Raw genomic sequence first — 72089 nt, forward strand, 5'->3', positions numbered from 1 at the left:
TACACGGATTTAAACAAGGCTTGTCTGGTTGATCCTTTTGCTCTTCCTCATATTGATCAGATTAGATGCGACGGCGGGTTGTGAGCGTCTGAGCTTTCTGGATGCTTATTCTGGTTATCATCAGATCAAGATGGCAGTTAAGGACCAGGAGAAGACAACTTTTATAACTCCCTTTGGAGCCTTCTGCTATGTGTCTATGCCTTTTGGGCTGAAAAGTGCCTAGGCGACTTATCAGCGCTGTGTGTACAGAATTGTCTTCATAATCAGATTGGGTGCAATGTTCATGCTTATGTGGATGATATTGTGGTGAAGTCCAGGAAGGGGGAGACGTTAATAGATGATTTGAAGGAAACTTTTGATAATCTCCGGGTTTATAAGATGATGCTTAATCCGGCCAAGTGTGTCTTTGGTGTACCGGCAGGCAAGCTCTTGAGTTTTCTGGTGTCTAATAGGGGCATTGAAGCTAATCCGGAAAAGATCAAAGCTATTACGTCTCTGGCTAAACCAGCGAGTATCAACAATGTTCAACGTCCGGCGGGTCGTATTGCAGCGCTGAGCCGGTTTATCAGCCGGTTGGGAGAGAAAGCTATCCCTTTATATCAGATGATGAAAAAGACAGATAATTTTGTCTAGAGTGATGCTGCTAATGCGGCGTTTGAGGACTTGAAGAAGCAGTTACCTGAGCCACTTGTCCTTGCTGCTCCGGTCGATAAAGAGTCGCTGTTGTTATATGTGGCTGCCAATGCCCGGGCTGTCAGTGTGGCCATTGTGGTGGAACGTAAGGAGGCTGGCAAGGAATATCCGGTTCAACGGTCGTTTTATTATATCAGCGAGGTGCTTATTGAGTCCAAGCAGAGGTACCCACATTGGCAGAAGTTGGTGTATGGAGTTTTCATCGCAAGCCGGAAGCTTAAGCAGTATTTTCAGGGTCATCCCATCACTGTGGTCAGTTCTGCCCCTTTGGGAGATATAATCCAAAACAGGGAAGCAACTGGCCGGGTTGCCAAGTGGGCCATTGAGCTTGGACCTCATGGGTTAAAGTATATGCCTCGTACGGCCATCAAGTCCCAAGCGCTTGTGGATTTCATCAATGACTGGACAGAGTTGCAGGCGCCGGAAGAAAATCCGGATAACACTTATTGGACTATTCATTTTGATGGGTCCAGGCAATTGGAGGGCTCGGGGGCTGGAGTCGTGTTAACTTCCCCACGAGGTGATAAGTTTTGTTATGTTCTTCGTTTAATGTTCCCTTGCACTAACAATGCAGCTGAATATGAGGCCTTACTCCATGGTCTTCGAATGGCTAAGGAGATGAATTTAAGCCGGGTTAAGTGCTTTGGTGACACGGACCTGGTAGCTCAACAAGTGTCTGGAACTTGGGATTCCAAGGATCCGCTCATGGCAGCGTATCGACGAGAGGTCGATATTGTTGCTGGTCACTTCAAGGGTTATCAGGTTGACCATGTGGACCGGCGAAAGAATGAAGCGGCGGATGCTTTAAGCCGTTTGGGTTCCCAATGTAAACCGGTACCGCCCAATGTTTTTCTGGATGTCTTGCATAACCCGTCGGTCAAGCTACCTACAGAGGAGGATTTGGCTATTCCTGACCCGGAGGCTCAGTTGGTGGCAGCTCTCCATGTTATCCCAGATTGGACAGTCCCATATTTGGCGTATATGAACCGGGGCGAGTTACCTGAGGATGAAATTTTGGCCAGGCAGATAGTCCGGCGATCTAAGTCAATGACCATTGTCAACGGAGAATTGCATCATTGCAGTGTAACAGGGGCGTTTCAGCGTTGCGTATCTCCTGAAGAAGGCTGTGAGATTCTGCGTGAGATCCACGAAGGAGATTGTGGTCACCATGTCGGTTCAAAGTCCCTGGTAGCCAAGGCTTTTCGTCACGGCTTCTATTGGCTGACGGCTCATGCTGATGCTGAAGACTTGGTCAAAAAGTGTGATGGTTGTCAGAAGTTTTCACGTCGAGCTCATGTTCCGGCTCAGGAATTGAGGATGATTCCAATCACTTGGCCGTTTGCAACTTGGGGGCTGGACATGGTTGGACCCTTTAAGAGGTCCAAGGATAAGAAGACCCACCTTTTGGTGGCGGTTGATAAGTTCACTAAGTGGGTGGAGGCAGAGCCAGTCAGTAAGTGTGATGCGGCCACGGCGGTTCAATTCATCAAGAAGGTGATTTTCCAGTTTGGTTTTCCATACAGCATCATAACTGATAATGGTACTAATCTGTCCAAGGGTGCTATGAAAGAATTTTGTCAACGTGAGCACATCCGGCTTGACGTATCATCAGTAGCTCACCCCCAATCTAACGGTCAAGCGGAGAGAGCCAATCAAGAGATCCTGAGCGGCATCAAGCCCCGGCTTATGGTTCCTTTACAGAGGACACTGGGTTGTTGGGTGGAGGAGTTACCTTCTGTGTTATGGAGTATCAATACCACACCTAACAGGTCTACGGGTTACACACCTTTTTTCATGGTTTACGGAGCAAAGGCGGTTCTCCCTAGTGACATCCGTCATGACTCGCCCCGTGTGGCGGCTTATGTTGAAGCTGACAATGAGAAAGCACGTCAGGAAGCACTTGACCTGTTAGATGAGGAGCGTGATATTGTAGCAGCTCGTTCAGCGATTTACCAGCAAGATCTGCGACGTTATCACAGCTGCCGAGTTAAAACCAGAACTTTTCAAGAAGGCGATCTGGTGCTCCGGCTCATCCAGGATCAGACTGATATGCACAAGTTATCCCCGCCTTGGGAAGGACCCTTTGTGGTCAGCAAGAATCTGAACAACAGGTTGTACTACCTTATCGATGTTCGAGAGCACAAAGACTCACGTAAATCGGAGGAGGAGACCCACCGGCCGTAGAATATCGCTCATCTTCGGCCTTACTACACCTGAGCCATAGGCTCCTCTTATGTACATATATTTTGACAATGTATACATTATGATCAATATAATAAACCGGCATCCCTGCTAAAGCGGGGCCTCTGCCATTCTCCCTTAAAAGTTTTAGTTACATGGGGGCTTCTGTTTATAAAGCGGACTTCTGATTACCCATTGATCCGGCTTATAGGCCACGTAAAAAAACTTGGGGGCTTGATACCCAAAGTCAACATGGGCCAAAGAGAGTCTGTTGCAAAGCACAACTCAAACATAGGCGCCCATTGAGCACAGCTCAAAATATTGCTTAGGGGCTCTTTGTTCTAAAAGAACATAGAGTCTATAACCTTGTAATAGGCTATAAAAGCCAGGCTTGGAAGCCAGGTGTATTCACCTAAAACCCCGGGTTATCCTGCCTTCTTAAGTAAGTCACTCCGTCCAAGTAATCCTGGTAAGACCCGTCGAACCTTTGACAATTCAATCTTATACAGACCCTGAACTTGTCTTAGTTAAAATGACGATTGGTTAATGTGAGGTCCATCTTATAAGGTTTGTACAAAATGGTTTAACTCGGTGGCCTGGCAGCCCATGAAAAGCCTCGTTTTGGGCCTGGCAGCCCATGAAAAGCCTCGCTTCTTGCATGTTTTCTTTTGAAATCTTTCTTTTTAAAGTTTATTTTGATGAAGATTCTACAATCTGGTGTTTATTGACCCGGCTTGGCTTTCGACTATAAGTCGTCAGTATACGATCAGCTATAATCCAGTGCTTATTGACCCAGTCTGGCTTTCGACTACAAGTCGCAGTATGGTATAAGGATAATCCGGTGTTTATTAAACCCGGTCCGGCTTCGCTATAAACCGGAAAATATAGGAGGGATTCTCAATACTCATGATTTGGGTTATCACCCTTACTACAATCAGTTGGTAAACCAACAACGTGATTCAATATCACAGGTATGATATATTTCATATTTGATTATTCTTAAGTACAACCTTGGTTATAAACCCTGGCTATGTGTTGGGCATGATGACCCGTCCAGCGGTAAACCGCCAGGACACTTTAAACTTGTTGTATGCAGGGACAGGTTGAATAAGCTGCTAAAGATCATAAGCAGACGTAGCATATCTTAATCATGGCGGATTAACAATGTCATGCAAAGTGAATATGCACGATGGCATAGCAGACCAAGTGTTTAAACTAGCCTATTACAAGGCGCTTTGATGCCCAAAAGGATAATTGTTTTCCACAATGTTGCAGTATGCAGAAGTTAAACCGGCCTCCGGTTCATGAATCCTCGCCGGGCTGACTTGAAGGTTGTGGATCATCCTGCGCCGGTTCATCCTCCTCCTCTCCACCCAGTGGCTGGAAGTCAATGGTTACCCAATCGATCCCAGTTAGGGCTTGGAATACAGCTTCATCACTTATAAGTGTGGACGGTTCAACATCAGGGGCATAGGTGTGCATATGGATTGGCGGGATAAGATTTTGCGCCTCATACGTTGGCGCATTAACCCGTTTGTTGTTGGCATCATAAATCGACTGATAGTGTGAAAGATCAGTTTCTTCAGCCAATTTGCTAGCCAGTGGACGCATTTCCCTTGTTATGGCTCGGAGGTCGTCATTATCGAAATCTGAACCGTCCTCCTTTATGCTTGGATAGTCGTTTCCAATATCGGTCGGATCAAGATCAGGTATCCATGCTTTGGCCCGGGTTAATGCAGTAAGAGCACCTGCCCTGGCAGCCGATTTCTTCAATTCTTAAAACCGGGCAGGCAACATTGACAGCCTTTCCAATGTCTCCTTGATTAAAGTTGGGGGCAGCTTGTTATGAGAGGCAGTACAGATGATCCTTTGCACGCCGGTATATAATTGCTCTATAAGAGTATAGGCAGCCTTCAATTTCTTCTGCATATCAGAGCCCAGATGGGTAATGCGAGATCCTGCATCATTACGAACGTCAATAAACCGGCAGTTTATGGGATAATACATATTAAAAGCTTATAATAAGGATACTTACCAAACACAGCAGTGGTCATGGCATTTATTTGCCGCTTCAAACCAGTCAGCTCTTCTACCACCGGATTAAGGGCTGCTTCTGCATCCTCAGCCCTCTTTTGCAGTGTGGTTTTCTCTATGTCCCAGTCTGCCCGTTCCTTCTTGAAGCTCTCTTTCAGTTTCTCCATGGCTGCTAAGGCACTGGTCAGCTCCTCTTTGGCTTTGGAGGTTTCTACTTGTTGGGACTTGATATTTTCTTGAAGGTCAGCGGTTTTGGATTCCTTTTTGCTCAGCTCGGCCTGTAAGAGACATACATGTTATGAGCTGGCAGCATATATTTGAAGTACCAAGCACATAACAAGTTATACACTTGGCACTTGGGGGCTAATACCTATTTGCTTGTTATCAAAAAAAATTACAAGTCCCAAGCTCAATACAAGTATTATTCTTGGCACTTGGGGGCTGATGTATATTTTCTCAAGTTAACATTATGGGTGTTCTTCCATCAATCAGCTTAGTGGACGATTTTAGTACAAAGATATTCAACAAGAAGTTTGGCAGGATAAAAGTCCCGGTTCATCTTGAAAAGATAAACCGGCCCTTGGGGGCTATGCAGGCAAAGTTGAAGTATTACAAAGTCCCGGCTTATATGAATAATATAAACCGCCCTTGGGGGCTACTGGAGTTGATATTATAAATTGGAAGAATAGTTATGCAGAATTAAAACAGTATTTACCTCATATCGCTCCTTCATCATGTTCACTAAACCGGCTTCATAGTCGCGGCTTGTGTACAGGCAGTTTAAAAACCCAGAATGAATGCCTTGGGCGTTGAGGTGGGCATAGCTTGACAAATCTGTATTCCACTTGCCCTTGTCCATAGCGGAAAATTCTACCTTGGCACTATGCTTTGATAAAGCGACAAGATTGCCAGGGGTGGTGTGGCTGACGCCAGTAATCATAATATCATCCGTGTTGTCATCAGCGGCTTTGAGTGGGCTTGGCAGTTTATCAGCAGCTCCGACTAGGCTTGCCGGTTTATTAACATGACCTTCTTCTGGATCAACTTCCATTTGTTCAGCTGTTAAGTCATGATCTTGCGGTGGCGGATCATCGAGAATAGTGTCAGCATTTGTGCCCTCTGGTTCTGAAGTTTTCTCCTGTTCAGTGGTCGTATTATCATCAGCCGGTTTATTCAATTTGGCCTTTTTTGCTCGCTCTGGCCTTGGCTCTGAAAGGAATGAATATAAAGGTTAGTATGATAAGCAAGCACAAGGTATAAAGGGTTAGTTTAATATACTTACCCAGGAACAGTTTTTAGAGGTGGAAGCTGTGTCCCTGTTGACTCGCCAGAAGATGAATGAGATGTTCCCTGATAGTTTGAATCAGACGGATTAAGAGGTTGTCGGAAATAATCTGCCTTGGGATAAGATGTGTCAAGAATAGGTGAAACCACTGGGCGGCGGTTACGAACCGGCGTGTTCGGTAAACCGGATGAAGTAATCACCTGGCCACTATGCCGGGTTGTGCGGCGAGCTTCGTGTTGCTGCTTCTTCAAAAGAAAGTTTGGATCCAAGTAAGCTAGGGGTGAGAAAATCTTACTTTCCGGTTTGCTTGGCGGCTTTTCTGTGTTGGCAGAGGATCTGAACCGGAGGAAAGAATAATTACCTCTACATCATCAGCCTGGCTAGCTTCAGCGTCGTCCTGATAATAGTCATTGTCAATGAGGTGTATGAAAAATGAGCCAAGAGAATCAAGTTCTACCTCTGATTCCGGGTTATCAAGATCATCATCAATGTTCAAATCAGTGGACTCAACGGTTTTCTTCTTGGCAGATTTTTTGGTAACCTTAGTCTTGGGGCGAGGTGTCTTGGCCGGTTTATCCTGCGGCTTCTTCTTCCAGAACGGATCATAACCCTGTCAAATCGGCAAAAGTTATAAGGGAATATTAAAAGGGGTCGGATTAAAATAAGAGTTATGCAATGCTTACAGCTGGCGGTTTATTGGAAATGCAGAAAGGACTAAGCCATGTTTTGCTGCAAGCAGCCACCGGTTCATCCAAGATCTTCTTGACAGCTTCAGTAATTTCAGAGTCAGTTAACTGAATGTTGATGTGCTGCTGAGAATCTTTCAAGTCCCATGTGTACTCACACATTAAACCGGGGCGACGGCTTAAAGGCAGAATGCTCCAGGATATCCAACAACGAACAAAGTCAATGCATGTTAAACCGTTCGCAACAAAGGCTCCGAGCTTTGAAAGGTGTGGTGCATAGTTGGCACATTCCTTTGCAGTCAGCCTTTGGGGAAAGGGATGTGTATTAGTAAGCCGGTGAGCACGATAACCCGGCAGAGGATTCTCGTCAGCTGGAGACGTGTCTCGGCAGTAGAACCAAGTCTGATTCCAGTCTTTGGGATGACTATGATGTTTGGCGTGAGGGAAGCTGACATCTTTCCGTTTCTGAATTGAAACCCCACCAAGTTCAGTATTGGGACCATCGGTAAATTCAGTCTGCCGATTTAAATAAAAGAAATCTCTGAACAGGTCAACGGTGGGTTCTTCTTGCACATAAGCCTCGCAAAACACTTGAAAGTTACAAATATTGGACACAGAGTTAGGTCAATATCTTGAGGGCGGAGTTGGAAGCTAGCAAACACATCACGCATTTTTTTTGATCCGGGAGGGCTAAACCCTCGACCCAGATGATCAACGAACACAATTACTTCTCCATCCTTGGGCTCAGGAGGATTTTCTGGACCAAGGGATATCCAGTGGATAACTTCCTTTTTTGCTAAAGCGCCAGTTACCACACACCCATTCAGTTGCTCTTCGGTAACCCGGGAAGGAACCCAGTTGCAAGCATAAAAAGACTTGGCCATTTGAACAACAACCTGAAGGAAGGTTTGTGCCGGGTTAAGATTCATAATTGACAAGGATAAAGTGTTACAGGTTAAGAGACAGAAGTTGTTCAAACATGCAAGATTGTTAAACCGGAGGTTGATGTTATCAGAATTATAATGGCGAGTGATTGGCGGTTTAAGAGGGGACTAATGGTACCTGGCGGGTTATCATTTTCTAAAGTTAAACCGCCTATATTAGCATTGAAGGTACAGATCTGAGATAACTAAGTGATGGAAAAACAGGTTTCATAAACTGGTATTGCAAATCTGGATCTACCGCGTGCCAGAAAATGGAAAAATATTCAGGGTTAAATATTATAATACTTGAGCAGTTGAAGGATCTAGATGGGATTTTCTACTTAAATGAGATGCACTAATGGAAAGAAGGACTATGGCCATCGCTATACAGGTTGAATATTGAGGTTTGAATCAAAGAACCACTGCGCAATGACGAACACCGACGAACACCGATGAACGCTCAAACCCTAAAGATAGATTTATGGGGGAAGGAAAGATGGCTTACCGATGCTGGTGGAACAGCGGAGAGGCGCTGTGTTTCTCTGGTACATTCAGGGTGATGCAGCGGCCGGAGCTGAGGTTGAGGATGAAGACTTGGCGGTGGCGGCTGAGCTTGGGCGCTAGGTCGACGCGAGGAAGAAGATGAAGCGAAGAGGCACGAAGGGGAAAACTGAAAATGACCCCTGGTCCTATTTATAAGGTGAATGGATAAGTGGCAGGCGCGGGAATCGAGGAGGTCAAAAAATGGATCTATAGATATACAGACGCCTCGATTTTCGGAGATTCATTAAAGGAGAAGTATTAAAAGATTTGGGTTTTATATAAAGTTAATGGCAGATGACGTCATGGCGGATCATCGTGATCTTGGAAGGTGACGTCACGACGAGTTACAAGATTTTCACGAAGGTGTTGACGAAGGAATTTTTCTAATTATTGAAGACTGACATGAACAAGTTCAAATCAATCTGGGGCCTAATGTTGGGGATATAACTACTGAGTATAAACCGCCCAGGAGGGGTCGGGTTATACTCATAGTGAATTACTCATATTGAAGCCCACGAAGACAAGGAATATGGCGCTTTACGGAGGAGATCTAACGAGAAGGCCCAAGGCCCAAAGGCGGATTAGGGCCCGTAGATATGAACCGCCATATGATGTATAACTTGTGTCGTAAGATAGGAAAGGGTAGAAACCGAGCCGGACACGTTTATGAGCCGGTCGGGATTCTGTAAACCGCCGGGCGTCAACCTGTGTATATAAAGGGACGACCCGGCGGCGGTTCAAGGACAAGAAACAACAGATCGAGAGCCAGGCAAAGCGGATTCGCTCCCTGGTCATCGAAACCCTAGCAATTCCACCACAACTGGATTAGGCTTTTACCTTCACCGCAAGGGGCCGAACCAGTATAAACTCCTTGCGTCCTTTGTCCCGCTTTAACCCCTTTAAGCTAACCCGTCGCGATGGCTCCACGACTAAGTCCTCACACTAGGACATCTGCCGTGACAAAACCACGACAGGAGGGGTGTGGCGTACCGCAAAACGGGACTCCACGGGATACTGCTCATTTCCACCGTCGACCCCCTCCAGCCTCCACGGGCTACTGTTCATCCACCGTCGACCTCCTCCAGCCTCCACCTGCGACTGTTCATCCACGGGCTCCTGTTCATTCAGCCTCCACCATGCGCTACTCCACCGGCTACTGTTCAACCAGCCCTCTCCACGGGCTCCTGTTCAACCACCCCTCCACGGGCTACTGTTCATCCATCCCTCCACCGTCTACTATTCATCCAGCCCTCCACGGGGTGGTCCTATTCATCCAGCCCTCCACGGGGTCCTGTTCATCCAGCCCTCCACGGGGTCCTGTTCATCCAGCCCCAACCGGCTCGATCGATCGGGGTCCTGTTCATCCAGAGGCAGCACCACGGGGTCCTGTTCATCCACCCACACCGGGAACTGTTCATCCAAACCCCCCAGCAACATTCACTGTTCATCCAGAGGCAACACCACAGGGTCCTGTTCATCCACCCCCACTTGGAACTGTTCATCCAATCCCCCCCAGCAACGCTCACTGTTCATCCAGAGGCAGCATCGATCGGCTTCAGTTAGCAGAAGTAGTGAAGGGATCGCTCGATCGGGTTCAGTTAACAGCCATCGATCGGTCGCTCGGGTTCAGTAACGCGTAGCCAGCAGTGCAATCGCTCGGGTTCAGTTAGAGCCCAACGCTTCGCACCCACGCGCGTGCGTGTACGAGAGAAACGCGCATCGCTCGGCCCCGACCACCCATCGTAACCGGGAACACCCCGATATTTTCCTCGCCCTCGCTTCTACCATGGTTTTTTTCGTCATGGACGGCCCAAAGAATGTCATGCAGCTGCGTCTCCGGCCCGCCTAGGATGAAAAGCCCATTTTCTGTCATGATTTTTTGTCATAGAAGTAGGACCCCACCACATCTATGATGATACCAGGTTTTGTCACAATTATCGTCATAGAAGTGTCATAAGTATGACAGAAAAAAAATTGTTCGGCCCAAAATGTCACGGATGTGTCTTTTTTTTGTAGTGGTGGTAAATATTTAGCAACAATGTAATTAGCATAGTCAGCATACCTGATCCAATCCACTCCGAGGATTGAGCAGGGCCTGGCACCCTGACCAAGAACCAGGAGAGCTTGGAAAGGATTATTGAGACAAAATTCTACGACCTTGATGTCAAGATCACAGAGATCCAAACTGCAGTTGAGCAACTTCAGGAGGAAGCAGAGGAGAAGAAGGGCAAGTCTACCACAGATGCATTTGCTAGAGTGCCCAGAGGACAGAGATCTGCTGCAGTGCTAGTGACAGACACTAGAGCTACAGCATCAGCACCAGCAACTACAACTCCAGTTCCAGCTCCAGCAGCTACTCCACCAGCTCCAGCCACTTCATCAGAAGCTTTCTTCCTTGGCGTTCTCTCAACACCACCTCCCGAAGATCAAGACTGAGAGTCGTTTAGCACTATGCATTTTCGAACTTTTTGGTAACTTGTTGCCAAAGGGGGAGAAAAGTGTATAGATCATAGGCTTCGAGAGAGAGTGTGTTGGTTTTTATCTCTCTTTGCTCTCTTTTTGGTTGGTTTGAAACTTTATGTGTGCTTGTGTGATACTACTTTATGTCCTTGCGAGATACTTATTTGGTCAAGTGTTTGATCATATGCTACCCCTAATGCTTGTTGGTTAATGCTATCTTTCATACCCTATTATGATCATTCACTTTGCTTGGTGATGAGTGCATGCTTTTAATCTCTATCATTCTGAGCGCTCCACCAAGATGTATGTGACATGGAAGAATAACCCATGATCCTAATCGATTGTGCATTTGCATTCAAAAGCAAATCTTAAATAATGCACAAATTTAGGGGGAGCTCTTGCTTATCACATACTTCTCAAAGCGACGATGTTTTTCAATCTTATTTATCATTTATCAAAGCTTTGATCTATATGTTGTCATAAATTACCAAAAAGGGGGAGATTGAAAGTGCAACTATCCCTGGGTGGTTTTGGTAATTCCTAACAGCATATAGCTCATTGAGCTAATGTTATTCCAAGATAAATATTTCAGGAAAGCTCAATGTTTGGCATGGCATGGACAAGAGGATGTGGAACCCCTTCAAGATGCTAAGGACAAAGGATTGGCTCAAGCTCAAAGCTCAGGACTCTACATTTTCTATTTTAAGTGATCCAAGATCACATTGAGTCCATAGGAAAGCCAATACTATTAAGAAGGGATGAGGTGTTGCTTAATGGCTTGCTTGCTCAAAGTGCTTAGTGATATGCTCCAAAGCCCTCAACCACTTTCTCACTTCCACATATGTCCTAAACCAAAAAGTCCAACTCGGCCCCACCGATTCTTTCCATCCGGAGCCACCGAGTTCAGTTGACGTAGCCACTGCCTGAAACCCTAATCAATTCGGTCTTATCGATAGGGATCTCAGTCTCACCGAGATGGCATTGCAAACTCTCTGTTTCCCTTCGTAACGTTTCGGTCAAATCGAGATGAGCGATCGGTCCCACCGAGATTGCAATGCAAACTCTCTGTTTCCCCTTAGTAACGTTTCGGTCCAACCGAGATGAGCGAATCGGTCCCACCGAGTTTGCCTGACCAACTCTTTGTTTGGCTATTACCAAAATCGGTCTCACCGAGTTTGTGTAATCGGTCTCACCGAGATTACGTTATGCCCTAACCCTAATGACATCGGTCCCACCGAGTTAACATCTCGGTCCCACCGAGAATCCTAACGTTCACATTTTGAACTAAATCGGTCCGACTGAGTTTAATGATTCGGTCCCACCGAGTTTGGTGATTTGTGTGTAATGGTTAGATTTTGTGTGGAGGCTATATATACCCCTCCACCCACTCTTCAGTCGTGGAGAGAGCCATCAGAACATGCCTACACTTCCAATACATATTTTCTGAGAGAGAACCACCTACACTTGTGTTGAGGTCAAGATATCACATTCCAACCCCATAAATCTTGATCTCTAGCCTTCTCCAAGTTGCTTTCCACTCAAATTTTCTTTCTACCAAATCCAATCCTATGAGAGAGAGTTGAGTGTTGGGGAGACTATCATTTGAAGCACAAGAGAAAGGAGTTCATCATCAACACACCATTTGTTACTTCTTGGAGAGTGGTGCCTCCTAGATTGGCTAGGTGTCACTTGGGAGCCTCCGTCAAGATTGTGGAGTTGAACCAAGGAGTTTGTAAGGGCAAGGAGATCGCCTACTTCGTGAAGATCTACCCTAGTGAGGCAAGTCCTTCGTGGGCGATGGCCATGGTGGGATAGACAAGGTTGCTACTTCGTGGACCCTTCGTGGGTGGAGCCCTCCGTGGACTCGCGCAACCGTTACCCTTCGTGGTTTGAAGTCTCCATCAACGTGGATGTACGATAGCACCACCTATCGGAACCACGGATAAAAAATCTCTGTGTCAACATTGCGTTTGCTCCCTCAAACTCATCCCTTCACCTTCATATGCAATTGTTTTACATTCCGCTGCTATACTCTTAGAATTGCATGTGTAGGTTGATTGCTTGACTTGTGCTAAGTTGCTAAAATCTGCCAAGAACTAAAATTGGGAAAAGGCTAGATTTTTATTTGGTCAAGTAGTCTAATCACCCCCCCCTCTAGACATACTTCCGATCCTACAAAAACTCGATCAAGATTGCTTAAACAATCATCAGAAGACTTCCCATAAACTGAAAAGTCATCAATGAAGACCTCAACAATCTTTTCAGAAAAATCAGAGAATATAGCCATGATGCATCTTTGAAAGGTAGCGGGTGCATTACATAAACCAAAAGGCATACGTCTATAAGCATAGGTTCCAAATGGACAAGTAAAAGTGGTCTTTTCTTCATCAGGTTGAGAAACGGGTATTTGTGAAAAGCCAGAATATCCATCAAGGAAGCAAAAGTGTGTGTGCTTAGATAATCTTTCAAGCATTTGATCAATAAAAGGCAAAGGGTAATGATCTTTTCTAGTTGCTTTATTTTATTTTCTAAAATCAATTACCATTCTATAGCCTGTAACAATTCTTTGTGGAATAAGTTCATTCTTATCATTAGGAACAACAGTAATACCTCCTTTCTTAGGGACACAATGAACAGGACTTACCCATCTACTATCAGCTATAGGATAGATTATACCTGCTTACAGAAGTTTTAATATTTCCGTTCTTACCACCTCTTTCATCTTCGGATTTAACCGACGTTGGTGATCAACAACGGGTTTAGCATCAAGTTCCATATTAATTTTGTGCTGACATAGAGTGGGACTAATGCCCCTTAAATCATCAAGAGTATATCCAATAGCAACTCGGTGCTTCCTTAGAACTTTCAATAATCTTTCTTCTTCATGTTCTGAAAGGTTAGCGCTGATAATAACAGGATATATCTTCTTTTCATCAAGATAAGCATATTTCAAAGTGTCTGGCAATTGTTTTAATTCAAACACAGGATCACCTTTAGGTGGAGGAGGACCTCCAAGAGTTTCAATAGGCAAATTATGTTTAAGCAGAGGACGCTATTCAAAGAAAATCTTATCTATTTCATTCCTTCCATGCATATGAAAATCATTTTCATGGTCTAGCAAGTATTGTTCTAAAGGATCAGTAGGTGGCACAACAATAGAAGCAAGACCAATTAATTCATCCTTACTAGGCAATTCTTTTTCATGATGATTTCTACTAAACTTGGAAAAAATAAACTCATGAGACTCATCACCAAAACTAACACCGACAATTTGTTTCTTACAATCTATCTTAGCATTTACTGTGTTCAAGAAAGGTCTACCAAAGATAATGGGACAGAAGTCATCTTGTGGGGTACCAAGAACAAGAAAATCAGTAGGATATTTTATTTTCCCACACAAGACTTCAACATCTCTAATAATCCCACAAGGTGATATGGTGTCTCTATTAGCAAGTTTAATAGTAACATCTATGTCTTCTAACTCTGCAGGTGTTATGTCTTTTATATTTTCTTTATATAAAGTGTAAGGAATAGCACTCACACTAGCACCCATGTCACATAAACCATGATAACAGTGATCTCCTATTTTAACTGAAATAACAGGCATGCCAACAACAGGTCTATGTTTATATTTTCCATCTGGTTTAGCAATTCTAGCAGCTTCTTCACAGAAGTATATAACATGCCCATCCATATCTTCTTCCAAGAGATCTTTAACCATAGAAATGCTAGGTTCTACTTTAATTTGTTCATCAGGTTTAGGTGTTCTAACAAAGCTTTTGTTAACCACAGTTGAAACTTTAGCATGTTCCTTTATCCTAACAGGAAAAGGTGGTTTCTCAATATAAGCAGTAGGAACAACAGTGTCAACATTATAGAGTATAGTTTTTTCTTTAACTGGTACCGGTTCTTTAATTTCTTCTTTAATAGACGGGTGATATTTAAACCACTTCTCTTTAGGGAGTTCAATATGAGTAGCAAATGATTCACAAAAGGAGGGTACTACCTCAGAGTCAAGTCCATATTTAGTGCTAAACTTTTGAAAAGCATCGGTATCCATAAAAGATTTAACACGATCATACTTAAGCTTTATACCTGACTCTTTACCTTCGCCGAGTTCCCAATCTTCAGAGTTGCGTTTAATTCTTTCCAAAAGATCCCACCGGAATTCAATAGTTTTCTTCATAAAAGAACTAGCACAAGAAGTATCCAGCATGGTTTGATCATTACGAGAAAGCCGAGCATAAAAGTTCTGAATAATAATTTCTCTTGAGAGGTCATGATTGGGGCATGAATATAACATTGACTTAAGCCTCCCCCAAGCTAGAGCGATACTTTCTCCTTCACGAGACCAAAAGTTATATATATAATTCCGATCACGATGAACTAGATGCGTAGGACAAATTTTTTGGTGGAACTCCAATTTCAAACGATTCCAATTCCATGATCTAATATCATCACATAGCCTATACCATGCCAATGCTTTTCCCTTCAAATATAAAGGTAAAACCTTTTTCATCACTTCATCTCCGGGTAAACCTGCAAGCTTGAACAATCCACAAATTTGTTTTACATATATCAAGTGCATATCAGGATGTTCGGTTCCATCTCCTGTGTAAGGATTAGCTAAGAGTTATTCTATCATACCCGAAGGAATTTCATATTCAATATTTTCAATAGGTGCAGTAGGTTGAGGGGCAATTAATTGTGGTTCCAGACAAGGTGAAGATACCCCGAACAAACCCCTCAAAGGATTGTTTTCCATAGTAACAAGTGACAATAAATTTCAGCACACTATATAAATGTTTCCTTACTGAATTCCACTTACCAAAGGCGCTTCACTCCCCGGCAACGGCGCCAGAAAATAGCCTTGATGACCCACAAGTATAGGGGATCAATTGTAGCTCTTTTCGATAAGTAAGAGTGTCGAACCCAACGAGGAGCAGAAGGAAATGGCAAGTAGTTTTCAGTAAGGTAATGTCTGCAAGTGCTGAAATTGCAAGTAGCGAGTAGTTTGATAGCAAGGTAATTTGTAACGAGCAAGTAACGGTAATTTTAACAAGTATGCAGCAAGGTAGCCCAATCCTTTTGAGGCAAAGGACGGGCCAAAATGGTCTCTTATAATAATCAAAGTGTTCTTGAGGGTACACGGGAATTTCATCTAGTCACTTTCATCATGTTGGTTTGATTTGTGTTCGCTACTTTGATAATTTGATATGTGGGTGGACCGGTGCTTAGGTGTTGTTCTTACTTGAACAAACCTCCTACTTATGATTAACTGTAACATCCCAAATTTTCAATTTGGAATGTTATACATAGATCATCATTTGCATATCATGTTTTGTTGCATTTTGACAAATCCTCGATAAATCCTAAGCAACTCAAGGACCCTCGGAGAGAGTTGGGGATTTTCTCGAATTTTCTTATTTGATTTTTCAAACGAGGATTTGGATTTTTAATTATTTTTCTCTCCGGAAAAATATTTCATTTTAAATAAACGAGAGGAGAAAATATGACTTCTCCAAGACATTGAAATACTGGAGGAAAAATGTTAAAAAACATTATTGGGATTTATTTGGATTTTATTTGCAATTTTTATTGCATTTAAAAATATGCATGTTCTCAAAATATCTATTTTTGATTTTAAAAATGTTCACCCTATTCTAGATTTTCTAACTAGACGGGGAAAATTTATTTCATATTTTTCTGATTTTTATTTATTTTTCTACGCAATATTTTTCCCGCGGAACTTTAAAAAAATAAAAAAACAAACGCGCCCGCGCCGACTGGGCCGAGCCCAGCCGACGGCCCGCCCCGTCGCCCCTCTCCTCTCTCCCCACGACGCGACGCCGCCGGAGTCCGAGCTCGCCACGGGAGCCGCCGCCGCCTCGGTAGCCCCTTCCCCAAGCCGCCCGCACCCCCCTCATAAATACCCCCCCTCCGTTTTTCTCGTCACCGCCGCCGGAGGAGCCCGCCGCCGCCGCCGCATCTAGCCGCCCGCCGTTGCCTCGTCGCTCGCCGCCGGGAGACGCCGGAGCCGCCGCCCCTCGCCGCCGGAGCACCCCCCCGAGCCCCGCACCCCTCGCCGCCGAGCCCCGCCCGCCGGAGCCCCCGCCGAGGTACTGCTGCCGCCGGTCGTCTCGTGTTGACCGGTTTTCTGTAAAAAAAAGAAAACCTTTTGTTTAAAAAAAAACCCTAGATCGGTTTTTTTTCGGTTTTCTTATTTCGCGAGCGTTCACCGAACCGTTCGTTTTAACGAACGCGTTCATCGGTTTTTCTCTGTTAACGAACGTCCGTTATTTAACCGTTCGTCCATTTTTTTTTCGTCGGATTTTCTCGTTATTTTTCTCAGATTCGATTTCCGATCGAATCTTCAAACCTGTTTAACTTTTCGCTCGTTTATCGGAATCAGGTGATTCAAGCGCCTAGAGTTTCGTCTCGAAATTCTCTTTCCGTTTAACCTACTCAAACAAGTTTTTGCTACAGTAAAATTTGACCTAGATCCAGATTAGCAAATGAAGTTTCTTTCTTTCGCCGTTTGACTTTCGTTGCTTCTTTCGAGTTGATTCTTTTTGCAAACCGGAGTTCTTAAGTTGAACTTTCTGGTTGGATCTTTCATTCGAGTTTTACCTGTGCATTAGTTGAGTACTGATTGTATGCTTGTTTGTTTGCGATAGAGTACCCGGAGTGTGCCGCTTGTTACTTCGACTCGCTAGGTTTTGCGGATCATCAGCAAGGCAAGTAACACTTTGATCATACCCCGTTCATACCCAGTTTTATTGCATTAGATCTGTTTTCCTCAAACACATTGCATGATTAGGATCTAATTAAACTGTGGGTATTGGGAAGTAGTTGAGGTAGTACCTATTACCTGTTTTCTATCAAACCCTTGGGAGTTACTTCTACGTTGCAATTATATGCCATGCTATGCTCGTAGACGTGGATTGGGTTTGAGAGATATTCATGACAGATGTGAGATGCTTAATAATGGTTCAACTTAAGGTGGCAACTAAAACTCACATCTGGGTGGATTGAGGCACCTGGAGAACCCAGTGTTGTCTGTTTGTATAAGGACCGCCACCCAGGCTCAAAGGGATCGTAAGATTATTCATGCTAGAAACTTCCGTGTGCAGCCGCAAGTTATTATGGGCTCTAGCATAGCTGAGTAGGTTACAGGATCTCTTGAAGAGGTGGACTAGCAGATGTAGGGGAAAGTAGGTGTACCGGTCCATCCAGAGTAGAGAGTGACTGTTTCTGAAAGACTGTGTCTCGGTCATCCGTTTCTCAAACATCATGTAGTGCGAGAATCAAGCGGAGGCGATCGAGTCTTGTGGGGAAAAGTGCACAAACCTCTGCAGAGTGTACAAACTGATCATGATTAGCCGTGTCCCCGGTTATGGACAACTTGAGTATCTAGTATCTGGATTATCATTTGAATCTCATCACCGTGATACTTATAATTAATTTTGTCGGGTTAATGATGTTACTTAATTGGGATTGAGTTGGAGGTACCTTCTCAATGTTTGAACCACCATGATAGTTAAATAAAATTTATTCCTTTGCAGTAGGATAAAATTGGCTTCTCGCAAAAACATTAACCATAGAGCCTTTCCACCAGCCATATATGCATATAGTATAGCCTTATCATTGTTCATTGTTCTCTATGTGTTGCTTTGCCAGCATATTCTATGTGCTGACCCGTTTTCGGGCTACAATGTTTCATGTTGCAGACTTTTCAGATGACGAGTAAGGAGCCTTAGGTCGTGGTCTTATACTCAGTGATGCCGCTGGAGTTGATGGACTCACTTATCTTCCCAGTCTTCCGCTGTTATCGTTATTAGATGGCCTTAAGCCATGTTCATACTTAATCTCTTCGGAGATATTCGATGTAATAAGTGTGTGATTGCTACTCTGTTATAAATCCTCCATTTGTACTGTGCGTGTCAGCATTACTGATCCAGGGATGACACTGGTGCACAGCAGCACAGGCTATTTGAGGTCTGGTCGCTACAAAGTTGGTATCAGAGCACACGCTGACTATAGGACACGACCACTAAGCTTAAGCCCTAGAAAACTTCTCTCTTCTCATTTCTGACCCCTCTCCACTTTCTACTCTTTTAGGAATGGCGAATGCAAGGAGCAAGTTCATGCAACCAGATGAAGACACGCCGTTTGGTCGACACTTGAAGGAAGTCACCAAGTACTTGAACATAGGAAAACCAAGCGTCACCGGAACCTACAACGCCACATTACCTGAAGAGGAGAGCTGGAAGATTCAAGTTATCATTCCAGGAAGAACGTTTGCGCCAATTACGGAACCCATGAGATTGGTTTTCGAAGCACCAACTTGGAGTTTAGGGAAGAGCATGGCCGCACACATCACCATGGGACGCATTGGAGAAGTCTATCACCAGGAGCTTAAGGATACCATTTATCAAATTTGTGGACGTCGAGACGCGCAATGGGAGATGATCAAGACCAAGAAGGATGGATCAATTGCAGCTTTCATCCAGGAGCAGAACCAACATATTCGACGCCAGGAGAACCAGATATGCACGGACAAGGAAGAACTGAAGAAGGCATTCACGACGATCAAGGAACTCCAAGAAGAACTCAAGACTACACGCGAAGATTACTTGGAGGAAATCAACGCACTAGTCGGGAAGATTGACGACCTGGAGAATAAGGTTGGAGGATTCGTGGGAAATCCAGTGCCAAAAGCAGAAGTCGACGAATGCACTTGTCCAGATAACTACATCATCATCGACGACACCGACTCGGAACCAAGTGAAGACGAATGGATTGATGAAGCTGGAGCAGACATCATGGAGTCTTCAACGGATCAGAATTTTTAGTAGACTACCATATCAGTAGTTGTTTTTCCCCCATTTAGTAGTATAGTTCAAGCACTTTGTAACGCTAGATAGATCGATTGTTTTGCCTTGTTTGGATTGATTGAGTGATATTGATTGAATTTGTCTCATGAGCATATGGGTAGTGTTTTCCCTCTAGACCTCATTCTATTCTTAATTCTCATCTTTTCTAAACCTATCAGATGCCTCCGAGACGCGACACCGGATTTGTTTTCCCGCCAGAGATCACCCAGTTGATTCAGCAACAGAATGCCCTGATGCAAGTGTTAGTTCAGAACCAAGGCAACAACAACAACAACAACCCACCGCCACCACCACCTGTTGACCACTTAGCCCGTTCCTTGAGACTGAATCCCCTTGATATGTATGGATGGAGATTCGTAAACAAGTTTAAGATGTCCACCCAAGTTCTCAAAAGCCCCATGTTAGTAACCTCGCCAGGAGCAGAGTATATGGCCACCCAAGGATGTTTTCAGATACTGTTGGCCATTGGAAGGCATGTTTTCCCCTCAGACCTCATTGTTTTGGAATCGCAAGGTTTGGATGTGATTTTGGGAATGGATTGGCTATCGTTGTATGGAGGAAACATCGATTGTGCCAGCAAGACAATTTTGCTTACCACCCCGAAAGGAAAAAGGATCAAGTATGTATCCAGGCATATGCCGAAGAGGACTCAAGTGAATTCCTTATCAGGAGTTGTACAGGAGGAAGTACGAGTGGTGAAGGATTATCCGGATGTATTTCCAGAAGAGTTGCCAGGCATGCCACCAGATAGAGACATTGAGTTCTTGATTGAACTTTTGCCAGGCACAGGGCCAATATCTAAGAGACCGTACAGGATGCCCACAAAGGATATTGCGGAGTTTGTAGTAGTTTGTGATGTATGTCAGAGAGTGAAGGCAGAGCATCAGAAGCCAGCAGGATTGCTACAACCATTGCCGATACCCGAATGGAAGTGGGATAAAATAGGCATGGAATTTATCACAGGATTACCCAGGACTCGTTCAGGCTATGACTCGATATGGGTTGTAATCGACCATTTGACGAAAGTGGCTCATTTCATCCCAGTGAAAACCACTTACACCAGTGCTAAGTTGGCGAAGATATACATGACCAGGATAGTATGTTTGCATGGAGTTCCGAGGACCATTGTATCCGACAGAGGAACCCAATTTACCTCGAAGTTTTGGAAGCAGTTACATGAAACGTTGGGAACCAGGCTGGAATTTAGTACAGCATTTCACCCGCAGACAGATGGACAGACCGAGAGAGTCAACCAGATTTTGGAGGACATGTTGAGAGCATGTGCGCTAGATTATGGATCTAGTTGGGACGACAATTTGCCATATGCAGAGTTTTCATATAACAACAGTTATCAAACCAGTTTGAAGATGGCCCCTTTCGAAGCTTTGTACGGAAGGAGGTGTAGAACACCGTTGTTATGGGACGAAGTTGGAGATCGACAGTTGTTTGGACCAAATTTGATTAAGGAGTCTGAACAGAAAGTGAGGATGATTCGCGATAGGCTCAAGGTAGCCCAGTCCAGGCAGAAGAGTTATGTTGATTCTAAACGCAAGGAGACAGTTCACGAAGTCGGAGACAGAGTGTATCTTCGAGTATCACCACTTCGAGGAGTAAAGCGCTTTGGAGTTAAGGGAAAGTTAGCGCCCCATTTTATCGGACCATACAGAGTGTTGGAACGTATGGGAGAAGTTGCCTATAAGCTGGAATTGCCCGAAGGATTGTCTGAAGTTCATGATGTATTTCATGTTTCGCAGTTGAAGAAGTGCCACGCAGAGATGGCTGAGATACCACTGAGAGATACTGTGCCACTGGAAGCGATTCAGTTGGAAAGTGATTTGACTTATGAGGAAAAGCCAGTTAAGATTCTCGAGTATGCCAGCCGAGTTACCCGCAGCAAGGTTATCAAGTTTTGCAAAGTCCAGTGGAGTCACCACACAGAAGATGAGGCCACCTGGGAGCGAGAGGAAGATCTACGGAAAAACCACTCCCACCTGTTTTCTAGCCAACCCGAATCTCGAGGGCGAGATTCATCTTAAGGGGGGTAGGTTTGTAACATCCCAAATTTTCAATTTGGAATGTTATACATAGATCATCATTTGCATATCATGTTTTGTTGCATTTTGACAAATCCTCGATAAATCCTAAGCAACTCAAGGACCCTCGGAGAGAGTTGGGGATTTTCTCGAATTTTCTTATTTGATTTTTCAAACGAGGATTTGGATTTTTAATTATTTTTCTCTCCGGAAAAATATTTCATTTTAAATAAACGAGAGGAGAAAATATGACTTCTCCAAGACATTGAAATACTGGAGGAAAAATGTTAAAAAACATTATTGGGATTTATTTGGATTTTATTTGCAATTTTTATTGCATTTAAAAATATGCATGTTTTCAAAATATCTATTTTTGATTTTAAAAATGTTCACCCTATTCTAGATTTTCTAACTAGACGGGGAAAATTTATTTCATATTTTTCTGATTTTTATTTATTTTTATTTACTTTTCTACGCAATATTTTTCCCGCGGAACTTTAAAAAAAACAAACACGCCCGCGCCGACTGGGCCGAGCCCAGCCGACGCCCCCCCCCCCCCCCCCCCCCGTCGCCCCTCTCCTCTCTCCCCACGACGCGACGCCGCCGGAGTCCGAGCTCGCCACGGGAGCCGCCGCCGCCTCGGTAGCCCCTTCCCCAGGCCGCCCGCACCCCCCCTCATAAATACCCCCCCTCCGTTTTTCTCGTCACCGCCGCCGGAGGAGCCCGCCGCCGCATCTAGCCGCCGCCGTCGCTCGCCGCCGGGAGACGCCGGAGCCGCCGCCCCTCGCCGCCGGAGCACCCCCCCCCCCCCCGAGCCCCGCACCCCTCGCCGCCGAGCCCCGCCCGCCGGAGCCCCTCGCCGGAGCCCCCGCCGAGGTACTGCTGCCGCCGGTCGTCTCGTGTTGACCGGTTTTCTGTAAAAAAAAACCTTTTGTTTTTAAAAAAAAAAACCTAGATCGGTTTTTTTTCGGTTTTCTTATTTCGCGAGCATTCACCGAACCGTTCGTTTTAACGAACGCGTTCATCGGTTTTTCTCTGTTAACGAACGTCCGTTATTTAACCGTTCGTCCGTTTTTCTTTTTTCGTCGGATTTTCTCGTTATTTTTCTCAGATTCGATTTCCGATCGAATCTTCAAACCTGTTTAACTTTTCGCTCGTTTATCGGAATCAGGTGATTCAAGCGCCTAGAGTTTCGTCTCGAAATTCTCTTTCCGTTTAACCTACTCAAACAAGTTTTTGCTACAGTAAAATTTGACCTAGATCCAGATTAGCAAACGAAGTTTCTTTCTTTCGCCGTTTGACTTTCGTTGCTTCTTTCGAGTTGATTCTTTTTGCAAACCGGAGTTCTTAAGTTGAACTTTCTGGTTGGATCTTTCATTCGAGTTTTACCTGTGCATTAATTGAGTACTGATTGTATGCTTGTTTGTTTGCGATAGAGTACCCGGAGTGTGCCGCTTGTTACTTCGACTCGCTAGGTTTTGCGGATCATCAGCAAGGCAAGTAACACTTTGATCATACCCCGTTCATACCCAGTTTTATTGCATTAGATCTGTTTTCCTCAAACACATTGCATGATTAGGATCTAATTAAACTGTGGGTATTGGGAAGTAGTTGAGGTAGTACCTATTACCTGTTTTCTATCAAACCCTTGGGAGTTACTTCTACGTTGCAATTATATGCCATGCTATGCTCGTAGACGTGGATTGGGTTTGAGAGATATTCATGACAGATGTGAGATGCTTAATAATGGTTCAACTTAAGGTGGCAACTAAAACTCACATCTGGGTGGATTGAGGTACCTGGAGAACCCAGTGTTGTCTGTTTGTATAAGGACCGCCACCCAGGCTCAAAGGGATCATAAGATTATTCATGCTAGAAACTTCCGTGTGCAGCCGCAAGCTATTATGGGCTCTAGCATAGCTGAGTAGGTTACAGGATCTCTTGAAGAGGTGGACTAGCAGATGTAGGGGAAAGTAGGTGTACCGGTCCATCCAGAGTAGAGAGTGACTGTTTCTGAAAGACTGTGTCTCGGTCATCCGTTTCTCAAACATCATGTAGTGCGAGAATCAAGCGGAGGCGATCGAGTCTTGTGGGGAAAAGTGCACAAACCTCTGCAGAGTGTACAAACTGATCATGATTAGCCGTGTCCCCGGTTATGGACAACTTGAGTATCTAGTATCTGGATTATCATTTGAATCTCATCACCGTGATACTTATAATTAATTTTGTTGGGTTAATGATGTTACTTAATTGGGATTGAGTTGGAGGTACCTTCTCAATGTTTGAACCACCATGATAGTTAAATAAAATTTATTCCTTTGCAGTAGGATAAAATTGGCTTTTCGCAAAAACATTAACCATAGAGCCTTTCCACCAGCCATATATGCATATAGTATAGCCTTATCATTGTTCATTGTTCTCTATGTGTTGCTTTGCCAGCATATTCTATGTGCTGACCCGTTTTCGGGGTTCAACGTTTCATGTTGCAGACTTTTCAGACGACGAGTAAGGAGCCTTAGGTCGTGGTCTTATACTCAGTGATGCCGCTGGAGTTGATGGACTCACTTATCTTCCAAGTCTTCCGCTGTTATCGTTATTTGATGGCCTTAAGCCATGTTCATACTTAATCTCTTCGGAGATATTCGATGTAATAAGTGTGTGATTGCTACTCTGTTATAAATCCTCCATTTGTACTGTGCGTGTCAGCATTACTGATCCAGGGATGACACTGGTGCACAGCAGCACAGGCCATTTGAGGTCTGGTCGCTACATTAACCCTCCCACAAGCATCCGCAACTACGAAAAAAGTATTAGGGATAAATCCTAACCATAGCATTAAACTCTAGGATCCAATCAGTCCCTTACGGAATAGTGCATAAACTGGGGTTTAAGTTTATGTCACTCTCGCAACCCACCATCTATTTACTACTCCACAATGCATTCCCTTAGGCCCAAATATGGTGAAGTGTCATGTAGTCGACGTTCACATGACACCACTAAGGGAATCACAACATACATACCATCAAAATATCGAACACATATCAAATTCACATGATTACTTGCAACATGATTTATCCCGTGACCTCAAGAACGAAAGTAACTAATCACAAACAATAAACATGCTCGCGATCAGAGGGGTATTAATATGCATAATGGATCTGAACATATAATCTTCCACCAAATAAACCATATAGTAATCAACTACAAGATGTAATCAACACTACTAGTCACCCCCTAGCAACAATCTATAGTTCCGGTAACAAGATTGAATACAAGAGATGAACTAGGGTTGGAGATGAGATGGTGCTGGTGAAGATGTTGATGGAGATTGCCCTCCCCAAGATGGGAGAGTTGTTGGTGATGATGATGACGATAATTTCCCCCTCCGGGAGGGAAGTTCCCCCGGCAGAATCGCTCCGCCGGAGGGCAAAAGTGCTCCTGCCCAAGTTCCGCCTGGAGACGGCGGCGCTCCATCCCGAAAGTCTTCTCTTTATTTTTTCTAGGTCAAAATCACTTATATACCAGAAGATGGGCACCGGAGGTGGGCCGAGGAGGCCACAACCCACCAGGGCGCGCCAGGGGGGCCTGGCGCATCCAGGTGGGTTGGGCCCACCTGGTGGCCCCCCTCTGGTGTTTATTGGCTCTGGTATTTCTTAAATATTCCATAAAAAATCCTCGTGGAGTTTCAGATCATTTAGAGTTGTGCAGAATAGGTGGCCTGACGTAGCTTTTTCAAGTCCAGATTTCCAACTGCCAGAATTCTCCCTCTTGGTGTGTTCCTTGCAAATTATGAGAGAAAGGGTATTAGAATTACTCCAAAAAGCATTATTATAGATAAAAACATTGTAAATAACAGTAAGAAAACATGATGCAAGATGGACGTATCAAAGAGCACTGGTTTCAAGAAGGGCAAGGGCAAGAAGGGAAACTTTATGAATGGCAAGCCAGTTTGCGCTCTAGTGAAGAAACCCAAGGTTGAACCCAAACCGAGACTAATTGCTTCTATTGTAAGGGGAACAATCACTGGTAGCGGAACTACCCCAAATACTTGGTAGATAAGAAGGCTGGAAACTTCAACAAAAGTATATTTGATATACGTGTTATTGATGTGTACCTTACTAGTACTCCTAGTAGCACCTGGGTATTAGATACCGGTTCAGTTGCTAATATTGGTAACTTGAAACAAAAGTTGCGGAATAAACGGAGACTAGCTAATGGCGAGGTGACGATGTGTGTTGGAAGTGTTTCCAAGGTTGATGTGATCATCATCGCACGCTCCCTCTACCTTCGGGATTAGTGTTGAACCTAGATAAATGTTATTTGGTGTCTGCGTTGAGCATGAACATGATTAGATCGTGTTTATTGCAATATGGTTATTCATTTAAGTCAGAGAATAATGGTTATTCTGTTTACATGAATAATACCTTCTATGGTCATGCACCCAATGTGAATGGTTTATCGAATCTCGATCATAGTGATACACATGTTTATAATATTGATGCCAAAAGATGCAAAGTTAATGATGATAGTACCACATACTTGTGGCGCTGCTGCTTAGGTCATATTGGTGTAAAGAGCATGAAGAACCTCCATGCCGATGGATCTTTGGACTCACTCGATTTTGAATCGCTTGAGACATGCGAACCATGCCTCATGGGCAAGATGACTAAGACCCCGTTTTCTAGTACGATGGAGCGGGCACGTGACTTATTGGAAATGATACATACTGATGTATGTGATCCAATGAGTATTGAAGCACGCAGTGGATATAATTATTTTCTTACCTTCACTGATGATTTGAGTAGATGTGGGTATATTTACTTAATGAAACACAAGTCTGAAACGTTTTAAAAGTTCAAACAATTTCAGAGTGAAGTTGAAGATCATCGTGACAAGAAGATAAAATGTCTATGATATGATCGTGGAGGTGAATATCTGAGTTACAAGTTTGGTATACATTTAAAACAAACGTGGAAATTGTTTCACAACTCATGACACCTGGAACACCACAGCGTAATGGTGTGTCCGAACGTCGTAATCGTACTCTATTAGATAGGTGCGATCTATGATGTCTCCTACTGAATTGCCACTATATTTTTGGGGTTATGCATTAGAGACAACTACATTCACTTTAAATAGGGCACCATCTAAATCCGTTGAGGCGACAACGTATGAATTATGGTTTGGCAAGAAACCTAAGTTGCCGTTTCTTAAGGTTTGGGGTTGCGTCGTTTATGTGAAAAGGCTTGAGCCTGATAAGCTCGAACCCAAAGCGGACAAGTGCGTCTTCATAGGATACCCTAGGAAACAGTTGGGTACACCTTCTATCTCAGATCTGAAGGCAAGGTCTTTGTTTCCAAGAATGGATCCTTTCTAGAGAAGGAATTCTCTCGAAAGAATTAAATGAGAGGAAGGTAGAACTTGATGAGGTTGTTGAACCGTCACTTCAGTTAGAAAGTAGCACGACGCAGAAAGATGTTTATGTGGCGCTTGCGCCAAGTGAAGAGGAAGCTAATGATGATGATCATGAAGCTTCAGATCAAGTTACTACCGAGCCTCGTAGGTCGACAAAGACTCATACCGCCCCTGAGTGGTACGACAATCCTGTCTTGGGGGTCATGTTGTTAGACAACAGTGAACCTACAAACTATGAAGAAGCGATGGTGGGCCCCGATTCCAACAAATGGCTAGGAGCCATGAAATCTTATGTAGGATCCATGTATAAAAACCAAGTATGGACTTTGGTAGACTTGCTCGATGACCGACATGCCATTAAGCACAAGTGGATCTTTAAGAAGACAGACGCTGATGGTAATGCCACCATTTATGAAGCTTGACTTGTCACAAAAAAGTTTCCGACAAGTTCAAGGAGTTGACTATGATGAGACTTTCTCACTCCTAGCGATGCTAAAGTCTGTTGGGATTATGTTGGCAGTTGCTGCATTTTTTTATTATGAAATCTGGCAGATGGATGTCAAAACAGAGTTTCCTTAACGGCTTCCGTGAGGATAGGTTGTATGTGATACAACCAGAAGGTTTTGTCGATCCTAAGGATGCTAAAAGGTATGCAAGCTCGAGCGATCCTTCTATGGACTGGAGCAAGCGTCTCGGAGTTGGAATGTACGCTCTGATCAAAGCTTTTGGATTTATACAAAGTTTGCAAGATACTTGTATTTACAAGAAAGTGAGTGGGAGCACTACAACATTTCTGATAAGTATATGTGGATAACATATTGTTGATCGGAAATGATGTAGAATTTCTGGAAATCATAGAGGGTTGTTTGAAAGGAGTTTTTCAAAGGAAGACCTGGGTAAAGCTGCTTACATATTGGGCATCAAGATCTATAGAGATAGATCAAGACGCTTGATAAGACTTTCACAGAGCACATACCTTGACATGATTTTGAAGGAGTTCAAAATGGATCAGTCAAAGAAGGAGTTCTTGCTTGAGTTGTAAGGTGTGAAGTTGAGTAAGACCCAAAGCTCGACCACGGCAGAAGAAAGAGAAAGAACGAAGGTCGTCCCCTATGCCTTAGCCATAGGCTCTATACGGTATGCCATGCTGTGTACCACACCTGATGTGTGCCTTGCCACGTTTCTGGCAAGGGGGTACAAGAGTGATCCAGGAGTGGACCACTAGATAGTGGTCAAAATTATCCTTAGAGGAATAAGGAAATGTTTCTTGGTTATGGAGGTGATAAAGAGTTCGGTGTAAAGGGTTACTTCGATGCAAGCTTTGACACAAATCCGGATGACTCTGAGTAGCAAACCAGATACGTATAGTGGAGCAGCCATTTGGAATAGCTCCAAGCGGAGCGTGGTAGCAGCATCTACAATATGACATAGAGATTTGCGAAGTACACGTGGATCTGAATGTTGCAGTCCCGTTGACTAAAACCTCTCTCACAAGCAATTCATGATCAAACCCCAGAACTCATTGGGTGTTAATCACATGGCGATGTGAACTAGATTATTGACTCTAATGCAAGTGGGAGACTGTTGGAAATATTCCCTAGAGGCAATAATAAATCGGTTATTATCATATTTCCCAGTTCATGATAATCGTTTATTATCCTTACTAGAATTGTATTGATCGCAAACTCAGATACATGTGTGGATACATAGACAACCACGTGTCCCCAGTGAGCCTCTACTAGACTAGCTCGTTGATCAAAGATGGTTAAGGAAACCTTAACCATAGACATGAGGTGCCATTTGATAACGGGATCACACCATTAGAAGAATGATGTGATGGACAAGATCCAACCATAAGCATAGCATTTGATCGTATTAGTTTATTGCTACTGCTTTCTTCATGTCAACTATCTGTTCCTAAGACCATGAGATCATGCAACTCCCTGACACCGGAGGAATGCCTTGTGTGTATCAAACGCCACTTCGTAACTAGGTGATCATAAAGGTACTCTACAGGTATCTTCGAGGCTGTTTGTTGGGTTGGCATGGATCGAGACTGGGTTTTGTCACTCCGTATGACGGAGAGGTATCTCTGGGCCCTCTCCGTAATACAACATCACAAGAAGCCTGAAAGAAATGTGACTAAGGAGTTAGTCGCGGGATCTTGTATTACAGAACGAGTAAAGAGACTTGCTGGTAACGAGATTGAACTAGGTATGGAGATACCAACGAATGAATCTCGGTCAAGTAACATACCGCTAGACAAAGGGAACTGCATACGGGATTGATTGAATCCTTGGTATCGTGGTTTGACCGATAAAGATCTTCGTGGAATATGTGGGAACCAATATGGGCATCCAAGTCCCGCTATTGGTTATTGACCGGAGAGGTGTCTCGGTCATGTCCACATGATTCTCGAACTCATAGGGTCCGCACGCTTAACGTTCGGTGACGCTAGAGTAGTATTGGGATATTCACGTTGGTGAACGAATGTTGTTCGGAGTCCCGGATGAGATCCCGAACGTCACGAGGAGCTCCGGAATGGTCCGGAGGTAAAGATTTATATATGGGAACTCATATTTTGGCTACCGGAAAAGTTTCGGGTTTTACCGGTATTGTATCGGGAAGGTTCTTGAAGGTTCTAGAAGGTTTCGGAGGAGTCCGTAAGGATCCCTCCAGCACCTAGGGCGTGCATGGGCTATAGGGGGGCGTCCTAGCCTTATTGGGCCAGGCGCACCAACCCCCTAAGGCCCATCCGCCTAGGGGAAGGGAAACCCTAAGGGAGAGGGCCCTCCACTTGGCTTGGAGGGCACTCCTCCCCCTTTGGCCGCCTCCCCTCCTTGGAGGAGGGGCTAGGGCTGCGCCCCCAGCCCTCCAACACCCCTGTATATAGTAGGGAGGAGGCGCAAAAGCTGGAGACAACAATTCCCATGCCCCGCGACCTCCCCTCTCTCCCGTTCTTCCTCGTTCGTAGTTCCCGAGGCGCTTGGCGAAGCCCTGCTGGGATTTCTCCACCACCATCTCCACCATGCCGTCGTGCTGGTTGAGATCCCATCTACTTCTCCTCCCTCTCTTGCTGGATCAAGAAGGAGGAGACGTCATCGAGTCGCACGTGTGCTGAACGCGGAGGTGTCGTCCGTTCGGCGCTAGATCGGATTGGATCGCGATTGGATCGTGAAGAGTAAGACTACATCAATTGCGTTTCTTAACGCTTCCGCTTAGCGATCTACAAGGGTATGTAGATGCAATCTCTCCTCTCGTAGATGGTCATCTTGGTGAGCGTAGGAAATTTTTTGTTTCACTCATATCATTCACAAAAGTCCAAAGCCAAATAATCCTACCTAGTTCCAACTTTTATTTGGCCTAATTCCCAAATTCACTGTATGCCAGGACTGTCCAGGCTGCTTTTTTTAATAAAGACTGTCCAGGCTGCTTTTTTTAGTAAGCTGCTAGCAAGGTGTCCGGGTATTATGCCCGTTGGGCCGGATAGTTAGTCAGGGGAGGCCTTCGTACAGGCTTATAGATGGACTATTTGGGCTACTTGATCGTCCAGGGCCCGGATTGTCTGACTCTCTGACCATGTCCGGCTTGATGGTCTAAGTACGTCAAACACCAAGCCGGACTGTCTGAGCTACTAACTAGACGTATGGCATTCGCCAGACTGCCTGGGTTGCATGTCAAACGTCCGGTCGATGTCGTGCCTTGCTCTGTTCTTTAGCCTTCTCTACACGACTACAGTGATCGGACTGTCCGGCTAGGCTAGCACATCTGGCCCATGCAGGAAACCGTCTCAAATGGCTAGTTCTTGGGATATATACCCGTCCACCATTTTATGGAGGGGTTGACCAACAGTTTGAAACAGTCTGTGGAACACTCAAAAGGCCTCCTCTCACTTCTCTTACACCAAATCTTAGACTCCGAAGAGATTTACGAGGGTCCTTGAGAGAGATTTCACCCATTGATAGACCCACTCCTCTTCTTTTGACCGAAACAGTTTGTGATTTGAGCAAGTCTTGAGCATTTCCCCCTTGATCTTGTTACTCTTGGAGGTTGGAGACTCCTAGGCGGTAGGAGTGCTCGAGTGAGAAACCGACTTGTGATTTACCTCGGAAAATTCGTGAAAGTTTGGAGGTCGCCTCAAAGGCTACCACAAGTTGTTGGGAATCACATTCAGCCTTCGTGATGTTGGCGTGCCTTCGTGATAACACCCACCTCTTCAACATTGATTAGCTTCCCTTAAGGAAGTGAACATTAGGATTCATCCTCATCTTCAGAGTTTCGTTTATCCCTGGCCCTAACCCTTTACTTGTGGTTTATTTTGGTCACTTGACCTTACACATGCTATATCCCATTGTGTTTGTTTAACTCATATCGTTGTGAACACATTTAGTACACTTGTTATCTCACTGTAGCAATTGTTTAGGCCAACTTTATATTTCACGTTTACCTAAGCTTACTATAATAATCAAGAAAAGAATTATACATATTCACCCCCTCTATGTCCATCGATCCTTTCAATCAGTATCAGATCCTCGTGCTCTATGAGTAGAACATGCAATTAGATAGAGCGAATATTCTAGTGGCCCCACATGTAGTAGTATTGTTGTATGAGTAGTACTTCATCATAATTATTTTTGGTATATCATAAATGTTAATATTTTTTATAAACTTGATCAACCTTTACAAAAAAAATCCTGCAAGAAAAACCTTTGCAAAATTTAACCGAGGACAGAATGTTAATATGTTTTAATATGGAGGTAGTACAGCAACTTCCCGCAAAGACTCTGAGCAGTACAGCTCCTCTCTGAACGGGAAAATGAGTAGTACAACAAACAGTACAGCAGCGCTTCTGAGAAAAGAGCACAGAACAAAAAGGGGCAATCTGCAAACCTGCCATCTGATGGAGTGTTAGTGGACTAGGGAGCTCGCGCTCACATCCGCTGCTGCCTGCCTGGTGCCTGCTGCAGACGACGGCCAAACAGTAGTTTCCCCGGTTCCTCCACGCACCATCCTCCGGACACGCCTCCCAGCTCCATCGTCAACAATCCCCAGGCGGGGGATCTAGCCATGATGGCATGTGCCCTCTCCATCGCTCAGCCTACCGCCCTCGCGACGTGCGGTGGCGGCGGCAGCAGCAGCAAGAGCGTCCCCAGGAATCTCCCGAAGCTGCCAGGCCCCGTGGTTTCAGGTAATTCATTTGTACGTAGCAACTACCGTGCCCCGGATGCAAAATTCATCGCGTCGTCGTGGTTCACTGCGTGCTCTGCAATGTGTCACGCGCAGGCAGGATGAGAAGTCGCGGTGTCGTTGCCAGGGCTGCGCAGGACAGTTCAGAAGCCTCCTCCGGGAGCGTCGTCAAATACGTCAAGAGTTCGGTGAGTCTCCTCCCGTCTGTCACTATGATAGTACGATGTTGCAATTTGCCCGTAGGCTCCGTGGGGGAATTTTGATTTCGCATCAATGATTTATAAAATGCTATCCAACGAACGTTCGCCGGAGGTGCATGGCAAAACGAACGGTTTTCGCGGCTGTTTATGTTGCGGGAACATGGCAATTCCTTCAAACTAACGACAATTTTGACAGAAAAATCCTTTGTTGCCAGAAATTGCCATGTGTTTCTGAAGAAATTGCCATGCATGCTCTGAAGTTTTTCACAAAAACGTTCGCAAATGTTATCCCTCCTAGCGAACGTTCGCTGGCCAATGGGGTCCTAAATTTTATATACCCCCGTTGAGAAAGGAAATAAACGTTTGCGAGCTGCGTTTGGCTAGTTTTTTTTTTGTTAAGGTCACTCCTTTGTCCAAGTACCGCATAAATTCTTTGATTTTAAACAGGAGTGTTAGTTTCCAAATGCATTTCCTATGGAAGACATGATCATCATTGATGAGATCCGCGTACATATACTTAACGGATTAGACACCCATAATATGTGATTTCCGATGGAAAGCATCATGGTCTTGAGATAAGTTGAACACCATCAATCTATTAACCAAATGAAGCCATGTTGTCATGTCCATTTGTCGTGAGAGCTCACCGAAATGCAATATTCAGTTGGACCTCGCCTAAAACCAAAGCGACGAAAATGTGTCATAGAGCATTGGTACGCTTGTGAGAATAGCGTTGATAATGACAGGACTGCCTTCATAGGATAGGATAGTGACGTGCCCTTCCAACTGTTTTTTCTTTTCTTTTTTTTGAATCGGTCCTCAATGCACTTCCACCCCTTATTCGAGAGCTTGCGGTGATGGATTGGGATACCGAGATACCGACATAGAAATGAGTTCCTAAAAGTTAAATGTGGGTTTCACACACCAACGAAGTTTAGCAACGAGGAAATGTCGGCAATATGGCCCTCTTGCTCCATCCAAACTCCACTGGTATAAGGTTTGGGCTTGAAGTGGACCATAATTATTTGTGTTGCAATATTGGCCTCCTTAGGTTTTGAACTTATAATCTTTAGTACCGATACTATATTAAGTCACCAAAAGGTTCGGACTATATACTGCCAGATCATAGCTCATGGCCTTGTTTTCTATATTTTAAAATTTCCTGAGAAATTGTTGCAAGTCTTGCGGCGACAAAAAAACTGTCAGCAGTGTTCCTATGAACTACTTTTGTTGTTTTTATGTCGAATGGAAGATATACAAATCAAATAGTTATTTTAAATTGTAGTTCCATCTAGGCTTCTTTCTTGTAAAATGAAGGAAACTGACAAACATGTGAACTGAAACAGTTCAACACTACTGAAGACATTTTTGCTCTAGCGGGTATCGGCTTTGCAGCAATTGCGGCATTCTGGGCTTCCATGATGCTTATTGGGGTAAACTGCAGATGCCCAATCTTCAACTATGCAACGAGATAAACAAAATCAATCTGATAATCTATTGTCTCAACTTCAGGTCATCGACAAGCTCCCTGTTCTCCCTCTTTTCTTCGAACTAATCGGAATAGCAGTTGCATGGGTGAGTTTTAACCAAGACCCTCAACTGTAACATTTCCATTTTTAACAGAAGTTGTTATCTTTGTATTACCACAAGTCCACATGTCCCTGGCCTCACTCTATAGCTCATGCCAACATTTTCAGTGGTTTATCTACGGGAACCTCCTCTTCAAGCCAGACAGGTAAACCTCAATTGTTCTTTCTTGAACACTTGTGCCAAAGTTGTGGAAACATATATCTATCTGTTTGAGAAAATAGTGCATAGAAAATGGCAAATCCAACCGGAGTTCTGTCTGAAGATACCGTCTATTTTGAATAACTGATGAGAAGAAACTGATAGCTACTTCACCATGTTGTTCTACGACATTTTCAGAGAAAGTTTCATGCTGTATCTCCATAACTAGCGTAACACTCTCATTTTGGCATGTGTCACATCTGCATCATCGATAATTTTAACGCACAGGATGGCACTTACTTTTGAACGAACAGCTTGGCATACGTGTAATTGTGATTCTATGCGGCATTACAACAGCTCAAGATACTATTGTACTTTGTGGATTTACTAACATGTATATTGATCCTTTGCAGGGAAAAGTTTCTGGAGAACATCAAAAGCTCAGTATCTCGAATCTTGGGGCAGTAACTTCGCCGCGAAGACGAAGTACATCCTGCCTACGACATACATTTTCTTTGGGCGTGTCAGAAAACATTTAGCTGTGCGCTCATGTTAGGCATCTGCGACACCGTTGTCCGTTCTAGATGTAATACGCTATCTCCTGTACAGGTTAAATCAAGCATTCTTCTGGTGGCAAAACTTGAGTGTTTGTTCTCCCCTCATTAATTTTTCAATAGCATTTTTGAGACAACACCGAAGGGTAAAGTCAGACACCCCTGGCTCGTGCATTTTGGCCGTTGGAATTTCACAGAACAGCGAGAAAATAAGTGACGCCAAGACAAACTAGCCTCTTGTGGCACAGGTGTTGCAAGATCCCAGATGAGAATTGATCACTCATAAGCATAGTTACAAAAGACGCACCTAAGTGAGCGCTTAAGTGCGCCTAGGCTCTAGGCGATAGCAAAACGTTTAGCGCATAACTGCACTTAATCTGCGCATAAGCATGCACTCTGATCAGAAAAGCGCAAGGCGGTGGCAAAACACACAATTAACGCCTACCGCTTTCTTGAACTATGCTCATAAGTGTAGCATGTCTTGCTAACGGGGAAAGGAAACATATGATGTTACATGGCACAGTTTCATCCAAGCTTATATTAGTATGACGATTGGAGAGAAGAACTTCACCATCAAAACACTAAAAAAGAAGAAGGAACTAAAATGGTACACAACAACATGAGGCTAAAGGTGACTCTAGGACTAAACTATCCAAGATTACACTTATTCTGACCAAGGAGAATAAATAGGAACTTCTTTAACCTAAATTAAATCATCAAGACAGGTACATGCCCCCGGTCAACCTGTTAGAAGGTGCACAAACATGATGATTCTTGTACCCCAAATACAGACCTGAGGCGAACTATGTGTTCTCAGGCTTCAGTCTTTTGTCTAAATGCCCACTCGAAGGGTTCCCAGCAACAAGATGTTTGCTGGAACTCTGAGGAAATGTTTTTACAACAGGTACATCTACTTTTGGATACGGTATCCGCAGGGCACCATTTACCTGCCCTGGATGCCCGGTCACTTCAGATCTGATTGCCATGGAGTACTTCTCCTCTGCAGGTTGGAAATGGTCAGGACCAAACCTATCCAAGTTTTGCAAAGCATAACGCTAGGATGTTTGATGTACCTTTCATTCTACCGTATTGCACAAGCTTACGCAGGCAATCGCGGAATTCTGTCAACACACACCTTTCCTGCTCTGCATACAGTTCCGACCGGTTCTGATCGACATCTATTGCTGGCGGAGCAACAGCATTTTGAGAAGTTGCAAACATAGCATCTTGTTCATCACACAGCAACGCTAGTGTTCCGGGAGACATTGGTCTACTGGACTTCTGGTCATCAGTGCAATCAGGTCTGGAATCGTCTAGAGATGCCTTGCCCATATCAGCTCCTCCACTTGAATGATCATCAATTGATATTTTTCGATGATTTTGATCTTTACTTTTGCCTTCTCTATCATGGTTTGTCAATGCTAGAGAACCTCCCACTCCATCTTCCTTCTCTGCAACCTTCTCTTCCTGGATTTTCCGACCTAATTTTCAATGTTTTCCAATGAGGCAGCATCATCGTCAAATTTATGCTACACATTAATTTGGTTAGCTTAAATTACAAAATAAAAAGTAGCAACTGAAGACAATCATAGAACAGCTGCAAAGACTTGGTGTTTAATTTGAGAAGTGCCAGGTGTCATTATAGCGACCATCACTCACAAGTGGACCCCATGTACTGTAAGATTTCGACAGGAACAAGAAGTGATCCTGACCACACTGTGCAGTGTTAGCAAACTATATAACTATATACTGGAGATGAGATGCACTGAATCAAGTACATGACAGCTGCATATACATATGGAGTTCCAAGAAGTTGCATAACACTAGCAGCATCCAAATCCAGGGCTCAACAGAAGGACACTTGGAATTGGATGCAGTCGTGCAACAGGTAAAATTTAAAATGAAGAGGCTCTGATCTGTTGGAGTTGATTGAATATCTATCACAAATGTATGTCATGCACAGTTCAAGATCATCAGGAATATTTCCTGTAACACACTGGAAAAGGGGAAACTAAATACGATGCCAGGAGCAATACCAGTATATGCCTTAGCAGCCTGTCCCGATACTGTCACCAAAAGTTTACATAGCTCCTTTACATCCCCTGGCTGAATAATATCCGCTAAAAGAGGCCTATAAGGATGACAAACCAATCAATACAAAACTGATAGGTTGTCCTACTCGAGGAAAACCAAAATTTCTGCAGGTAGAAATTCAGAGTTGACAGTTACCTGTAGGTGACTTTAAAGGGCCCCATCATATGAGGATGCGCAGACTGGCCTATTGGAAGTGAACCATCGGAGGCCATTGCGTTCTTCTGATAAATAACCTGATTAAAGTATAAATTATATACAGCAACCTTCTCAAAATCCCATAATAACTCTTGCTGTAAGTAGCATTTGACTGTCTCTTTGGTTAGTCAGGTTTTATTCTGAAATCTATTCTAGATGAGTCAGAAAGGTGACGATATCATCCAATATGCACCTTCTGCTATTTTTTCTTCACGGTTATTAAAGCTTGAGTTCATGGTAGTGGTGGTGCTTCAAACCCATCCCACCTCACCCATCCCTAAAACTCATCATCGAAAGAAACTAACTTAACAAATTACTTAATCACCTCCCAAAATTCTCTAAAAATGGAGCGCTTGACAGGGCATGGCTGTGGAGCTGTTGGCCAAGCACGACTAGTAACACAGCCATAGCCTGGAGCAGGCAGAGAATGAGGTGACATGATTTCTTTTTTTCACAGAAAGCACAGGTGCTCAGCTACTGAATTATTATACTTCCATAGTTACCCCTTTCAGATATCTCAGGGCATAAAATCGGCGAGGTAGTCAACACAGACACACAAGCATGAGGTTGATTTACTTGAGTAGCAAAGCATGGGATGCCAATAATAAAGGTAATGTGCATCACTCTGCTTGGGATGTCAATAGCGAAAACAAACTTTTCCGGCCATGTAGTGACAATGTAAGCCAATTAGTAGGTCACAAGTGCACATGCACAAATTATCAACTCACTCATCATAATATGGAATTTCCTAGTGATGGAATGGATCGCTTAACCTTACCTCTTAAGTCAATAGTTGAAAGCACACTATGCACAGTTAAAGAGATTACAAGCACTGCAGAGCAAGCTTAAATAGTAGAAATGGTCGTTACCTGAGATAGTTGACCATTCCTGATAGCTAAATGTTCCTTGGTCGAAAGGTCAAGTGAAGAATCGATGTGCTTTCTCTTCCTAGATGTGGAAGGCGACGACAATGCAGTTGCTCCAATAGCACCATTTACTGCTGCATTTGCTGCTTGTTGCATGTGAATGACATTTTTGTGATCAAAATTAAGATGTTTTCTATCTTCACTCCCGTCGAAGTTCTTGCAATCCATACACTTGCAATTTTCAGAGCATAGTATATTAGCTTGGAAGCATTCACAGTATTTCTTGAGGCATCCTGACTTCTTGCAGTGGCACCCTTTATTATGCTTCCCTATTAAAGGGAGATCACCAGCTACCTCCTAGCAAAAGGGACTAGTATTAATTACCCATATCACTGAAGCACAAATCAGATAATGGCCTAGATGAGAAAATACAATAATGAAGACGTCCCCTGTGGGGACAGCAAAAAATTTAATGATAGTCTAAGCCAACATTTATTGAATAAGACTAGCTTTTTACAAAACAAAAATAATAATCATGCTGAGCCTCTGACTTCTCTGGGAAACATAATTATTGTTTCAGATAAGCAATAATGCAAATTTTAGGTGGAAGGAAACTGGCGGCTCCGTCTCAGTGGTGAAACAACTGTAAGTGACAAATATTTTAACTGGAGATACTAGATCTACACTTTGTCAGATTAAAATTTTGACAAAATGGCTGTCAATAGTGTCGTGGTTTACAGGTCTAGTAATAAATAGAAATAACATATGTACTACTCCCTCCGTTCCTAAATATAAGTCTTTGTAGAGATTCCACTATAAACCACATACGGATGTATATAGATGCATTTTAGAGTGTAGATTCACTCATTTTGCTCCGTATGTAGTCCATAGTGGAATCTCTACAAAGACTTATATTTAGGAACGGAGGGAGTAGTGGCCAATGAATCCTTAAGACAGATGACTCAATGGTTTTCGAGTTCAGGAGTTGGCTCCGCTCCTGTATGACCGGGCGTCGAGGCACACCAGGAGAGCACACACAGTTCAGGAGGCGGTGCGGCTTCGCATGCACTTGGGCTACTGACCTCGGGTCGGACCTTACCGCTGATGTGCTGCATCAATTCTTCGAGCTATGGACTGCCGTGGATACTGTGCAGCTAGACCAAGACTCTACTGACAAGGTGGTGTGGTCTTGGGAGTGTGATGGCGAGTTCTCCGCACGTTCAGCATACGCGGCGAAGTTCTGGGGCCAGGAGGTGGTCCCAACGGCTGATTTCACGTGGACGGTGGAAGTCTAAGGCACCACTCCAGTTACGTGTCCTCACTTGGCTTGCGTTGCGGAATCGGTGTTGGACGTCCGACAAGCTTGCAAGAAGGGGGCTCCCACACCATGATTCTTGTCCGTTCTGCGATCAACAGGAGGAATCCATCAACCACATCCTCCTCGACTGCATTTTTGCCAGAGGTGTGGGCTACTATCTGCCAGGCGCTGGGCAGACCGGATTGGGCACCATCAGTCGAGACAAGCTCGGTGAGTGGTGCATCTCTAGGCTCGCGGCTGGGCATCATGTGAAGGGCGTACGGGCTATCATTGTGCTTACCTTCTGGACGCTCTGGAAGCATCGAAATGCAATAGTCTTCGATGGGGCTACACCATCGCAGCTACAGGTAGTCACTGCTGTCGACAGGGAAGGCAGGCACTGGCGGCAGGCAGGCATCCTGAAGGGGGGCCTCGACTCCTTCGGCATGTTAGTAGAGTCGGTGCATTTGAGAGAGTAAGCCTAGTTTAACTTCGGTGGACGAGGACCGGTGGTGTGGTTTGTAAATATGTTTGTAACAATGTGGGTGGAGGGGCTCTTTCCCCGCTCTCTTCTTAGACCCTCTTTGATTTAAAGGATTTCTAAAGGAATTTTGGAGGATTCTAATCCTTAGGATTTTTTTTTCCTCAGTGGGTTGTTTGATGCATAGGATTGCGATCCATAGGAATTTTTTCATAGGATTCACTTGTACTAGTTTTCAAAGGAAAATTTCCATCCACCCCAACCTCATGTTAAAAACTACTACATTTTTCCTGCGCACAATCAGGGCCTCTTTGATTCGTAGGATTTTCAAAATGTATGAATAGGAAAAGTATAGGGTTGGAGTGGCATGCTCACTTGAATCCTATAGGATTAGCAATAAGTGTTTGATGCCACAGGGAAAACAAAGGAATTGTAAAAAGAGGTTGGAGTGGATGTTAAGACTTCCTATGAAATGTAGTACAAAAGATTCCATAGGAAAAATTCCTATGGGATCCAATCCTATGAATCAAATGAAAAAATCCTAAGGATTTCAATCCTCCAGAAATCCTATAAAATTCCGTTGAATCAAAGGAGCCCTCAAACGCTCATACAAATCCTGTAGGATTGAGGATGACATGCCACTCTATTCCTCTATTTTTCCTATTCCTGCATTTTACAAACCCTGCTAATCAAAGAGGCCCTAATATATGATACGCACACTCGTGCGTATTCAAGAAAAAAAATACAATAAATTAGAGTTCAACCGGCGGCAGTTTCCATTGTAAACAATCTCAAAGATGCTTCAATGCTATTTGAGAATTACAACTCACAGTTGTCAGCTTTTGAATCCTTTACAATATCCGAACAGCCAAACAGGGAAGTGCATGGACATATGTTTTTCCAAAGTAATGTTTTTGACTGAAACTGAGGAAGGCTTATAGTATGAGGCAATACAACATTCTGAGAAATGATCGGAGTAAACAAACTGAGAAAAGGAAAATTAAGCTGTAAATTTCTTATATTTATATATACAGTAAAAAATAGTTCTTCAGAGAACATGTGTAACTTCCAAAGACTTCTCCTATTTAACATTTGCCATCAGTTAGGGTGTTGTATCAGTTTAGATGAGGAAAAAAAAGCTAGAACAAGTCATTGATATGTAGAAGCAATGGATATCATTTTTATCAAGTAAAACTAACTATTTAGTATTTAATAAGAGACGTGGACATCAAAACATACCATATTATTCCGATTTGTGTGTGGGCTACTCCCAATCTTAGGTCTGAACGCATCTGGATTGCGCTCCAGTGTAGCCTCTATAGCTTCACGCCTAGCCACCTCATTCTCAACATTATTAAAACAATTGGTGCAGTTGCATCCATCACAATAAATACCAGATGCAAAACATTCACAGTACCTACGCATAGAAAACCATAAAATTCAGATTGATAGGATCAAATAGCAGTATGCAGAGACTTCAAACTGAAATGAACATTAAAATGGAAACAGAAGTAGTGAACCATCAAAGCATATCATTTGTGCTTTTTTAGAAAGTGTAGGTAGAAGCAGAAACTTTAGGGTTTTACAAAACTTATGAATGTTAGTAGGATACTCTTTCAATTGCTCTTCATTGTCACAATCCATCTAAACTACATGTACATGATTCGAACAGAATGGATAACATAAAAAAAATAGGTTCCATTTCCAACAAATTACACAAATACTCATTTCAGACACTAATCTTATTTTGACAAAGCTCATAAAGAAACTTTAAATGACACAGCCACCCCTGAAGCATAAGTGATCCAACTCAAGATGTATAATGCTTCATAACTGTCTTGACTAGTCACGAAGTTGTTATGTCAGCTCCTTTAAAGTAACAACATTATTTCACTAGCTACAAGTTGACTACTTAATACAAAACATTACTCACACCATAAGATCAGATATTCTGTCTCATCACTGATGTTATTTGTGAAGCTTAGCAACAATATGCCATTATCATCCAGCTTTTTTTTCAAAAAGTTCCACAATCCTTACATTAGTTCTTATAAGATTTCTATGGGCAAAAAGTAAAATAAAAACAGTCAACAGGCAAGACAGTGGCCTTGTGTGTATTTCCTTGTATATCTACAGAATCAGATACATTTTACTGGATCCAACTCTATCCATAAAAGGGTCATTCTGGAGGGAATTTCAAACATTTGGTGACTTCTAGAAGAAGTACGTGAAGGAATCGTTACATTCCTACGAAAGAAAGTAATGTCTTCATTGGCAAGAATCACATCATAATATTGACCTCCTGTCAAGCTAAGACACAACAAGTCTTGACTTACAGCTTCAAACATTTGGAGTGCCGACAATTGCAGCACTTCTTCTTCGTAGGTGTGCCATCTTTCCCATCATACAGCCGTCCACGTGGTTTTGGTGACTCTGGCTTCCTAAAAACAAAAGAACAGCGATATGGAAAATTACAAAAATGAATTTTTTTAAATTATACGTATCAATTAGGATTGTCAGAGGCCATTAGGATGTACTCCCTCCGTCCAGAAATACTTGTCATCAAAATGGATAAAAGATGATGTATCTAGACGTATTTTTGTTCTAAATACATCTCGTTTTATCCATTTTGATGACAAGTATTTTCAGACGGAGGGAGTATGCTACAATTAACTATAATAAATGTCAGTTAAAAAGCATCCATCTAATACAAGCAGGCATCTTTGTTACAAGGAAACACAAGTGCAAAGTAAAATTTGGGAACCAAGTTTTCAAACTTGGGTTACATGCTTAAAAAAGGACTACATGACACCCAAGGATGTGAATCCAGAGAAAAGAAACGAATTCATCGTAGCCAAGAGCCTGTCGTGCCCCTCCATACCCTCGATACAACAGAGCCCCGGAAGTGCAAGACCGAGAAGCAAAAAAATTCAAAACTTGACGCAAGACGTAATAAATCTTGAAAAGGGAGGCGCTCACAAGGGAACGGCGACCGGCGGGCGCTGTACGGGCTGCGGCAGGGCCGACCGAGCCTGCGGCACGGGCACGGGCATCGCCATCGGCAGTGCCGGCCGCGGCAGCGGCGCATGCACCATCTGATGCGGCCGCATCACGGGCAGCCCCCGCGGCTGCAGCTGATGTGGCACCCCCATGGGCAGCGCGGCCCTCAGCTGGTGCGGCTGCGGGTACCCGACCTGCAGCGCCCTCGGCTGCACCGTCCGGGAAGCGGCGGCGGCGGCGGCCGCCATGGCGGGGTTCCCGTAGTTGAAGTCGAGCTGCCTGACCAGCTTCTTAATCGGCGGCTGCGTGGAAACCGCGGGCACTGGCACTCGCGGCGGGGGGCCGCTCCCGGCCCCGCCCGCGCCCGCGCCGGCCTGCTCCTTCCCCGCCATCTATCCGCTCAGCCCGGGGAGCTAGCAGATCAAAAACGGCCCGGCCTCCGCTGGAAACGGCCGCCCAATCCGGCGCGGCCGCGGCGAGATCGCGGCCGGCGGCTCCAGATCAGGCGGGGGCGGGGCGCCGAGGACGGGCCCGGATTGCCGCGCGCTCCGGCGCGTGCGTGCGTGCGGGAGGGGCGGCGAATGGCGGATTTCGGGAGGGCCGGGGTGGGGGGATTAGAGGATTTTCCCTCTTGCAGCTGCTGCTTCCGCCCTTTCTCTCTCTTCCCTTCCCTTGCCCGTCCTCGTCCTTTCTTTGTCTCCCACTCCTAGCTTTCGAAATCAAATTCATATTCTACGGCCGGATCCCCGCGGCGAGGCCGGATCGGACGGCGGGGCGCCGCGTGCGCGCATCCTGCGGCTCGAATTCATAGGCGTGAGGTTGTTTGGCCCGCTCGCCGTGCGATTGGACGGGGGCTGCGGGAATCCGGCTCGTCGCGCACGCGTCCTGCGCCGTCCCCCCTCGCGCCCGACGTGTGGGCCGTTTCCGGTGGGGCGGGGCAGTCAATGGGCGGAGTGACGTGGGTGGATGCCGGGTTGGCTTGCGGCGGACGGCGGTGCCGTCGCCATCGCCTGGTGTGGATCGGTCCTGTCGTTTACGGGGAGTTTGCACTCCGGGGGAGACGCTTGGACGCGCCGTGCGCCGGTCTGGCTCTATGACACATAGAGTCGGTTGGGTCTGTGCCCCGCATGTCAGCTTCTGTAGTTAGGTAGTTGTAGCGTACAGCATGTATTACAGTGAGCATCTGGTGAGGGCTTTTGAGAAAGTTCCATTCATACTAGGGTTTAGTGGAGTCCGTGAGATGGGCACCGTATTTCGTTGGTGCTCAGAGCAGGAAATTGCCGTTTTCCGTCAGGCTTTGTCTACAAGGAATTAAACATTACAGTCCTGGCCGTGATGAATTTTTTTATAGTGGAGGCAGTGTGTTTGCAACAGGGTCACAACATCTCGAACCTCTATAACTATAGTTTGTAGTGAGTTTATTTATATATATATAAATATATATAGAAATTTCCTTCTTTTTATTTCATCATCGGTGGCGGGGCAATAGCAATGTACACCAGGTATACACCAAGCTAGCGACAACATATCCACAGATCAGCAAAACCCGCGGTATTCATGTGAATACCAAAGAATGCCTCTGGCGCCGCCCCAGGTATATATCGTGTGAGTGTATGTGTCTACGTTGCACTTGATATGTCGTTTCAAGATATTGACGTTAGTGTGGATGGTGACCGTCTAGTCTAGTTTGGTTTTTCCTTATAAAGCGAAGATTGGTGTTGTTGTGGTCATGTGTTGCTTGACTATTGAACTTTTGTTGTCATTGTAGCGTTTGCGATGACCTGGAAGCCAATATCCCCAATACACACCGTTTAACTTTTTATATAGCATATAATCAACCTTTACTCCAAAAAGATAAAACGGCACCCGAACACTAGCGGTAATGGAATATGGCATTAAGTTTTCAAAGGAGGGGCGCTACTAACTACTACTCAATGCTCCTCTTTTTTTCAACGACGCCGGAACACTAGCGGTAACGGAATATGGCATCAAGTATTTAATTGCTCAATGCCCCTCTTTTTTTTCCTTTGCGGTCTATTCCAAGCGCGTTGAATGATGACTTTGTGTTGGTGCAATAATTTGCCTCCTTACGTTTTGGAGTTTGTTGACATAAACAGTATGGGACTTATGTGTTTGCTAGTGCACACAGAGTAACAGGTCCCTGGAGTCACGAGGAGTTTGATTCAAACGACGAAGATAATCCCCTGCGTGGCAGTGAAGATTATCACCGAAGATTATGATAACAAGAGTGACCCCTCAAAAATTGTTTGGTTCGGTGCTCATCCAAAGGAAGTGACTGCGACCGAGAAGATTGAAGACGAAGTGAAGACGTAACATTTATTTCGTTGTTTCTCTTCTCTTTATTGAGTCATAGGACCACCGTACTACTAAGAGAGGTGTAGCGTTCGAAGCTTTGATTCTCTGATGCTAAACCCAAATCCTATGAAAGTTGCGAGCGAAATCTCTTTGTGTTCCGAGCAAATACTTGCCAGCAAGAGACTGTGATCTTCTTCCCTGCGAGAGAATTGTCTCTGACCGAGGAGTTAGCATTACTTGGTCCTCAAGTAATGTTACCGTTGCTCCTGAAATCCGCCCGTTGTGAACGTGTCGGTTGGCCATTGGCGCGTGTCCAAAATGGTCATTTCCCACCAGGGAAGGTTGCGGCTATAAATAGCCACCCCGCACCGGCGTTGTCCGGTGGCTGCTTCGTTTGATTGTGAGAAGATTGTTGAGCGACCTGAAGGAAATATGCCCTAGAGGCAATAATAAAGTTGTTATTAATATTTCCTTATATCATGATAAATATCTATTATTCATGCTAGAAGTATATTAACCAGAAACTTGATACATGTGTGTGGATGCATAGACAAGACAGTGTCCCTAGTAAGCCTCTACTAGATAAGCTCGTTAATCAAAGATGGTTAAGTTTTCTAACCATAGACATGTGTTGTCATTTGATAAACGGGATCACATCATTAGGAGAATGATGTGATGGACAAGACCCATCCGTTAGCTTAGCATAATGATCATTAAGTTTTATTGCTATTGCTTTCTTCATGACTTATACGTGTTCATTTGACTATGAGATTATGCAACTCCCGAATACCGGAGGAATACCTTGTGTGCTATGAAACGTCACAACATAAAAGGGTGATTATAAAGATGCTCTGCAGGTATCTCCGAAGGTGTTTTGTTGGGTTGGCATAGATCGAGATTAGGATTTGTCACTCCGAGTATCGGAGAGGTATCTCTGGGCCCTCTCGGTAATGCACATCATAATGAGCCTTGCAAGCAATGTGACTCATGAGTTAGTTACGGGGTGATGCATTACGGAACGGGTAAAGAGACTTGTCGGTAACGAGATTGAACTAGGTATGAGGATACCGACGATCGAATCTCGGGCAAGTAACATACCGATGACAAAGGGAATAACGTATGTTGTCATAAGGTTCGACCGATAAAGATCTTCGTAGAATATGTAGGAACCAATATGGGCATCCAGGTTCCGCTATTGGTTATTGACCAGAGAGGTGTCTCGGTCATGTCTACATAGTTCTCGAACCCGTAGGGTCCGCACGCTTAACGTTCGTTGACGATATAGTATTATATGAGTTATGTATGTTGGTAACCGAATGTTGTTCGGAGTCCCTGATGAGATCATGGACATGACGAGGAGCTCCGGAATGGTCCGGAGGTAAAGTTTGATATATGGGATAGTAGTGTTTGATCTCCGGAAGGGTTCCGGAATTCACCGGAAGGGGTTCCGGATGTCTCCCGAAATGTTTGGGTACGAGAACACTTTATTTGGGCCAAAGGGAAAAGCCCACGAGGCTTTTGGAAAGTGCAAAAGGAAGTTTTGCGGAGGCTAGACGCCAGGAACCCTGGCGTCTACGGGGTAGACGCCGGGAACCCTGGCGTCTAGCCCTGGAGTCCGAGTAGGACTCTTGCCTTTCGGGCAAAACCAACTTTGAGGAGGCTTTTACTCCAAGTTTCGACCCCAGGGCTCAACATATAAATAGAGGGGCAGGGCTAGCACCCAATACACATCAAGAATCACCAAGTCGTGTGCCGGCAATCCCGTTCCCTCTAGTTTATCCTCCGTCATAACTTCCGTTGTGCTTGGCGAAGCCCTGCGGAGATTGTTCTTCACCAACACCGTCACCACGCCGTCGTGCTGCCGGAACTCATCTACTACTTCGCCCATCTTGCTGGATCAAGAAGGCGAGGACGTCATCGAGCTTAACGTGGAGGTGTCGTACGTTCGGTACTTGATCGGGATGGATCGTGAAGGTGTACGACTACATCAACCGCGTTGATAAACGCTTCCGCTTTGCGATCTTCAAGGGTATGATGACGCTCTCCCCCTCTCGTTGCTATGCATCTCCTAGATAGATCTTGCATGATCGTAGGAAATTTTTTGAAATTGCATGCTACGTTCCCCAACACGACCCCCTCTCCTGAGTGATCTGAGTTTAAAATCCACCAAGAGAAAACCCCTAGAGCCAAAAAATTAGATAGTGATTCAGCATCACTCGAATCTAAGTCCAGTACGCTCCGCCTATTACTCTTGAGAGCTGCAAACTCTCTAGACGGTTAGGTGTTAATTTCTTCAGAGACCAAGAGTAATTGTGGTTCTCGAAGAAGAAGTCTATAAAGGTTCGGAGATCGCCTCAAGTATCTACCACGAGTGATCGACACTGGTTGACGAACCGATTGTCGAGGAGAATAGGGTGAAGAGAGTATATATTCTGTGTTAAATCACAACCCCTCCAACCAAACGTAGTCCTTGTGCAGAAGGCGAACTGGTCTACCAAATACCTTGTCGCCATCGAGCATCACTGGTTACCTCGGTTTTCCCTCTTTACATTCAAACTGTTTCTATCATGTGATTTGTCTCGATGCATGTTTTAGTTTCCATTCGTTAGTTTGTATTCGCTCACTGTACACTGTTTTCATTCGCTCCGCTGCTGGGTTCCGGGAGTTTTGATATTTCCGAAGAAATTTTAAAACTCCCATTCACCCCCCCTCCCTGGTAGACATACTTCGTTCCTACAATTGATATCAGAGCGACGTACTCCTTGACTCTGATCATTTTGGTCTAACCACCTTGGAGTTTAAGTATGTCTTCAGTGAGCTACAAGTCGCATATCAAGATTCTCATCTTCGATGGGACGGACTATCCCTTCTGGAAGGAGAAGATGAAGATCCGCCTCCGAGCCATTGATGATGATATGTGGAACGTGGTGCAGTTTGGATTCACGGTTGAAGTGCCCCAGGCCCCCACTGACCACGAGAAGAAACTCATTCAGATGGACGCTCAAGCTAAAGATGAAATTGGTGGCCATCTCTCTCGTGCTCAATTTCTTCGCTATCGTCAGTATGAAACTGCAAAGGAATTGTGGTACATTCTCGAAAAGATAAATGAGGGTGTTTCAACTCAGAAAGAAGCTCGCATTGATACTCTTCAGGCAAAGTTCAATCAGTTCAAGCGAATCGGAAATGAAAGCTGTCAATAAACCTTTGATCATCTGAGTGACATTGTAAACGAGCTGCAAGGTCTCGGCGCGAAAGACATCACTGATCATGAAGTTGTGAAGAAACTGCTCAGATCTCTTGACAGCTCATTCGACACATGAGTTCTGATGATTGGGGAACGAGCTGATTTCAAAGTTCTCGACTCTGCTGATATCATGGAAAGGCTAAACACCCATGAGGAACAAGAAGAAGAATAGAGAGATCTTTATGGCTCAAGTCGTCGCAAAAGTCATGCTCTCAAGGTTGTGGCTGATTCTTCCTCAGAAGGAAATGCCGAAGAAGATTTAGATGACCCAGAAAGGATTAGCAAAGATCTGGCATTAATCACGAAAAGATTCCAGCACCTTCACAGGAAGAACCAGTTTCAGAAGAAAGGTTCCATCAACTCCGGCGGTTCAAAATCTTCATCAAAACCTACTGGAGATTACACCTCTTTCAAGTGCAACAAGCCAGGACATTTCATTTCAGACTGCCCTCTCTGAGAAGCTGAAATTCATGCCAGTGGAAGATATGATTCAGGAAACAATCATGGCAAAGGCAAGAGCAAGAACTATGATTCCGATGATGAGAATAAAACAAAGTTCTTCACGAAGAAGGACGGCTCCGCCTCCAAGTCTTTGTCAAGATCTTCCTCAAGGAATCCCTCCAAGTCCTCCTCTGTAACGCCCACGATGCGGCTATATCTCCCACGTGTCGAGGCACGACTTAGAGGTATAACCGCATTGTGGTTTAGTCGCAAGAAGGGTCATCTTCACACAATCCCATGTAATGAACAAGAATGGGATAAAGAGTTGGCTTACAATCGCTACTTCACACAATACATAAATAAATCATACATCAATCAGAGTACACACATAGGTCCGACTACGGAACCAAAATAAAAGAAGACAACCCCAAATGCTAGATCCCCGATCGTCCCAACTGGGCTCCACTACTGATCAACAGGAAATGAAACATAGTAACGACCACGGTCCTCGTCGAACTCCCACTTGAGCTTGGTAGCATCGCCTGCACTGGTATCATCGGCACCTGCAACTGTTTGGAAGTATCTGTGAGTCACGAGGACTCAGCAATCTCACACCCGCGAGATCAAGACTATTTAAGCTTAAGGGTAGGAAAGGGGTAGTGGTGAGGTTGCAGCAGCGACTAAGCATATATGGTGGCTAACATACACAAATAAGAGCGAGAAGAGAAGCAACGGAACGGTCGTAAAGCTAGCAATGATCAAGAAGTGATCCTGAACTCCTGCTTACGTCAAACATAACTCAAAAGCCGTGTTCACTTCTCGGACTCCGCCGAAAAGAGACCATCACGGCTACACACACGGTTGATGCATTTTAATTAAGTCAAGTGTCAAGTTCTCTACAACCGGACATTAACAAATTCCCATCTGCCACATAACCGCGGGCGCGGCTCTCGAAAGTTTATACCCTGCAGGGGTGTCCCAACTTAGCCCATTATAAGCTCTCACGGTCAACGAAGGATAAACCTTCTCCCGGGAAGACCCGATCAGTCTCGGAATCCCGGTTTACAAGACATTTCGACAATGGTAAAACAAGACCAGCAAAGCCGCCCGATGTGCCGACAAATCCCGATAGGAGCTGCACATATCTCATTCTCAGGGCAACACCGGATGAGACATCCTACGAGTAAAACCAGCCCTCAAGTTTCCCCAAGGTGGCCCCGCAGTTTGCTCGGTTCGGACCAACACTCGAAGGAGCACTGGCCCGGGGGGGTCTAAAATAAAGATGACCCTTGAGTCTGCAGAACCCAAGGGAAAAGGGGATAGGTGGTAGCAAATGGTAAAACCAAGGTTGGGCCTTGCTGGAGGAGTTTTATTCAAAGCGAACTGTCAAGGGGGTCCCATAAATCACCCAACCGCGTAAGGAACGCAAAATCAAGGAACATAACACCGGTATGACGGAAACTAGGGCGGCAAGAGTGGAACAAAACACCAGGCATAAGGCCGAGCCTTCCACCCTTTACCAAGTATATAGATGCATTAATTAAGATAAGAGATATTGTGATATCCCAACATAACCATGTTCCAACATGGAGCAATCTTCAACTTCACCTGCAACTAACACGCTATAAGAGGGTTGAGCAAAAGCGGTAACATAGCCAAACAACGGTTTGCTAGGAAGGGTGAAAAAAAAGGTTAGAGGTTCATGGCAATTTGGGAGGCTTGATAAGCAAGTGGCAGGTAACGCGGCATAGCAATAGAGCGAACAACTAGCAAGCAAAGATAGAAGTGATTTCGAGGGTATGGTCATCTTGCCTGAAATCCCGCTAGGAAGAAGAACGAGTCCATGAAGAAGACAAACGGACGTAGTCGAACGAATCCTCACAACTCCGGAACGAAACCGAAGGTAACAAGAGAAGCAAACCGGAAAGAAGCAAACAACATAGTAAACAATCATCACATACACATGGCATGATGCACAAACAAGTATGATGCATGTCCGGTTTAAAGAGGCATGGCATGGCAAAGTGCACAAACAATACTACAAGTTAAGTGGAGCTCAATATGCAACGAGTTGCATATTGACGAAACACCACATCAATTATTTAGTTCTCTCTCGTTTATGTACCCGACAATATTAAATGTTATTAAACATGGCAAGAGGTGAAGCATAAATAAACTATCTATTTAGGCAAGTTTAAATGAGGCCGGAACAACAAACAACAAATCCGGAAAATCCTCATATGCATATTTTGGAATTGGTACTGTTCTGCCTAAAACCATATTTTATTGTTGTTAAACATGAAAATAAGGTGCAACATGTTAATCTATGCATTTTTCTACCCCATTTACATATAAAGTTTATTAAATTCCGAGTTACGGTTAAATAGTTATGAATTAAAGCATTTAGCATGGCATTTAGCAAAATAAATGCAAGCAGCATTTTAAACATTTTTTAACATGGATGAAGGTTGGATATTATGAAACTAGATGAATTTCTAAGCACTTTTCATATATAAATTATTTACATAAGATGCACGATTGTGGAGTTATTAAATGCATGAAGTCTAGGGGTTTTTCTGTAAATTAGTAATTCTATGGATAAAGCTAAATCGCAACAGAGGGGAAAAACACGCATCGGGCCGAATCCATGCACTGGGCCGAAACAAAACATGAGCGAAGGGGGGTTTCTCACCATGGGCTATGGCCCAGGTCGGTGGGAGGCGGGGCACAGGCAGCAGAGGCGAGGCACTGGGCCTGGGCGCGGTCAACGCGATCGCTGCTCGTGCGCTCGTTCTCCTGTTCGATGCAGGGAGCTGCGGGCGGCGCCTGGAGCAGAGCTCCAACGAGCGGGCGAAGGGACGGCGAGGCGAGGGACTTGGGGCATGGAGCGGCGACGGCAGGGTTGGTGCAGGAGCTCCGGTGGCTTGATCCCGTCGGAGCATCGGCGACCTGCGGAGAGGCGACCACGGCGGGGAAAAATCAGAGAAGATACAGAGAGGAAGGAAAAGAGATAGAAGGAGAGGAGAAGGCGCGAGGCGAGGGGCACGGCCTGCTGGTGATGCTCGACGGCGATGAGGTTCGGGACGGGGATGCCGGCGTGGAGAGGAGCGCTCGGGCAGAGGAGGAGCGGTGCCGGGGTTTGCGAACTGCTGCTGTTGCCGCGGCGACGAGGCAGCGAGGCGAGGGACTTGGCGCTGGCGGGACTTGGGGATGAGCTCCCGGCGACGGGGCGTGATGCAGAGGAGGCAGACGAGGCGGCGGGGAAAGCCGGGACTGCAAGGGCGCGAAGACGACGACAACAACGCGGTCGGCGAGCAGGGGAGGCCATGGCACGGGGAGCATCCTGCAGTTTCTGAGACGGCAACGATGGAGATGCTCGGGACGATGAAGAGGTTCGAGGACCGCGCGAGGTTGAGCTCCAGCAGGCACTCGGGCACGGGAGCGAAGGCAGCGCCTTGATCCGTTCGGGATCGAGCGCAGAGTCGATCTAAGAAGGAGAGGTGGGGGTTTGCTGGTTGGTGGGATGGGGAAATGAGGAGAAGGCAGGATCGATTGGGTGGATCGGGCAAGATCCCGAGGAAAGGGGGAGACCAGGTGGAGCTGGTGGCGGCGGATGGGATGGATGGAATGGATCCCTAGAAAATAGGGTTTGGACTGATTTGGGTGGGGTTGGTCTATATATAGGATAAAGAGAGTGGGTTTAGTCCGTAATCGGGCGGTCGAGAATAAATAGGTTAGGCGTCCAACTTAAGAAAACGGAGATGTTTTGTAGATGTTAGGGGATGATCCGGACCCAACGGTAACGATAGTCCGGTTCGGGTTCGGGGAAGTTTCGGACGCGCGAGAGGGGTCTATGCACTGCGCAAGGAGGGGTTAGGCGGTCACGGTCAAGAGGGAAGCGAAAATTCGATAGGTCTGAAACGGTTAACGAAAGCAAGGGGGGACGCGGCAACTATGAGCGGATGCAAGTTTTATGAAAACATGCGGATGCAATGCGATGATGAATGCAACAAACAAATAAATACACACAACGATGACGAAAAAACATGGAAGCCGTCTGGAGCGTCGGTCTCGGGGCGTTACATCCTCCAACCACAAGAATACCCCTCGCAAGGCCAAGGCGTACATCGGCAAGGAGATGGACTCCGATGAAGAAGATTCATATCACTCCGAAGGAGCTGATGAATCCAATGAGGATTTTGATTCCGGCATGGCTGGTATAGCATGTGCCTCCACTCCTGTATCAAGCTTCTTTGAGAATCATTCAAGTGATGGCGAATCTCATGCTTACTACTTTATGGCCAAAGCTTCGAAAGAAAAGGTATCCTCCAAACATCACAAGGTTCACTCGAGTGAACAATATTCTTCTCATGAGGATGACCATGCTAAACTGATCAAAATTGCTAATATACAATAAAACTCTCTTGAGAAAATTCAGAAAACCCTTAGGAAATCTGAAGGGTTGTTGGTTGAGGAGATGGAGAAAATCTGTCGTTGACAGAAGAGCATTCCGCTCTCAAGTCACGAGTGTAAGAACTATCAAATCGTCATGATTTTCTCTCGGCCGACCATGAGAGGTTGACTTATGTTTACTTGAAAAGGAAACAGGAACTCAAGTCGCTGAGAGAGGCTCATGATGACTTGGTCAGAGAAAATTGTCTTCTCACCCAACAACTCAAAGAGAAACCTGAAGTGTTTACACCACCTTGCTTAAAATGCCTTGAACGCAGCAATACTGAATAAAATGCTAAATCTTTTGTGACTGCTAACCCCTCGATCAAGGAAAATGGTTCTATGTCTGATGAGAATGCTAGGTTGAAGGATCCTATTCATACAAGAATGTTCAAGTCTCTCAAAGGGCATCAAACCCTTTGTGATGTTATGAAGAAGTCCATTCTTCACAAAAATCCCAGGAAAGAAGGTATCGGTTTCGAAAGAAAACTGAATGAAAATGGCTCCTACTGGGAACCTGATCAATATCCTCGCACTGTGTGGGTGCCTGCCAAGAGCAAAATGCTCGATCCAGCTTTACTTTCGGGATATGACTCTCCTATCCCTGAATACTCTTATGATGATTCTCTAGACAACTATAAGCTGTTCAAAAACCAACATGCACCGGTGCGCGTCGGTCCTAAACAAACGGTTTGTAACCCCTTTCCGCGACGGCATTTGGAACCGTCTCCAAGTGAGTGTGGGCGATAGGGGGGTCCTTCCCACACAACCCAGAAACCGTCAGGGATATGCCCTCCTGGCACACACGTTCGGCAAAATGAGCTCGTGTGCGACCGGCGAGCGCTCAAATACGGAAATACGTATAGTAGTGCTAAAAATACAGTTATACGGCAAAATCATTTCCGGTCGCAAGTACATCCCACACAGTCAGTCACCACTAAACGTTTCCGTTCGTATATACATCCCACACAGTCACTACAAGGAAACGTTTGAGCAAGGTGGCGTAACGCAAACAGTTTTGAAGAGAATGTCGTGTGTGATTGTTCATTGATCCAACACGGTTTATTCCTAGAAACTGTGTGCGTTGCCTGAGGTCATCGCCCACGGTGGTTTCTCATTAACCGTTTGCAATAGGAAAACCCAATTAGCAAGCTAATTGGCCAATTAGCGGGATAATTGCCCTATTATTAATAATCCATTTACTAATCTAATTGACATTCATATTAAGCACACAATATATTCCATTTCCATATTAAGGAAGCAGGATTTCATAATTGAAATACATCGGAGTACAACATGATATAGCTACAGCACTCAGCTACCCCATTACAAAACTGCACCAGCAGCAAGTTTCACATGCAACATCTAGAACCTTTCGAAATTAGCATCATAGACGGTACATAGAGAGATGCATCTCATCTGGAAAACTGCTAAAGCGGAAGGCAAATATTGAGCCTTCATTCATGTTGAAGGTCTTTGCAACTTTAGGCCAGTGCCTGTGGATGATTGACCGTCCATCCTTCGACCTCTTCAGGAACACTTCAATATTGAACCGTGGGTGTTGTATGAAAACTTTCCTCGCCTCCTGACCACAGAGGTGGTTTGAGAGGTAATCATCAGTGAAGCCTGAAAACAAGGATGTGCATAAATATCTTCTCTATATTGGAAATGGGGCAAAGGAATACAAAAAGGCAAGGTATAATAGTTAGTACCATCTTGTAAACCTTTGCAGATTCATCAGATTAATTCATCAGATTAATCATATTAATTCAAGCCACATGGAAAACCCATTTATCCAAACCAAGCATGATTAAGAACTAGGAAATACAGCACTTGTATATGTTTCTCATGTATTAAGTGCATCCAAATTCGATTTATTCCTCACATGGTATACAATAACAGAATGCAGCCACAACAATTGAACATCGCATTGCAGAATTGAACCAAGCAGTTAACTAAACACCACAACAAATGAACCAAACGTTAACTGAGCACCACATTGCAATATAACATATTCCTAATAGAAGATCAGATAGTTAACCAAACCAAGCATGCTTAACAACTTGGAAATAGAGCAATTGTATTTGTTTCTCACGTATTTAGTACAACCAAATTCAATTTATTCCTCACATGGTATACAATAAGAGAATGCAGCCACAACAATTGAACATCGCATTGCAGAATTGAACCAAGCAGTTAACTAAACACCACAACAAATGAACCAAACGTTAACTGAGCACCACATTGCACAAACATACTCCTAATAGAAGATCAGACAGTTAACCAAACCAAGCATGCTTATCAACTTGGAAATATAGCAATTGTACTTGTTTCTCATGTATTTAGTACATATTTAGTACATCCAAATTCGATTTATTCCTCACATGGTATACAATAACAGAATGCACCCACAACAATTGAACATCGCATAGCAGAATTGAACCAAGCAGTTAACTAAACACCACAACAAGTGAACCAAGCCACAACAAATGAACCAAGCAGTTAACTAAACACCAATTGAATAATATACATACTCCTAATAGAAGATCAGACAGTTAACCAAACCAAGCATGCTTAACAACTTGGAAATATTGCACCCTGAAGAATTGAACATCACCTTTGCAGAATTGAACCAAGCAGTTAATTGAACACCACATTGCACGACATATAGAACATATACACTATAGCAGAAGATTGCATGGTAAAAGTAGATAGCACAATTGACTAGAATTTGTTAAGGAAAGGAAGTAGCTAGCAAAGAGAACCTGGGTCCTTATAGTGAGCTAATAAGACAAGCTACTCCTCATTGTCGGAGATATCGATGACGATTGGCCCCTTGGACATGAAAGAGGGCGAGGCCTCCGCATCGTTGGTGCCCTCGTTGTAGTGGTGAGTTGCCTGAGCCGCTCCGGGCACCAACCTGCTGGCTCTCGAGATGAGGTAAGCACGTGCACGCTGAGAAAACACCTCGTAGTCTTCATCGAAGGCTCCGGCGGTGGCCTTGAGAAAACGCCACGAACTGTCGTTTAAAGCAGCCAGCCGCCTCGCGGCGTCAGCGCGCGAGGCGTTAGTGGTGGCCTCGACGGCGAGGTGCTCCTCCAAGATCTGGGGTGAGGGAGTCCTGGACTAAGGGGTCCTCGGGCGTCCGGCTTGTTATCCATGGGCCGGACTGATGGGCTGTGAAGATACAAAGACCGAAGACTATCACCCGTGTCTGGATGGGACTCTCCTTGGCGTGGAAGGCAAGCTTGGCGACCAAATATGAAGATTCCTTTCTCTATAACCGACTTTATGTAATCCTAGATCCCTCCGGTGTCTATATAAACCGGAGGGTTAGGCCCGTAGGGCCGAAGACTCATAATCGTAGTCATACAGGCTAGACTTCTAGGGTTTTAGCCATTACGATCTCGTGGTAGATCAACTCTTGTAACACTCATATTCATCAAGATCAATCAAGCAGGAAGTAGGGTATTACCTCCATAGAGAGGGCCTGAACCTGGGTAAACATCGTGTCCCATGTCTCCTGTTACCATCGACCTTAGACGCACAGTTCGGGACCCCCTACCCGAGATCCGCCGGTTTTGACACCGACATTGGTGCTTTCATTGAGAGTTCCGCTGTGACGTTGAAGATAGGGTTGATGGCTCGCCTTGTTGTCAAGGATAATATCACCTGCGGAGGAGCTCTGGCTTCGGGCCAAACCCTCCGACTTGGCGGCTTTACCATGACCGCCTGTTCGGCCATTAAGCCGACGATGACCTCTCGAGTCATCAAAAATCGTCTCCGCGTTGACTCTGAATACTCCCAACGGATGGATCCGACGGAGTTGTCGTCTTTAAACAAACTCCTAGATCGCATCGCCACCTTGGGGGTCGCTGTAGACTACGACGGATTGGGCTTAAACCTGACCAGAGAGAAATCAAATCTCCGCCGATCACCATCAGATAGCGGTAGTGGAGGAGCAAGATAATAACTCTTCCTCTATATTGAGGACAAACTATGTTCGGCTTTCCGAGCTCGAGGAGCCGGATACCTGTCCGCGAAGCGACGTGCCCTGCCCTCCGAACCTAGAATCGGACGACGGGCCCAAAACATCAGTTGATATCCCGGAGCTCGAATCATTAAGTTCGGAAGATTTACATACTCCGGATCCCAAATTGGGTCAGGGTTCAGATTTAAAACCACCCGCCCACCCAGCTATACGCGATCTTATGAACATACGACAGCAGTCTCATGAAATGGTCCATCACTTCTCGGCCAGATTCCTCCTTGTCAAGGACAATATTAAAGATTGCTGCGATGAAGACGCAATCTCAGTATTCTGCAACAATTACACGGACGAAGGAATCCTCAATGCCATCAACCGCTGTCACGTATTACACTTCGCTGACTTGGCAACCATAGTACAGAAGTATTGCGCAATGGAAAGCGCCTGGAAAACTCAGGTAGCTCGTTGGGAACCACCGGTTCCAACTCAGCCCCTCGTCCGGGCAAAAAGGATGCACCCTCGTGGGGCGCCTGACCCAATAGTAAAGAAATCAAAGCCCATCATGGGGCACAGAATTGTTCTGGAGGGATGGCTCGATAGGCCATGCAAAATACATGCAACACCGGATACTATACCAACCCACAGCCTTAGAGCATGTTGGATACTCCGGCAAGTGGCCAAGAGCGGCGAAGATCTCCTCACCGAAAATACCCCAGAACAACACCCCCCGGAAGATGACGACCTCAGAGTATTGACGGTCTTCGAGACATTTGCTTCAAAAAATCAGCGCAAAAGGGCACTTCGCGACCTTGCCTAAATCTGCCAAGTCGTAGCAATAAACCCCTGGAACGACACGGCCATAACTTTCAATGCCGATGACGAACCAAAATTCAGGACAGTCCGGGCACCAGCCGCCTTGGTCCTCAGTCCAATCGTGGATGGCTTCCGGCTCACCAAAGTGCTCATGGATGGCGGCAGCGGATTAAACCTCATCTACGAGGACACACTCATAAAAATGGAAATAGATAGGAGCTGCATTAAGCAAAGTAGCATGACCTTCCGGGGAATCATTCCCAGTCGGGAGGCGCGATGCGTGGGAAAAATCACACTCGACGTGGTATTCGGCACGCCGGAGAATTATCGGTCCAAAGAGATAACCTTCCAAGTGGCCCCTTTCAACAGCGGATACCACGCCCTACTGGGGCGAGACGCATTGATACGTCTCCGACGTATCTATAATTTTTGATTGTTCCATGCTATTATATATTCTGTTTTGGACGTTTAATGGGCTTTATAATACACTTTTATATTATTTTTGGGACTAACCTATTAACTAGAGGCCCAACCCAAATTGCTGTTTTTTTGCCTATTTCAGTGTTTCGAAGGAAAAGGATATCAAACGGAGTCCAAACGGAATGAAACCTTCGGGAACGTGATTTCCGGAACAAACGTGATCTAGAGGACTTGGAGTGGATGTCAAGCAATCAACGAGGAGGCCACGAGGCAGGGGGCGTGCCCTCCACCCTCGTGGGCCCCTCGTAGCTCCACCGACCTACTTCTTCCTCCTATATATACCTACGTACCCAAGAATATCAGAACAGGAGCAAAAACCCTATTTCCACCGCCGCAACCTTCTGTACCCGTGAGATCCCATCTTGGGGCCTTTTCCGCCGCTCCGCCGCAGGGGGCATTGATCACGGAGGGCTTCTACATCAACACCATAGCCTCTCCGATGATGTGTGAGTAGTTTACCTCAGACCTTCGGGTCCATAGTTATTAGCTAGATGGCTTCTTCTCTCTCTTTGGATCTCAATACAAAGTTCTCCTCGATTCTCTTGGAGATCTATTCGATGTAATCTTCTTTTGCGGTGTGTTTGTCGAGATCCGATGAATTGTGGGTTTATGATCAAGATTATCTATGAACAATATTTGAATCTTCCCTGAATTCTTTTATGTATGATTGGTTATCTTTGCAAGTCTCTTCGAATTATCAGTTTGGTTTGGCCTACTAGATTGATCTTTCTTGCAATGGGAGAAGTGCTTAGCTTTGGGTTTAATCTTGCGGTGCTCGATCCCAGTGACAGCAAGGGAAACGACACGTATTGTATTGTTGCCATCGAGGATAAAAAGATGGGGTTTATATCATATTGCATGAGTTTATTCCTCTACATCATGTCATCTTGCTTAAAGCGTTACTCCGTTCTTATGAACTTAATACTCTAGATGCATGCTGGATAGCGGTCGATGTGTGGAGTAGTAGTAGTAGATGCAGGCAGGAGTCGGTCTACTTGTCACGGACGTGATGCCTATATACATGATCATACCTAGATATTCTCATAACTATGCTCAGTTATATCAATTGCTCGACAGTAATTCGTTTACCCACCGTAATACTTATGCTTTTGAGAGAAGCCACTAGTGAAACCTATAGCCACCGGGTCTATTCTCTATCATATTAATCTACCGTTATTTCTATTACCGTTTATTTTGCTTTCTTTACTTTTAGTCTTTATCATAAAAATACCGAAAATATTATCTTATCATCTCTATCAGATCTCACTTTTGCAAGTGGCCGTGAAGGGATTGACAACCCCTTTATCGCGTTGGTTGCAAGGTTCTTATTTGTTTGTGTAGGTGCGTGGGACTTGAGCGTGGTCTCCTACTAGATTGATACCTTGGTTCTCAAAACTGAGGGAAATACTTACGCTACTTTACTGCATCACCCTTTCCTCTTCAAGGGAAAACCAACGTAGTGCTCAAGAGGTAGCAAGAAGGATTTCTGGCGCCGTTGCCGGGGAAGTCTACGCGCAAGTCAAGGCATACCAAGTACCCATCACAAACTCTTATCCCTCGCATTACATTATTTGCCATTTGCCTCTCGTTTTCCTCTCCCCCACTTCACCCTTGTCGTTTTATTCACCCTCTTTTTCCATTCCCTCTTTTCTCGTGTTCCTTGAGTTTGTTGCCGTTATGTCTGAATCTGAGGAGGTTATCGTTGATAAGAGCGATAATAATAACATGGAAAATTTTGATGCTTTCACTGATCCTCCTGAGGAACCTACTATCTTGCGTACAAAAAAGTTTCGAGTCGGTAGTGGTAATATCATTGGGAAGGGAGTTATCCAAGATTTCTTTACTTGTGCTGGTGCTTTGCCCATTATGGGCGGTTCTATTCTTCATAGAACTAGTAGTCTTGTGGATGCAATATCCTTGCTCGTAGTTGAACTTGAAAGGCAATTTCTTCATATGCATCCTTGCTTACAAAGAATTTTCCTAGAATTTTCTAATATTGAGTACTCTTCTGTTAAGCGCGCCGCTACTATCTTTTTGGCTCATGAGTTCAGATTTATAATGAAAGAAGCTAAAGAAATTTTTGCGCATTATAGGGTGGATGTTGGTCATCCTCCCATAGAAGCTATCCTTTTTAATCAAGAAGACGTAATGCAGTTACAATCTTTGGATCATATTGCTTATATTGAAAACCTTAGAAAAAAGGTTCCTACCGATGTTCTAATTGATAGAATTTCTGAACTTAATGATGACTTTGCCATTCAGAATAATGGGTTAGGTTTTTCTCTTGAGCAAAGACTCGTGACTTTTTGTCAAAATAACGCTTGTAATGATGATTTGGTTGTGCAATATAAGGGGCCAAGGGAGGAACCCATACCTCCCGAGCTTGATCTTGGGGACTTTTGTCCTATTAAATTTAACCCCTTTGATTACTTTTGCTTGCCACAAAGGAATCTTGCTACTGAACGTAGAGAATATGAAAGGAGTTTTCATGACTTGCCTTACCATTATTATGGTAATACCTAGATCTATCCTTGCTTTTATGCCTAGCTAGGGGCGTTAAACGATAGCGCTTGTTGGGAGGCAACCCAATTTTATTTTAGTTTTTTTGCTTTTTATTTCTGTTTAGTAATAAATCTTTGATATAGCCTCTGGTTAGATGTGTTTTTATGTTTTAATTAGTGTTTGTGCCAAGTGAAACCTATATGATCTTCTTGGATGATAGTTATTTGATCTTGCTGAAAATTCCAGAAACTTTCTGTTCACGAAAACAATTGTTTAAAATCATCAGAACGTGATAACATACTGATTCCAATTGCAGTAGATCAATAAACAAATTATCTAGGTCGTCCTATTTTTTTAGATTTGTCTGAGTTACAGAAGTTTGCGTTAGATACAGATTACTTCAGACTGTTCTGTTTTTGACAGATTCTGTTTTTCGTGTGTTGTTTGATTATTTTGATTAATCTATGGCTAGTAAAAGAGTTTATAAACCATAGAGAAGTTGGAATACAGTAGGTTTAACACCAATATAAATAAAGAATGAGTTCATTACAGTACCTTGAAGTGGTGTTTTGTTTTCTTTCGCTAACGGAACTCATGAGATTTTCTGTTAAGTTTTGTGTTGTGAAGTTTTCAAGTTTTGGGTAAAGATTTGATGGATTATGGAACAAGGATTGGCAAGAGCCTAAGCTTGGGGATGCCCAAGGCACCCCAAGGTAAAATTCAAGGACAACCAAAATCCTAAGCTTGGGGAAGCCCCGGAAGGCATCCCCTCTTTCGTCTTCGTCTATCGGTAACTTTACTTGGGGCTATATTTTTATTCACCACATGATATGTGTTTTGCTTGGAGCGTCTTGGATGATTTGAGTCTTTGCTTTTTAGTTTACCACAATCATCCTTGCTGTACACACCTTTTTAGAGAGACACACATGATTCGGAATTTGGTAGAATACTCTATGTGTTTCACTTATATCTTTTGAGCTATATAGTTTTTGCTCTAGTGCTTCACTTATATCTTTTAGAGCACGGTGGTGGTTTTGTTTTACAGAAATTATTGTTCTCTCATGCTTCACCTATATTATTTTGAGAGTCCTACAAAACAGCATGGTAATTTGCTTAAATTGTGAAATTAGTCCTAATATGATAGGCATCCAAGATTAGTAAAAGCTTTCTTATAAGTGCATTGAATACTAAGAGAAGTTTGATGCTTGATGATTGTTTTGAGATATGGAGGTAGTGATATTAAAGTTGTGCTAGTTGAGTAGTTGTGAATTTGAGAAATACTTGTGTTGAAGTTTGCAAGTCCCGTAGCATGCACGTATGGTAAACGTTGTGTAACAAATTTGAAACATGAGGTGTTCTTTGATTGTCCTCCTTATGAGTGGCGGTCGGGGACGAGCGATGGTCTTTTCCTACCAATCTATCCCCCTAGGAGCATGCGCGTAGTGCTTGGTTTTTGATGACTTGTAGATTTTTGCAATAAGTATGTGAGTTCTTTATGACTAATGTTGATTCCATGTATTATACACACTCTCATCCTTCCATCATTGCTAGCCTCTTCGGTGCCGTGCATTGCCCTTTCTCACCTTGAGAGTTGGTGCAAACTTCGCCGGTGCATCCAAACCCCGTGATACGATACGCTCTATCACACATAACCTCCTTATATCTTCCTCAAAACAGCCACCATACCTACCTATTATGGCATTTCCATAGCCATTCCGAGATATATTGCCATGCAACTTTCCACCGTTCCGTTTATCATGACACGCTTCATCATTGTCATATTGCCTTGCATGATCATGTAGTTGACATCATATTTGTGGCAAAGCCACCATGCATATTATTTCATACATGTCACTTTTGATTCATTGCCCATCTCGGTACACCGCCGGAGGCATTCATATGGAGTCATACTTTGTTCTAGTATTGAGTTGTAATCATTGAGTTGTAAATAAATAGTAGTGTGATGATCATCATTAATAGAGCATTGTTCCGAAAAAAGAGAAAGGCCAAATAAAAAAAAGTAAGGCCCAAAAAAGGAGAAAATAAAAAATAATAAAAAAGGGGCAATGCTACTATCCTTTTTCCACACTTGTGCTTCAAAGTAGCACCATGATCTTTATGATAGAGAGTCTGTTGTTTTGTCACTTTCATATACTAGTGGGAATTTTTCATTATAGAACTTGGCTTGTATATTCCAACAATGGGCTTCCTCAAATGCCCTAGGTATTCGTGAGCAAGCAAGTTGGATGCACACCCACTTAGTTTCTTTTGTTGAGCTTTCTTACATTTATAGCTCTAGTGCATCCGTTGCATGGCAATCCCTACTCCTTGCATTGACATCAATTGATGGGCATCTCCCTAGCCCGTTGATTAGCCGCGTCAATGTGAGACTTTCTTTTTTTTGTCTTCTCCACATAACCCCCATCATTATATTCTATTCCACCCATAGTGCTATGTCCATGGCTCACGCTCATGTATTGCGTGAAAGTTGAAAAAAGTTTGAGATTACTAAAGTATGAAACAATTGCTTGGCTTGTCATCGGGGTTGTGCATGTTGAGAACATTCTTGTGTGACGAAAATGGAGCATGACCAAACTATATGATTTTGTAGGGATGAACTTTCTTTGGCCATGTTATTTTGAGAAGACATGATTGCTTAGTTAGTATGCTTGAAGTATTATTAATTTTATGTCAATATTAAACTTTTATCTTGAATCTTTCGGATCAGAATATTCATGCCACAATTGAGAGAGTTACATTGAAAATTATGCTAAGTAGCATTCCACATCAAAAATTCTGTTTTTATCATTTACCTACTCGAGGACGAGCAGGAATTAAGCTTGGGGATGCTTGATACGTCTCCAACGTATCTATAATTTTTGATTGTTCCATGCTATTATATATTCTATTTTGGACGTTTAATAAGCTTTATTATACACTTTTATATTATTTTTGGGACTAACCTATTAACCGGAGGCCCAGCCCAAATTGTTGTTTTTTTGCCTATTTCAGTGTTTCGAAGGAAAAGGATATCAAACGGAGTCCAAACGGAATGAAACCTTCGGGAATGTGATTTTCGGAACAAACGTGATCCAGAGGAGTTGGAGTGGACGTCAAGCAATCGACGAGGAGGCCACGAGGCAGGGGGGCGCGCCCTCCACCCTCGTGGGCCCCTCGTAGCTCCACCGACCTACTTCTTCCTCCTATATATACCTTCGTACCCCGAGAATATCAGAACAGGAGCAAAAAACCCTATTTCCACCGCTGCAACCTTCTGTATCCGTGAGATCCCATCTTGGGGCCTTTTCCGACGCTCCGCCGGAGGGAGCATTGATCACGGAGGGCTTCTACATCAACACCATAGCCTCTCCGATGATGTGTGAGTAGTTTACCTCAGATCTTCGGGGTCCATAGTTATTAGCTAGATGGCTTGTTCTCTCTCTTTGGATCTCAATACAAAGTTCTCCTCGATTCTCTTGGAGATCTATTCGATGTAATCTTCTTTTGTGGTGTGTTTGTCGAGATCTGATGAATTGTGGGTTTATGATCAAGATTATCTATGAACAATATTTGAATCTTCTCTGAATTCTTTTATGTATGATTGGTTATCTTTGCAAGTCTCTTCGAATTATCAGTTTGGTTTGGCCTACTAGATTGATCTTTCTTGCAATGGGAGAAGTGCTTAGCTTTGGGTTCAATCTTGTGGTGCTCGATCCCAGTGACAGCAGGGGAAATGACACGTATTGTATTGTTGCCATCGAGGATAAAAGGATGGGGTTTATATCATATTGCATGAGTTTATTCCTCTACATCATGTCATCTTGCTTAAAGCGTTACTCCGTTCTTATGAACTTAATACTCCAGATGCATGTTGGATAGCGGTCGATGTGTGGAGTAATAGTAGTAGATGCAGGCAGAAGTCGGTCTACTTGTCACGGACGTGATGCCTATATACATGATCATACCTAGATATTCTCATAACTATGCTCAATTCTATCAATTGCTCGACAGTAATTCGTTTACCCACCGTAATACTTATGCTTTTGAGAGAAGCCAATAGTGAAACCTATGGCCCCCGGGTCTATTCTCTATCATATTAATCTACCATTATTTCTATTACCGTTTATTTTGCTTTCTTTACTTTTAGTCTTTATCATAAAAATACCAAAAATATTATCTTATCATCTCTATCAGATCTCACTTTTGCAAGTGGTCGTGAAGGGATTGACAACCCCTTTATCGCGTTGGTTGCAAGGTTCTTATTTGTTTGTGTAGGTGCGTGGGACTTGAGCGTGGTCTCCTACTGGATTGATACCTTGGTTCTCAAAACTGAGGGAAATACTTACGCTACTTTACTACATCACCCTTTCCTCTTCAAGGGAAAACCAACGCAGTGCTCAAGAGGTAGCACACATTCACGCGCTTCCAAGCTATACCTCATTATGGGTATATGAAGCTCAAGATGCCCGGGCCCAACGACACCATCACTCTTGCCAGTGATCCGGACATAGCACTGCGTGCCAAAAATAAAACCGCATCCCTGGCCCTCGAGGCACTGTCTGAAGCCCTCGCGGCCGAAGAGCTGACCGCGCTGCGCTCCACTGTGGATAGGGATGACGTAATCTTGGACAAACGACCCAAATCCACCTCCTTTAAACCAGCAGATGAAATAGTCAAATTTCAAGTCCACCCGACGGACCCCAAGAAGACAGCATCCATCGGGGCACAACTCGACCCAACGGTCGAGGCCGCGCTATGAGAGTTCCTGCGCGAGAACTGGGACATATTCGCCTGGCACCCTTCTGACATGCCAGGAATCCCACGAAGGTTGGCCGAACGCAGCCTCAATATCTTAAAGGGATATAAACCGGTCAAACAAACACTGCGGCGTTTTTCAGAACCCAAACGACAAGCTATGGGAGAGGAGCTAGCCAAGTTACTCAAAGCCAGATTCATCAGAGAAATAAAACACCCGGACTAGCTAGCAAACCTGGTGATGGTACCAAAGAAGGATAAATCCTGGTGCCTATGTCGATTTCAAAGACCTCGACAAGGCTTGCCCTAAGGATCCCTTCCCCCTCCCTCGCATTGATCAGATTATCGACGCAATCGCATGACATGACTCACTGTGTTTCCTCGACGCGTACTCCGGATACCATCAAATCAAGATGAAGGAGTCCAATCAAGCCACAACGACATTCATTACCCCATATGGGCCTTTCTGCTTCAACACTATGCCTTTCGGGCTCAAAAACGCCAGCGCCACCTACCAACGCATGATTCAAACATGCCTGGAGAAACAGATCGGCAAGACAATTAAAGCATATGTGGATGACGTCGTCATCAAAACCAGACACGTCGAGTCATTGATAGATGATTTAAGTCTTACATTCGACAACCTCCGTACATATGACGTCAAGCTCAACCTGGAAAAGTGTGTTTTCGGCGTCCCCGCCGGAAAACTGTTGGGCTTCATCGTTTCCAATAGAGGAATTGAGGCAAATCCAGCCAAAATCCGAGCTTTGTCACAATTGGCTATGCCAACAGACCTTAAATAGGTCCAAAAACTAGCGGGATGTGTGGCAGCTTTAAGCCGCTTTATTTCCAGATTGGGAGAAAAAGCATTGCCACTCTATCGCCTTCTCCGACGCACCAACCACTTTGAGTGGACGGACATGGCAACGGCCGGACTGGAGGAAATAAAGGCCCTTTAGCAAGCAACCCAATCCTGGCCGCACCGAACATCGACGAACCCATGTTATTGAAGGAAATATGCCCTAGAGGCAATAATAAAGTTATTTTTTATTTCCATATATCATGATAAATGTTTAGTATTCATGCTAGAATTGTATTAACCAGAAACATAATACTTGTGTGAATACATAGACAAACAGAGTGTCACTAGTATGCCTCTACTTGACTAGCTCATTGATCAAAGATGGTTATGTTTCCTAACCATTGACATGGGTTGTCATTTGATTAACGGGATCACATCATTAGGAGAATGATGTGATTGACTTGACCCATTCCGTTAGCTTAGCACTCGATCATTTAGTATTCTGCTATTGCTTTCTTCATGACTTATACATGTTCCTATAACTATGAGATTATTCAACTCCCGTTTACCGGAGGAACACTTTGTGTGCTACCAAATGTCACAACGTAACTGGGTGATTATAAAGGTGCTCTACAGGTGTGTCCGAAGGTACTTGTTGGGTTGGCGTATTTCGAGATTAGGATTTGTCACTCTGATTGTCGGAGAGGTATCTCTGGGCCCACTCGGTAATGCACATCACTATAAGCCTTGCAAGCATTGCAACTAATGAGTTAGTTGCGGGATGATGTATTACGGAACGAGTAAAGAGACTTGTCGGTAATGAGATTGAACTAGGTATTGAGATACCGATGATCGAATCTCGGGCAAGTAACATACCGATGACAAAGGGAACAACGTATGTTGTTATGCGATTTGACCGATAAAGATCTTCGTAGAATATGTGGGAGCCAATATGAGCATCCAGGTTCCGCTATTGGTTATTGACCGGAGACGTGTCTCGGTCATGTCTACATAGTTCTCGAACCCGTAGGGTCCGCACGCTTAAAGTTCGATGACGGTTATATTATGAGTTTATGTGTTTTGATGTACCGAAGGTAGTTCGGAGTCCCGGATGTGATCACGGACATGACGAGGAGTCTCGAAATGGTCAAGACATAAAGATCGATATATTGGACGACTATGTTCGGACACCGAAAAGGTTCCGGAAGGTTTCAAACATTTATCGGAGTACCGGGGGTTACCGGAACCCCCCGGGAAGCTATTGGGCCTTATGGGCCTTAGTGGAAAGGAGATAGGGAGGCCAGGAGGTCGCGCGCGGCCCCCCTTGCCCCAATCCGAATTGGGAAAGGGAAGGGGGCGGCGGCCCCCCTTCTCCTTCCTTCTCTCCACCTCCTCCTTCCCCCTTCTCCTAGTTGGAATAGGAAGGGGGGGGGGGCAAAACCTACTTGGAGTAGGATTGCCCCCCGGGCACGCCTCTCCCCTTGGCCGGCCCTCTCCTCCTCCCCCCTTTATATACGGAGGGGGGGGCACCCTATAGACACAACAATTGATCTCTTGATCTCTTAGCCGTGTGCGGTGCCCCCTCCACCATAATACACCTCGATAATATCGTAGCGGTGCTTAGGCGAAGCCCTGTGTCAGTAGAACATCATCATCGTCACCACGCTGTCGTGCTGACGGAACTCTCCCTCAAAGCTCGGCTGGATCGGAGTTCGAGGGACGTCATCGAGTTGAACGTGTGCAGAACTTGGAGGTGTCGTACGTTCGGTGCTTGATCGGTCGGATCGTGAAGACGTACGACAACATCAACCGCGTTGTGCTAACGCTTCCGCTTTCAGTCTACGAGGGTACGTGGACACACTCTCCCCTCTCGTTGCTATGCATCACCATGATCTTGAGTGTGCGTAGGAATTTTTTTGAAATTACTACGTTCCCCAACAGTGGTATCAGAGCCTGGTTTTATGCGTTGATGTTATATGCACGAGTAGAACACAAGTGAGTTGTGGGTGATACAAGTCATACTGCTTACCAGCATGTCACACTTTGGTTCAGCGGTATTGTTGGATGAAGCGGCCCGGACCGACATTACGCGTACGCTTACGCGAGACTGGTTCTACCGACGTGCTTTGCGCACAGGTGGCTGGCGGGTGTCAGTTTCTCCAACTTTAGTTGAACCGAGTGTGGCTACCCCTGGTCCTTGAGAAGGTTAAAACAACACTAACTTGACGAACTATTGTTGTGGTTTTGATGCGTAGGTAAGAACGGTTCTTGCTCAGCCCGTAGCAGCCACGTAAAACTTGCAACAACAAAGTAGAGGACGTCTAACTTGTTTTTGCAGGGCATGTTGTGATGTGATATGGTCAAGACATGATGCTATATTTTATTGTATGAGATGATCATGTTTTGTAACCGAGTTATCGGCAACTGGCAGGAGCCATATGGTTGTCGCTTTATTGTATGCAATGCAATCGCCCTGTAATGCTTTACTTTATCACTAAGCGGTAGCGATAGTCGTAGAAGCATAAGTTGGCGAGATGACAATGATGCTACGATGGAGATCAAGGTGTCGCACCAGTGACGATGGTGATCATGACGGTGCTTCGGAGATGGAGATCACAAGCACAAGATGATGATGGCCATATCATATCACTTATATTGATTGCATGTGATGTTTATCTTTTATGCATCTTATCTTGCTTTGATTGACGGTAGCATTATAAGATGATCTCTCACTAAATTATCAAGGTATAAGTGTTCTCCCTGAGTATGCACCGTTGCGAAAGTTCTTCGTGCTGAGACACCACGTGATGATCGGGTGTGATAGGCTCTACGTTCAAATACAACGGGTGCAAAACAGTTGCACACGCGGAATACTCAGGTTAAACTTGACGAGCCTAGCATATGCAGATATGGCCTCGGAACACTGAGACCGAAAGGTCGAGCGTGAATCATATAGTAGATATGATCAACATAGTGATGTTCACCATTGAAACTACTCCATCTCACGTGATGATCGGACATGGTTTAGTTGATTTGGATCACGCGATCACTTATAGGATTAGAGGGATGTCTATCTAAGTGGGAGTTCTTAAGTAATATGATTAATTGAACTTAAATTTATCATGAACTTAGTAACTGATAGTATTTTGCTTGTCTATGTTGATTGTAGATAGATGGCCCGTGCTGTTGTTCCATTGAATTTTAATGCATTCCTTGAGAAAGCAAAGTTGAAAGATGATGGTAGCAATTACACGGACTGGGTCCGTAACTTGAGGATTATCCTCATTGCTGCACAGAAGAATTACGTCCTGGAAGCACCGCTAGGTGCCAGACCTGCTGCAGGAGCAACACCAGATGTTATGAACGCCTGGCAGAGCGAAGCTAATGACTACTTGATAGTTCAGTGTGCCATGCTTTACGGCTTAGAACCGGGACTTCAACGACATTTTGAACGTCATGGAGCATATGAGATGTTCCAGGAGTTGAAGTTAATATTTCAAGCAAATGCCCGGATTGAGAGATATGAAGTCTCCAATAAGTTCTACAGCTGTAAGATGGAGGAGAATAGTTCTGTCAGTGAGCATATACTCAGAATGTCTGGATATAACAATCACTTGATTCAACTGGGAGTTAATCTTCCGGATGATAGCGTCATTGACAGAATTCTTCAATCACTGCCACCAAGCTACAAGAGCTTCGTGATGAACTATAACATGCAAGGTATGGATAAGACGATTCCCGAGCTCTTCGCAATGCTAAAGGCTGCGGAGGTAGAAATCAAGAAGGAGCATCAAGTGTTGATGGTCAACAAGACCACCAGTTTCAAGAAAAAAGGCAAAGGGAAGAAGAAGGGGAACTTCAAGAAGAACAGCAAACAAGTTGCTGCTCAGGAGAAGAAACCCAAGTGTAGACCTAAGCCTAAGACTGAGTGCTTCTACTGCAAACAGACTGGTCATTGGAAGCGGAACTGCCCCAAGTATTTGGCGGGTAAGAAGGATGGCAAGGTGAACAAAGGTATATGTGATATACATGTTATTGATGTGTACCTTACTAATGCTCGCAGTAGCACCTGGGTATTTGATACTGGTTCTGTTGCTAATATTTGCAACTCGAAACAGGGACTACGGATTAAGCGAAGATTGGCTAAGGACGAGGTGACGATGCGCGTGGGAAATGGTTCCAAAGTCGATGTGATCGCGGTCGGCACGCTACCTCTACATCTACCTTCGGGATTAGTTTTAGACCTGAATAATTGTTATTTGGTGCCAGCGTTGAGCATGAACATTATATCTGGATCTTGTTTGATGCGAGACGGTTATTCATTTAAATCAGAGAATAATGGTTGTTCTATTTATATGAGTAATATCTTTTATGGTCATGCACCCTTGAAGAGTGGTCTATTTTTGTTGAATCTCGATAGTAGTGATACACATATTCATAATATTGAAGCCAAAAGACGCAGAGTTGATAATGATAGTGCAACTTATTTGTGGCACTGCCGTTTAGGTCATATTGGTGTAAAGCGCATGAAGAAACTCCATACTGATGGACTTTTGGAACCACTTGATTATGAATCACTTGGTACTTGCGAACCGTGTCTCATGGACAAGATGACTAAAACGCCATTCTCCGGAACTATGGAGCAAGCAACAGATTTTTTGGAAATCATACATACAGATGTATGTGGTCCGATGAATGTTGAGGCTCGCGGCGGGTATCGTTATTTTCTCACCTTCATAGATGATTTAAGCATATATGGGTATATCTACTTAATGAAACATAAGTATGAAACATTTGAAAAGTTCAAAGAATTTCAGAGTGAAGTTGAAAATCATCATAACAAGAAAAATAAAGTTTCTACGACCTGATCGTGGAGGAGAATATTTGAGTTACGAGTTTGTCTTTATTTGAAACAATGCGGAATAGTTTCGCAACTCACGCCACCCGGAACACCACAGCGTAATGGTGTGTCCGAATGTCGTAATCGTACTTTACTAGATATGGTGCGATCTATGATGTCTCTTACTGATTTACCGCTATCATTTTGGGGTTATGCTTTAGAGACGGCTGCATTCACGTTAAATAGGGCACCATCAAAATCCGTTGAGACGACGCCTTATGAACTGTAGTTTGGCAAGAAACCAAAGTTGTCGTTTCTTAAAGTTTGGGGCTGCGATGCTTATGTGAAAAAGCTTCAACCTGATAAGCTCGAACCCAAATCGAAGAAATGTGTCTTCATAGGATACCCAAAGGAAACTGTTGGGTACACCTTCTATCACAGATCTGAAGGCAAGACTTTTGTTGCTAAATTTGGATCCTTTCTAGAGAAGGAGTTTCTCTCGAAAAAAGTGAGTGCGTGGAAAGTAGAACTTGATGAGGTAACTGTACCTGCTCCCTTATTGGAAAGTAGTTCATCACAGAAACCAGTTCCCGTGACACCTACACCAATTAGTGAGGAAGTTAATGATGATGATCATGAAACTTCAGATCAAGTTGTTACTGAACCTCGTAGGTCAACTAGAGTAAGATCCGCACCAGAGTGGT

At 44.4% G+C, this 72089-nt stretch overlaps 2 protein-coding genes across 2 annotated transcripts; one reads left to right on the forward strand and one right to left on the reverse strand.

The window, feature by feature from the left end:
• The first annotated feature begins 32031 nt into the window (after positions 1 to 32031).
• LOC109753602 (protein CURVATURE THYLAKOID 1C, chloroplastic) lies at positions 32032 to 34904 on the forward strand. Its single transcript, XM_020312523.4, has 6 exons — positions 32032 to 32338; positions 32434 to 32525; positions 33884 to 33970; positions 34050 to 34112; positions 34235 to 34272; positions 34679 to 34904. The coding sequence occupies exons 1-6, from the start codon at positions 32218 to 32220 to the stop codon at positions 34731 to 34733; spliced, it is 456 nt and encodes a 151-aa protein (XP_020168112.1). The 5' UTR covers positions 32032 to 32217; the 3' UTR covers positions 34734 to 34904.
• A 425-nt stretch (positions 34905 to 35329) lies between these two features.
• LOC109753591 (protein tesmin/TSO1-like CXC 6) lies at positions 35330 to 43436 on the reverse strand. Its single transcript, XM_020312517.4, has 8 exons — positions 42732 to 43436; positions 42089 to 42193; positions 40992 to 41169; positions 37978 to 38331; positions 37049 to 37146; positions 36856 to 36950; positions 35893 to 36300; positions 35330 to 35819 (listed from the first exon to the last, which is right to left on the reverse strand). Exons 1-8 carry the CDS (start codon positions 43142 to 43144, stop codon positions 35623 to 35625), a joined length of 1848 nt encoding a protein of 615 aa, XP_020168106.1. The 5' UTR covers positions 43145 to 43436; the 3' UTR covers positions 35330 to 35622.
• Positions 43437 to 72089: the final 28653 nt, after the last annotated feature.

Source organism: Aegilops tauschii, chromosome 3, assembly GCF_002575655.3.
Source record: "Aegilops tauschii subsp. strangulata cultivar AL8/78 chromosome 3, Aet v6.0, whole genome shotgun sequence".
Taxonomy (NCBI): Eukaryota; Viridiplantae; Streptophyta; class Magnoliopsida; order Poales; family Poaceae; genus Aegilops; species Aegilops tauschii.

Coding starts and splice junctions, on each gene's coding strand:
- LOC109753602 (XM_020312523.4), top strand. CDS start 32,218: ATGATGGCATGTGCCCTCTCCATCGCTCAGCCTACCGCCCTCGCGACG. Junction 34,113..34,234: donor TCGGAATAGCAGTTGCATGG/GTGAGTTTTAAC, acceptor CAACATTTTCAG/TGGTTTATCTACGGGAACCT. Junction 34,273..34,678: donor CTCCTCTTCAAGCCAGACAG/GTAAACCTCAAT, acceptor GATCCTTTGCAG/GGAAAAGTTTCTGGAGAACA.
- LOC109753591 (XM_020312517.4), bottom strand. CDS start 43,144: ATGGCGGGGAAGGAGCAGGCCGGCGCGGGCGCGGGCGGGGCCGGGAGC. Junction 36,951..37,048: donor CCCTTTAAAGTCACCTACAG/GTAACTGTCAAC, acceptor TCATCCTTATAG/GCCTCTTTTAGCGGATATTA. Junction 36,301..36,855: donor GGCTGCTAAGGCATATACTG/GTATTGCTCCTG, acceptor ATTGAAAATTAG/GTCGGAAAATCCAGGAAGAG.